The sequence below is a fragment of the Microtus oregoni genome, unplaced genomic scaffold (genome assembly GCF_018167655.1).
Source record: "Microtus oregoni isolate MIOR12 unplaced genomic scaffold, Mior012 000027F_ref0000203, whole genome shotgun sequence".
In the NCBI taxonomy this organism is placed as follows: Eukaryota; Metazoa; Chordata; class Mammalia; order Rodentia; family Cricetidae; genus Microtus; species Microtus oregoni.
The window spans coordinates 26,447,682-26,519,770 of record NW_024543086.1 but is presented as its reverse complement, the minus strand read 5'-3'; the positions used below and the strand labels follow the sequence as shown (position 1 = coordinate 26,519,770).

Below are 72,089 nucleotides of genomic sequence, written 5' to 3'. Positions count from 1 at the left end.
CAGGAGTAGTTACAGAAAAGAATATGTTGTCCTGTGCTCCCTGGTTAAATGCTAAGTCAAAAGAAAACTCCCTTACAGGATATGAAAAGTCCTCCTGTATATGTGCTGCTTTTATTGGTTAATGAATAAAGTTGTTTCAGCCACTGGCTTAGCAGAATAGAGCAATGCAGGAATTTCAACCAGATAGAGGAGGAAAACAGACAGAGTCAGAGAGACATCATGTAGCCACCAGAGGAGAAAGACACCCATGTGCTGGTACGAGTAAACCATAAGTCTCGTGGTAAAATATAAACTAATAGAAATGGGTTAACTTAGGATGTAAGAAATAGCTAGAAATCGTTTAAGTTATTGGCCAAATAATATTGGAATTAATAAGCTTTCTCTGTGATTATTTTCAGTCTGGAAAGCAGGAAGATGTACGAGCAGTATCTGCCAACAGAATGGCATCCAACCTGGGCAGCTACATCTACACAAAATCTGAGAAAACATAAAAAGGAATTATAGACACAGAAAAAAAGAACAGAGTTTAGTGCCATTTCTTGATAGCTGCATTTTTTTTCTGGGTGGGCTCTGTTTGCTGGCAGCAAGCACAAGCACCACGTCTCCTTTAAGAAAGGTCTTCCTGACTCAGCAGTGTCAAGGAAGGCTGTACAGCTCCTTAAGGAGCCGGTTTCTTGGTTCATCAGCACAAACAGCTCTGACTCTTTCAAGAGGTCTGGATACAGAGCATTTAAATGGGGTTTGTGAGCAGAGTGCTACAACTTGCTAATGGCAACATAGACCTGCTGTGTTCCTGGAAATGTGGCTGTGAGCATGGCTTGCAGAGCTGGCACTGAATAGACCTCTGCCAAATTGGACGGGGCAGAGCCAAAAGGCAAGGCAGCCTTAGTCCTAGCCAAGCTGTTTAGCATTTTAAGAAGCATTCCTGGTCAGAAAAGGATTACAGGGGACTGGAGAGATGGCTCAGTGGTTAAGAGCATTGCCTGCTCTTCCAAAGGTCCTGAGTTCAATTCCCAGCAACCACATGGTGGCTCACAACCATCTGTAAAGGGGTTTGGCGCCCTCTTCTGGCCTTCAGGCATACAGACAGAATATTGTATACATAATAAATAAATAAATTTAAAAAAAAAAGAAAAGAAAAGGATTACAGATAAACAAAAGGACAGATTCATATGAAAAAGACCTCTAAATGGGACACGGTGTTGAATAAAATGTACATAGACTTGAGAGAGACAAAAATGAGTATAGACAGTTATAAGAGTATGAACAGTAATAGAATAAAAAGAGGAAAGACAATAAAACAAATATTAAACTTGTTTTAAAAAGTAATAGCATAAGAAAAATAAACCATGCAAAAACAAAATATACACAGAGAGTCTAGATTATATATATTATTGTGTCATCTTTGAATCTTTTGACTGTGAATGAGTTCAGTACAGAGAGACGTTTCATTGTATGGCTGCTAAGCTAAACCAACTTTTATACTTTAAAGGCATCTTGGCTTCCAAATTTGGGTCTAAGGATATGTTGCTTTGGAAAATAGGTTCTGCTTTTATTTCCACGGAAGATGAGAACCTGTGGATTCCTTCCAGGCTAATGTGGTTTGATGGATCAAGACCCACCCAAAAAGTCTCCATGAACCCCCAAATACTTTACCCAACAAAAGCAAGAAGCACTTTGGAGAGAACTATGCCCAAAATTCCCAAATATTGTTTATAAATGTTTGTTTACTTTTAAAGGGGGATATATGTGCTGGAGAGATGGCTCAGAGGTTAAGAGCACCAGCTGTTCTTCCAGAGGTCTTGAGTTCAATTCCCAGCAACCACATGGTAGCTCACAACCATTGATGATGAGATCTGGTGCCCTCTTCTGGTGTGAACATGTTAACAGAATATTGTATGCATAATAAATAAATAAATCTTTAAAAAAATAAAGGGGAGCCAGGCGGTGGTGGCGCACGCCTTTAATCCCAGCACTCGGGAGGCAGAGGCAGGCGGATCTCTGTGAGTTCGAGACCAGCCTGGTCTACAGAGCTAGTTCCAGGACAGGCTCCAAAGCCACAGAGAAACCCTGTCTCGAAAAACAAAAAAATTGGGCTGGAGAGATGGCTCAGTGGTTAAGAGCATTGCCCGCTCTTCCAAAGGTTCTGAGTTCAATTCCCAGCAACCACATGGTGGCTCACAACCATCTGTAATGAGGTCTGGTGCCCTCTTGTGGCCTGAAGACATACACACAGACAGAATATTGTATACATAATAAATAAATAAATATTAAAAAAAAATTAAAAAAAAGAAAGAAAAACAAAAAATTAAATAAAATAAATAAATAAATAAATAAATAAAGGGGGGATATGCTATAGAGTTGAATACTTTGCATTGGTATGGATCTTAGATTAGCAATACAAATGTAAGGTCAATTTTATTATATGTATATTTCTGCTCTTGATTAAGGTATGTTTGTGCAGTTCATTTAAAAATGCAATGTATAATTAAGAAATATAGGTTAATAGATAATCATCTATAATAGTCAAGTTTGTAGTCATGTTAGCTAGGTTTTTTAGATATGTAAAGATATATTTCAGTTAGATAGGTATTCTTCAAACCTTTCAAAGACTAACAATAAGGCATTTAAAATGTTTTAAAAACTTAAGACTTGGGCTGGAGAGATGGCTCAGTGGTTAAGAGCATTGCCTGCTCTTCCAAAGGTCCTGAGTTCAATTCCCAGCAACCACATGGTGGCTCACAACCATCTGTAAAGAGGTCTGGCGCCCTCTTCTGGCCTTCAGGCATACAGACAGAATATTGTACACATAATAAATAAATAAATATTAAAAAAAAAAGTTAAATAAACCTTAAAAAAAAGACCAATTAGAATTTGAAAAAAAAAAAACTTAAGACTTTTCGTGACAATGAGACACATTCATTCCTGATATCAGCAATTACTTCAAGAGGAAGATGGGCATTGAAGAGGTTCCTTATGGAGTTGATTAGCCATTTGGGCAAAAAACTGTTCTTGCATGAACTGCTTAATGCTATGCTATATGCACTGGACATGCAAGACCCACAGAAAAATGACTCCTGACCATGTCTAAAGGTAAGACAGTCCTTCAGGGTTCCTGCTTCATGAAAGAGTCTGTCAGACATTCTGCGGATACAGAAGAAACTGACCGACAAACTGCCAGTATAGGTGGAACTGTCTTTGAAATTTTCTACTTCATGAAAAAGTCTGCCAGATACTATGGATCTGTAGGCTGAAGATGGGTGCCCCAATGTTACAGGAGAACTTTGGGTGACTGTCCAGGTAGCAAGACTTCTCTGTCAATTCTAAAGTTTTGGAAGTTGCTTACAATGCACTTCCTTTTTACTTATATAATATTTTTTTGAAGTCTTTGATGGAATTGAAGAGTATATAGTTAAAGTTTTCCTTAGTTATAATAAAAGATAAAGTAGATACAAATGTTGTAATTATAATTCTTGTTTGATAATTGTTTTATTGTATGTAATCTTGCTATGTTAAAGTTAAAACCTTCCTTTTTATTTGAACAGAAAAAGGGAAATGGTGTGGGAAGTCCTTCTGTATATGTGTTGTTTTTATTGATTAATGAATAAAGCTGTTTTGATCAGTGGCTTAGCAGACTAGAGCAAGGCAGGAATGCCAATCATATAGAGGAGGAAAGAAGACAGAGTCAGAGAGAGACCATGTAGCCACCAGAGGAAAAAGACACCCATGTGCTGGTACCAGTAAACCATAAGCCTCGTGGTAAAATATAAAATAATAGAAATGTAAGAAATAGCTAGAAATAGCTTAATCTACTGGCCAAATAGCATTGCAATTAGAAGCTTTCTGTGTGATTATTTTGGGTCTGGGCAGCCAAGAAACAAATGAGCAGTATCTGCCAACACTTACACAGGGGACAAAATGGCTACCTCTAATAATGCCCATAGACATACTGGAAAATAGGTCCCAAAATAACAATTGAAATAAAATATTGTTTCTATAATCTGGTTGTACTCAAAGATCAAAACTATAGGGCCTTAAGAATGGCAATAGAGGGGCTGGAGAGATGGCTCAGAGGTTAAGAGCACTGGCTGCTCTTCCAAAGGTTCTGAGTTCAATTCCCAGAAACCACATGGTGGCTAACAACCATCTGTAATGGGATCTGGTGCCCTCTTCTGGCCTGCAGCATACACACAGATAGAGTATTGTATACATAATAAATAAATAAATATTTTTTTAAAAAAAGAATGGCAATAGATGCAAATGTCATTGTCATCTGTCAGCTAATGACTTTTAGATCTGAATACCATCCCATTGAGCCTGTAGGCAGGACCAATGATTGGGTCCTGTCACCGGTACAGAAGTCTAGAAAGACCCTCACCCAGTCCCCCCTGCTGTGGTAGCCATGACAGCTGCAGAGACCCAGAAAGATGCACTGAGTGCCCATCCTTGCTTGACCTTGCCCTAATTACTGGGAAGAAACTACCAGATAGTCTCCATGTGGTAGGGAATCAATCAGAAGATAGCTGGGGGAGCTCTGGGAGTGCCTTACTGATAATGGTGGATTACAGTAATCACCCCCCTCATGGTCTCCAGGCATAGAAACCTTTCTGCAGCTGACCAATCAGCTCAGGACAAGTTTCCCCAGCCCAGAGGTACACCAATCTTGAAACTGTTGCTATGCAGCTAACAGACTCCCATACATCCCCCTTTCTCTATCCCCAATATATGGCCTGCCCCACTGCAGCTTGGAGTCCCTGTAATGGTTTAGATAAAACTTTGTGGTTCCCCAAGGGGTGAAATGGGCCATGAGGGGAAGCCAGGTCCCACCACCCAAAGCCTCTGTGTGTCCCAGGTGAGTAGGAGGCAGCAGATGAGAGACCTTGGAAGGTCGACTGGACAGCTGGTCCCACAAGGAGCTGCAGCAGGTGGGAGATAGATAGGCATTTATTTAGTGGGTTATGGAAGAAAAGGGAAGGGGAAGAGAGAGAGAGAAGGAGAGAGAGAGAGAGAGAGAGAGAGAGAGAGAGAGAGAGAGAGAGAAACAGAGGGGGGAAGAAGAGGAGACATGTAGCCACCTCTTCCAGAAGGTGGCAGAGAGAGTGCAGACTGGAAAAGGTAGATCCCCTTGCCTTGGAGGAAGGGAGAGTGGGTGGAGCTTGTCTCTTAAAGGGACAAGTCAGTAACGGGTCATAACAGTCCCTCATACTCTACCTGCTATGTGGGACAGGCAGAGGTCCCAAGTTAACTCGTAATTAAAAAAACTGTTTGCTTTTACATCAGATCTGGACTCTTGGTGGTTTGGGGGTATTCACACTCTGGACACAACACCAATTCCTACAGATATTCAGAGGCAGGGCTTCTGGGAGATTTAGGTACAAAATGCTTACCAAAGGTTCATGTGTTGAAAGCTTGGTCCCTGATGCAAATGGAGTTCAGCAGTAGTGTTTGGGGAACTGATTGGCTCATGAGGGCTCTGTCTTAATCAATGAGCTAACCCACTAATGAAGTCAAAATCTGAATTGATTATTGTGAGGTCATGATACTGTCAAAAGTGAAGCACAGTAAAGAGAACCAAACTGGGAGCATTCCTGAAAACACATACCTTGTCCCCAGTCCCTCTGGTCACTCTTGCTCTCCTGGCACATTCCTATTGCCATGTTGTCATGCCACATCTGCTCCTTGGACATTCCCCCTGCCGTGATGTCATACTGCTGAAAGAAAACCCTGGATAAATCCAGGTCCCCCTCCCCAGCAGGAAGAAAATAACCAAAAAATCTAAGCAGGAAGAGAAGAATCAGAAATCAAGTATTAGCTGGTTCAGTGACTGTGTTTCAGGAAGTAGCTGAAGATAAAGTTAAGATTGTAATCTTGAGAATAATCTTGGGAAACAGGGAGTTTCCCCCTTGTGATTATCATTGGTATTTTTGGGAGACTGTGTTTCAGGAACTAGCTGATTATGACCTTGAGAGTGATCTTGAGAGGCAGGGAGTTGCCCCCTTGTGATCAGCACTGGTATTTTCGGGATTTTCTGTGACACCCTCCCTGCCCCTTTCGGATAACTGGTCTGTGGTTTCTTCCCTTAAAAACTCCTTCTCCCGGTCACTCGAGGTTGAACTCTTCCCCTGCATGGGTTATGAGTCTTGGCCCCAGTGCATTGGTTCCCATCTCATCGATTAAACCTCATGTGATTGCAGCAAGGATGGTCTCTCGTGAGTTACTGGGGGGGGGGGGGGGGGGTCGTGTTATCCCGAGACTTGAGTGATAGTCTCCCCATACTGGGGGTCTTTCACCACATCTCCTCATACATTCCCCTGCCATGATGTCATACCGCATCTTCTCACACATTCCCCTGCCATGATGTCATACCACATCTTCTCCTCACACATTCCCCTGCCATGATGTCATACCGCATCTTCTCCTCACACATTCCCCTGCCATGATGTCATACCGCATCTCCTCACACATTCCCCTACCATGATGTCATACCGCATCTTCTCCTCACACATTCCCCTGCCATGATGTCATACCGCATCTTCTCCTCACACATTCCCCTGCCATGATGTCATACCGCATCTCCTCACACATTCCCCTGCCATGATGTCATACCACATCTCAGCCAGGTTGCAGAGGACACAGAGAGAAGAGAAAGCCAAGAAGACAGCCCTCACTAGAACTTGACCCTGACCCCAGACCGCCAACCCTCACGATTGTTAGAAAATAAAGGATTGCTGCTGAGACCACACAGCCTCTGGCATTTTGTTATAAGGCCTGGACATTTCATTCCCATTCTCTGCTTTATTTTTCATAAAGTGCTTAATCAACATTCTCCCATAGGATTTGATAATTCCTTCATTTATCTCTTTCCTATTGATCTTCAAAGACTCCTGGTACACACAAAGGACAGAAGTAAGTGTGATCCAGCTATACCAATTCCTAGTATGTTCAGAAGGATTCTAAATCAGCATTCCAGGAATATCTGAGCATCCATGTTTACAGCCACGCTATCCACACTGTTATGTCCAAATCCGTGGGTCCCCACAAAAGTCAACAAAGGAGACTTAGTCCCATATGTAAAAGCAAAGAACCTTTATTTTAATCAAGTTTGCAAACTCAGTCTCTTCACATGTCCAACATACTGAAATATCAGGAGAGCCCTGAGCTCAATTAGAATTGGGTTTTTATAGTAGTAAAGGTGGGGGTGAGAGGTCTCTGAGGTTGACCCCCGAGTGACACACGTCTAGAGGTGTCCTAGTGAAGTGCTGGCAGGTGTTTCTATTTACAGTGCTTGGAATGCCAGGAATTTCCTTTGAATGGTCTGCTCTTGGGGGTAGGGGGGTCAGGTAATCTTAGCCTGCCAGGCATTGTCTCGGGGTAAACTATTGAGACTCTAGACTCCAATTAAATTCGTCATTGGCCAGAGTCCCAGGTGATAGTGGTTGGAGGAAGTAAAGAACTTCCTTTTTGCCCAGACTTAGATTATCATGGCTGGCCCTCACATACACACACACACACACACACACACACACACACACACACACGACACTGTATCACCAGGAAAATGGATAAGGAGAATATGGTATGCTATGCCCAGATCGTGGAATCCCCCAAAAAACAACCAGGAGACTGAGCCCTGTATGTAAAAGCAAAGAGCCTTTATACTTACACAAGTTCAAACTCAGACTCTCTGGTACCAACATATTGGCATTATCAGAGAGCCCTGAGCTCAGTTGGGGTGGGGGTTTTTATCATAGCAGAGGTTGGGGTAAGATTTCTAAGGCTCAGAAACTCTGATTGGCTGACATTTTTCTAAGAGTGCCATGTTGAAAAGGGGATGGGTGTGTACTGAGGGACATTAGGTGATCCTATCTACAATAGCTGGAATGTTAGGAATTCCTTTGGATGCTGATTGGCCCATTCCTGGTAAGGGATAAGGTTAGGTTAGGGTTAGGTAGTGCCTGGGTGGTCCCACTTTGTAGTCTTTTCTGGAGTCAGGTGTTGCCTTAGGGTAAACTGAGACTCAGGCCTACTTTCTGGCTGGTCTCCAAAGAGTCTGTCTTGGCAGGTGTGTACCAAGCTGCCCTGGGCCCTTCATAGTACATATATACAAGTACAATGGCGACACTGAGGCAGACAGCCCTTTTGCAAAGAGATTTATTACAAGCAATTAATACCATAGACAGGCAGACAGCAGCATGGTGAGGAGAGATCAGAAAGAACATTCTATACCGTGTGACTAATGGCAGGAAGTCCATTGTCACTGATGGCAGTCAGACTCTTCTGAGTCCCACCTGGTGGGGGAGGTGGAGTTGTTAGCCTCTTCAGTCTGTATGCAAAATAAAACAAGAGGGAAGAGGACAAGAATCCATAAAAGCAAGGCAATAGGAAACTTATTAAGATGCCCCTGATAACAACAAAGATAATGGAATTTCATTCCTCTATAAAGAATGAAATTAGGACCAGAGAGATGGCTCAGCAGTTAAGAGAACTGGCTGCTGCTCCTCCAGAGAACCCAGGTTCAATTCCTAGTGCCCACATGGTACCAACTATCTGTAATTCCAGCTCTACAGAATCCAATGCCCTCTTCTGGCCTCATAAGCACCAGTCACACACATGGTACACAAATATACATGCAGGCAAAACACCTATACATATAAAAATAAATAATTTTTTAGAAGAATCAAATTGTGGCATCTGTAGAAAAATGGATGGAACTGGAGATCATTGTGTTAAGTTAAACAACCCAGACAGATATAAATTTTAAAAAAGAGGGAGGGAGGAGAAAGAGTGGGTTGAGCACATGAACAGGCTTTAGACCCTCTATGGTTAACAGTGCCATTCACGCTATTTCAAGGAGAAAAAACAGAAGCATTTGAGGCTCAGAGTCCTTCCCATTTAATATCACACAACTCAATGGACTTTTCAAATCGTAACTGTAGAAGTTTAAGACAATTCTGAAGCCATTTCTGACAACTCTCAGTATTTCCCCTCCTCCCCTGGGAACCAAGGACCTAACAGCTATGCATGCACCTACTGAGATGTTGGGAACTTTCCATCTCCCTGAATAGGGGCATGATAACCCTTAGGTGTTAACTCAGTTACTGATGTTTTGACTTAGTCTCTGAGAAGGGGCAAAGTAACCTTCAGATGTTTTCCCTTACCTCATCTGATCTCTCCAGCCAATTATTGGTAATAGCCTTTTTGAATAAGCCAATCATAATAGTTAAAGGACAACCCCCAGACACCCCTTCCTTCTGTGGTTTTTCCCTTTAAAAATAGCCTGTACCAGACATTCAGGGTCTTCTAGCCTCCCGACTGCTGGAAGACCCTGTCATGACAGAATTAATAAAATCCTCATGCTTTTACATCAGCTGTGATATGAGAGATGGTCTCTTGGGGCAACTCCTCCTCCTCGGTGACTGGATGCTAGGGTCCAACAGTAACATTTCTTTCATTATATTTTACTTTATTTTTGAAGCAAAGTCTGAAGTAGATCAAGCTGGTCTTGAACTTCCTGACCCTGAACTCCTGATCCTCCTGCCTCTACCTCCCAAGCACTGAAATCACAGGCACTTGCCATCATACCCAGGTCAACGAACCTGTAAAATGCAGCCCAGGCTATGGTGCAGCTCACAGTAGAATATCATGGGCCTGGAATGCATTAGGCTTTGGGTTCTACAACTACAACCACAATAAATGCATGACTATAAGCAGACAAAATGCATCCCATTTTACATTTGGAATTTTCTGTATAACAGTTTGTCTACAAAAAAATAGAATATATTTTTTCTATTTTCTGTAAAAATTAACATGTAAAATACTGCCTTATTTCATTATGAAAATATCACTGCTTGCTACTTTTTAAAAATTCTACCAATGTAAAGACAGGTTGGTGTCTCACACTTGTAATTCCAAAACATAGGAAGTTAAAACATGAGGGTTGTCCAAAATTTAAGGCCAGCTTGAACTGGGATGAGACTCTGTAGACCAAAAATATTCTATCATTGTAGAATAATTACAAAAATTATCTTCTTCTGACATATTGTATATCATTAAAACATTGTGCTTGTTTTTGACTTTTTTTTTTTTTTTTTTTTTTTTTGGTTTTTCGAGACAGGGTTTCTCTGTGGCTTTGGAGCCTGTCCTGGCACTAGCTCTTGTAGACCAGGCTGGTCTCGAACTCACAGAGATCCGCCTGCCTCTGCCTCCCGAGTGCTGGGATTAAAGGCGTGTGCCACCACCGCCCGGCTTGTTTTTGAAATCTTAAAGAGAATCAGGGCAATGGTGGCACTTGGGAGGCAAAGCCAGGTAGATCTTTGTGAGTTCAAGGAGTTCCAGGATAGCCATGGCTACACAGAGAAACCCTGACTGGAAATAAATAAATAATAAATAAACAAATAGCAAAAGATAAATGTTCAGCCACATTTCTGAAAGCAGAAAGCACTGAACTGTTTTGATAGCTGGGTTGTGAGTGTGGGACAATTGAGCTGTGTGTTTGTAAACACAGCTATTTAAAAGAATTCCAATTAAAATGCCACACATATTTGGAATGCTGTGTTTTGTCAGCTAAAACTCTGAGCAGGAAAGCAACTCACATGACACCACTTTTAGTTGAATAAGCTCTTAACAATCCAGCAAGTTTGTGTTTTTATAATTCTTTTGGACAGGGCTGGAGAGATGGCTCAGAGGTTAAAAGCATTGCCTGCTCTTCCAAAGGTCCTGAGTTCAATTCCCAGCAACCACATGGTGGCTCACAACCATCTGTAATGAGGTCTGGTGCCCTCTTCTGGCCTGCAAGCATACACACATTCAGAATATTGTATACATAATAAATAAATATTAAAAAAAAATAAAAATAAAAATAATTCTTTTGGACAGGGGAGAGAAAGCTACAAACAACCTGACCCTGATCCCAGAGGATCTGACTCTAGAGTTCTCATTAGCATAGAGGGACAGTTAACATAATTAGATGTTAGAGGAGATACCAAGAAGCCATATCAAAAGCCATTTACGGAGTGTTTCCAATGTGCTGTTACCACACGAAGCAAGTTACATACGCTATGTCATTTAACCTTCCCAAGAAGCCCATGAGGTAGTGTGTTTCTTAGATTACGGTCATTTATGCAGATCAGGTGGTGGTGCATACCTGGTTATCTAACCTGCCCTTAGTCAAGATGGCACGACTTGGTCACCAGACTTTCTCTAAGTCAAGATAGTGGTGAGGTCATCTGACCTGCCCTTAGTCAAAATTGTGGTAGCCACGTGTTGTACAGAGGAACTATGCTTTCAGAGCCATAGCGGGAATTTTAAACAGATACAAATAACAAGAGAGACATAGAGACCGTGTAGAACATACATTTAAAACAGAATTACAGCCGTGTGTCCACACTGTTATAGTTTTTAAAAGATGCTGCGGGTCCCTGAGTGGCTGCAACGGGCAGTGGGTCCACATGACAGGTCCCCAAGTGGTGGCAGTGGACAGCGGGTCCCAAGACCATAGCAGGCCACTAAGGCAGCCAGCCCCAGGCAGGAGGCCCCTAAGTGGCTCAGGGGCCAGGAGGACCAGCGGATCCCAGCCAGGGAGCTGTGTGGTGCGTGAGAGACCTACCATACAGAGTAAGAGGGTATTTATTTAGTGGGTTATGGAGGTGAAAGGGAAAGGGGGGAAGGGGAGAAGAGAGAAGAGCAGAAAGAGGCAGAGAGAGAAAGAGAAATGGTGAGGGGAGAGGAGAAGTAAGGAGAAGGGAGGCAGAGTTGCCACTGAGAGAGAGAGAGAGAGAGAGAGAGAGAGAGAGATAAAGGAAGGAAAGGACTCAGAATGGAAGCAGAAGGAAGATCTGCCTGCCTGGGCAGTGGACAGGGGAGGGAATGGGTGGAGCTTGTCTCTTAAAGGGACAGGACAGATCATTACATTCCCATCTCTTTTTTTATAATAAAAAGGCAGGAGGTTAGGCACAACAGTTAAAGGAATTGGGATGGCAGATTCTCAATACTGTTTCCTGCTTATTTGTGGATGTCATCTTGGGGAGGAGGAACCTGAGAAAGTTGGGTGCTGGTCACATTCTGGCATAGCTGCTCTCTTTGCTCCTGTTCAGTGTTTGTGGTATGGAAATGTCTGGTGTCTCTTACACCTGTTTAAAGTACTGTCAGAACAGAAGACAAAGTGAAGTTTAGGAAAATAAGTTTTAGGACCAGGGAATTGAGAGGGGTGTATCTGACCTGTTTAAGGTGGATTCTTCAATTCAGCTCTCTGGAATTCACAAGAATTCTTTGGGTTTGTGAAAACATAAGTTTTATACATATACATTGTATAAACAGTAACATATTTATGTCAGGATGACTGTGACAGATGTCTCTGCACAATGAAAAGTATCTTTACAACTAGGGGAAGCAGTATGAGAGAGAAATTTTATAACTTGTATTTGTCCTCACACCTTTATAACTTGCAGGTACACACCTTAATAACTTGTATTTGTGTTTTACTGAAATTTGTTTGGTGAGGTTGTCCTTTAAACTGACAAAATCTCTCAGCTGTTAAACTGCATCAGAAATCTTTGAGAAGGATAAAATTTTACTTGAGTTATTGATTAAAAAATGACAGAGAACTTATTTGGTTGGCACCTAGAGCTACTCAGGGTCCTCGATGGTTGCTGAAGGTGATATTCACCTTTTGCTGTTTAGCGCAGGGCCTGACAGGCTCCAGAAGATCCTGTGGGCTAAGAAATCTGTAGGAAGACAAGCCTACCTTGACCTGACCAGCTAGGTTATTGATTTTAGTGATTCTGTCCACTGTCTGGAGATCTTCTGTTTAGATGAAAGGCAATTTTGCCCAATGGGCAAGATTTGGTGGTAGAAGCAAATTGTGGATGGACATTTTGCACCCATTTGTCTTCTGTCTTCTTTGGAGAAAGTAGAGTGCTGATGCTAGGAGCCAACCTGTCTCTTTTTGTTAAGAAATCTTTTAATAATTAAATATTTAAATGCCATATTCCCCAGATCTCTGAGCAGTTGGGGGCTGTTTATCAGGTATAACTACAGTATAGAATTTGCCTGGAGAGCTGAGTCTGAACTTGACTGTACTGGCTCTCAACTTAACAGGTAAATCAGGGTTGGATTAAGAGACTGAAAAGTATATACCAATTTAAAACACGAGACTTATTGCTTTGTAGTCTGGAATGAGATACAATGAACAGACAATTATAACATTTACCAGTAAACATAGGTGCATTTAAGTTACATGTATGAACATACACATAGAGTGAACAGGAATTGGGCAAAGTGGATGCTCTTGGTGGACCCTACCAAAGGCATGCCACTGCGCAAAACACACATGCAACAGAGTCAACATCAGGGAATCAGGCAGGGAATACCTCAGTAAAGATGGCGGGACTTGGTCAACTGACCTGGCTCTCAGTTAAGTTAGCAGTGAAGTCACCTGACCTCAGTTAAGATGGCAGTAAGATCACCTGACCTCAGTCAAAATGGCAGCTGTCACATTTTGTATGAAAAAGCCACATTTTTTTTTAGCCGCAGGAGTTTTAAACATAATACCAAGAGAGACCTAGAGGCGAGATCCACCCTGTTGCTGAGCCACCATGCCACAAGCCACAGCAGGGAGCAATGGCTGGAATTGAAAACAGCTGCCTCATGTGCTGCGCACTGCGGCCCAGGTCTGCGCTCTATGCACTAGACCCCAGTTGGCGAGCTTCAGGCAAGGGGCTGGAGGTTGAGAATACACACGCAGAGACAGACTGACACACAGACCTTCAATCACTGGTACCAAAAAGCCCTCTTTATTAGCACCATGTAGGCTTAAATACACTGCAGTCAATGGCCAACGGGTGAAAATTCCATCCTCTGCTCCTCTAAGCTAGGCACAGTTTCTAGTAACTTCAATTAGAAGGTTCTAGCAGGGAAGAGCAGCTGAAGGCCAGGACTCATTTGTCCCAACACTCGTGGATCCGACCAATCTTGTGGCAGTGGAAGCAGTGGCAGGGACAGTTTGAGGAGCTGGTGGGACATCAGCAGAGCATAGTTTGGGGGTTTATACCATAGCTGAAAACGTGAAAACCCGCGAAAAATACCACAGGGCCTATAGAAGAGCATTCTCTCTATATAGGCGGGGTGTGAAATGGCGACGAACACCGCAGGGCCTGTAGAAGGGTGTCCTCTCTCTACAGGTGGGGTGTTAAAGCCTGACTGGCTCCAGTCCAGGTGACTTGGAAGCCAAAGAGGCTTAGAGGCCACTAAGAGCAGTCTCTCACAGCAGGGACCATTCACAAGTGGTCAAAAAAAAAAAAAAAAAAAAAAGGAAACAAAAGAAAGGAGAAAGAAAAATTCAGGGGACCCTGAGCACCCAAATTGAATGCACCATGCAGTGTGTGCAGTGCTAACAGAACTGACCCTGGGTTGTCTGGTCACATTTCCAGCTATGGAAAGAAACCAGAGCTGACAGAGGTGAATGTTAGCGAGGGGCGTTCATAGCTGTGATGGCTGTGGTTGGGGGCTGGGAGGGGAAAATTATTTGTTTGTTTGTTTGTTTGTTTGTTTTCAGGAAGTCTCAAGGAACCCAGGCTTGCCTCAAATGACATACATTCCCAAGGATTGTCCTGAATTACTGATCCTTCTGCCTCCATTTCTCAAGGGCAGCTACAAGAGGCTCCAAACTTCATTTCCATTCCATGTCAACTGTACCCGTCTTAGACCCAGGACCCCTCCAAAGGTAATACCACCAGTGTCTGCCTTTATTAACCCATAAACTCCACATAGGTAGCAGCCACACCCTGTCCCCTCCATCCTGTTTTTATTGTGTCCCCAGGCACAGTGCCTAGACCATAATAAAAGGTCAGTTAGCACTTGACCTGGAATTTACTCAGAGCAGACCTGGATAAAACAGATACCAAAGACTCAAGTTAGGTCCTGAGATGTGTCTGTGTATGTTACCGAGGAAACCTGTGCCACGTGGCTCTCATTAGATTCCCAAGGGCCTGTGTCATGATAGTGTTGGCTTACTGGCCTGGATCTGTGACTAACAAACTTGGGTGACTCAAAATCACACAGGGAACCTAATCCTACTGGGACTTTCAGAACCCTTTCCACCCAGCAAGGTCTGATTAGGGGGCTGAGGATGGCCCCAGGGGTCCTCTAAAATAATCTCCACCTATTCTTGAGGTGGTGGTGCACGCCTTTAAATCCAGCACTCAGGAGGCAGAGGCAGGTGGATCTCTGTGAATTCAAGGCCAGCGTGGTCTACAGAGTGAGTTCCAGGACAGCTAGGGCCGTTGCACAGAGAAACCCTGTCTCAAAAAAACAAAAAAGAAGAAGGAGGAGGAGAAGGAGGAAGAGGAGGAGGAGGAAGAAGAAAGGAAGGGAGAGAGAGAGAGACTGTTTTCAAAGGCTTCCCTGACCCTAAAATCATCATGGACACTGCAACCCAAAGGGTCTGTCTAGTGCTGACTTTCTCGGGGACTTCTAAAAACAAGCAACCCTCCAAGACATCACGTGTGTAATGCCAGGGACTCCTTGGAACTGGAGACCAGTGATAGGTGAGGGACAGCAGGGTCAGATGCCCTGCGGCTCAGGAGCCTCTAGATGGCAGTGCCCAGCCAGAAACAGTCCGTGATTAGACCAGAGAACCCGGAAGAGGGAAGGGTGTAAGAGAAGGGCTGCGAGAAGCCCAGGGCAGTTCACAGTGATGCAAAGACACCACCAGGGAATCAGCCAGCATCCACAAATGAGCCCAATGAAGGGAGGAAGGGAGGGAGGAAGAGGGTTTGAATTAACAATTGATACCATACTACAGAGCATTTATTGAAGCTGCTCGCATTCACTCTTGGGCCAAAAGCCCGCACTGTTGAGTTCTAGCCTACTTTGAACACTTCCCCACATTGTAAGATTTTCTTCCATAGCGTAATAACTAGAGCCTTGGTACCAGTGATACACAGCGGGTACCACTGCATGAGCATCAGCTCCCAGCATTATCTCTTTGGAATGGTGGGGGACAAACCACATGCTAGGATCAAAGGCTAAGGCCCTTTTGTTTTCCTTTGGGTTTTTTGAGACAGGGCATCACTACATAAGCAAGAATGGCTTCAAACTGGCAGTGATTCTCTCAGCCTCGTGGTGAACCACAACACCAGGCATGTTTGTTGGCTGGTTCTTTGAAAGCCAAGTCTTGCTACGTAGGAAGCCTGTCTGGCCTCAAACACACAGCAACCTTCTCACCTCTACTTTCCAAGTGCTCTGTTTAAATTTCTACTTACCAACAAGACAGCACAGAAACTGTCTCATCTAATATTGTTTCTTTGTATTTCTAGCTCGAAAACCCCATTTTCATTCTTGTTCTCACTGTGCAGTATCACTTTCTCACTGATACACAAGGACTAGTGTCTGACTGTGTGTCTGTGGACCAGGGAAGGACATTTTTCATGCTCTCATTTTGTGTATGTTTGAGGAAGATGCGCGTGCATGCTTGTTTTGCATGTGTGGGTGCGTGTGCAAAGGCTAATATGCCCACTGGGCTTTCTCATGTGGGTTCTGAGAATCTGCAACTGCTTTACTCATGAGGCCATTTCCTCAGCCCCCAAACTGGTCCTTGCCATCCATAACTCCATTCCGCTGAGTTTATATTATGAACAAAACTACATTAATGCTGTATTTTAGAGAAGTAGTGTCTATTTCCTATATGTTTATAAATATTTACACACTGGGTCTGAAGAGATGGCTTAGCAGTTAGGAGCACTAGATGCTCTTTCAGAGGACCCAGCTTCGATTCCCAGCACCCACATGGCAGTTCACAGCTGTGTAAGTCCAACTCCGGGCAATTTGATACACTTTCCTCCACAAGCAGCGGACACGCACATGGTACACAGACATACACACAAACACTTATGCACATGAAATAATAACTAAAAGATCTTTATACACATTTCCCTCCTTGTTGTTATTTTATTTGAGACAAGGCCTCATGTAGTTCAGGTTGGTCTCAAATTCAGTTTCGAACACTGACCGTGAACTCTTCTTAGGTGGGGATTACAACTGTGTTCCAGATTCTAAGCAATGATCCATACTACTACCAACTGAGCTATATCTCCAGCCGCAGGAGTACTATTATGAATATAATTGTTAAATTCATGTAAGCCTCAAAATACCTTGAAATTAGTAACCATTATTACATTTTACAGACCAGGAAGCTGAGGCAGGAAGTTAACAGGCCAGGCGGGTTTGTTTGTCCAAGGTCACACAACTCATTAAAGTGAGGACTCAAATTCTACAGTTTACCTCCAGAGACTGAACCTTAGCATCTAGTCATACCCATTTTACATAATGTTCCTTAGTAACGTGTGTATGTGGGGGTCAGAGAACAAACAGCCCGGATGTCAGCCCTTCCCTTCCAACTTGTTTGAGATAGGGACTGGTTTTGTTTCTGTCGCAGATATACCAGGCTATCTCAAGCTTCCAGGTCCTGGCATTCCTCCTATAGCTGTTTGGATGAGAATAGCCCTGATAGATAGGCTTGTACATTTGAATGCCTGGCACCTGGTTAGTTGGACTGTTTGGGAAAGTCTAGCAAGTGTGGCCTTGTTGGAAGAGATACATCACTGGGGGTGAGCTTTGAGATTCCCAGAGCACATCCCAGGCCCAGCATGTGTCTCAAGTCTCTTTCTGCCTGTTGGCAGGACGCAAGATTTCAGCTCCAGGCCTGCCTGCCTGCCAGCCACCATGCTTCCTGCCATGATGAACCTCTGAACATGTAGGCAATGCCTCCAATTAAATGCTTTATTTTATGTTTTCTTGTCATGGTGTCTCTTGCCAGCAATAGAACAGTAACTAAGACACCTCCCTTTAACACAAGGGTTATAGAAGCACATGTACATGTCCCTGGCGTCTAGGGATGTGAACTCAGGTATTCCATCTGCCTAGCAAAGCTTTACCCACTAAGCTATCAGATACTCCAATATGTGTGTGTGTGTGTGTGTGTGTGTATGTTGTGTGGGCTATATATCTAGATCTATATATTGATGTGTGTATATATATACACACACACAAATCGCACTAAGCTTAATTAAGAAAATCAATCTTCTACCATCTGCCTTGACCTAGCGTGCATAACACACATTGTCAAAGACAACAAATAACCTCAGACGTTAGTCTCCCACGGGATCTCAAGCTCTCAAGCAGGAATAGAGATATCACACAAAGGGTTCAAGTTTGAGAAAGGCCACCTTCAAGCAACTCCCTCAGCTTTTGTGAGCTAAACAGGTGCACATTCTTGCTTCCGGGGTTACCAGATGGCACATGTGTTCAAAGCACCCAGGATGGTTAGGGTAACCAGTTATCAGGATGATGTGGCAACTGGGAACCCGTGTACCTCAGGGCTGCTGACTTACATTCCTGCAAGACTGGCCTGCTTCCTGTTTGCTTCAGCCCCACCTTCGGAGCCCAAAGAAGCTGGAATCTGCTTTGCTTGCTTAGGACCATGAGTTTGTGTCCAGCCAATGAATGGTTAACAGGTTTGTAACTACAGCTGGAACCTCTGGAGGGACTTTGGAGGCAGAGCCCTGGAGAATGACTGGAGGAGATCATCGGCTCCCTCATCCAGGAAAGAGAAGAGGACAGAATTGGGGCCTGACAATAAGTACCTGAGAGAGCACACTGACTCCTGAAAACCAGCCCAGGACCAGACCGGAAGGTGGGGCGGGGCGAGAGAGGGCAGCTTCCGGAATCTTCCGGCCCCAACCCTCTCCAGGTCTCCCAAGCCTAGAGGTCTGTGTGTGTATACTTTTGTATACAGGTGTGTGCTAGTCTAGTCAAATAGCAGAGGCAGGAACAACTCCAATTCCCCCCAACCTTGTCTCAAAACAGGATTCATGTCCTTAAACAGATAGACATCCACTATCCCCAGGGAGCTACCCATTTGTGCCACTTACCTGCTCGAACCTCGCATATCCATCCACCTTTGCTTAGTACTCTATAAACTTTAAGGCTGCATGGATTTCGGGTCAGAGTATTGTGACCCAATTTAAGACAAACTGCAATGACGGCGAAGGTGAGGAGACCAGAGAAGATCCTTCTAGTGATGACTTCTGGGAACGAATCCCTTGGGCCCTGGGGTTTGGCGAACAGTGTAGCTTCGAAGAATCAAGACTTAGTGAGGGAACAGGAAGAGGCCCCTTGGGTTCAAATCACGCCTCGTTCCAGATTTAACCCCGAGACAGAGTGCCAGGAGGAACTACAGCTTTAAGGCTCCAGTGGGCAGGCCCTACTGTTTCCCTGGAAGCAGTTCAGAGATGTTTTTGACTCTGCTTGCCTCCACCCAAACAGGAAGTGAGTCACCGAGGAACAACGTAGGATTCCTGGCCTTAGGGGTCCCCCGTTGGGAATTGGGCCTTCGCGTGGGGGGGAGGGGGGCTGACTCCTGGGTGAGAAAGACTTCAGCTTCGACTTGCTTCCCTGGACGGTAGGTAGCTTTTTTAAGGTCTAAAGTCATCCAACGCACCACACCCAAGCCGTAGAGGGTTATGTGAATTTTTTGTGCTTCAGGTCCTGGGCAGCAGTTCCTCCTTCTACCCCCACCCCTGTCCTTACAGATTAAACACAGGTTCACCTCCCGACATTACCCTCTGCTGTCCTGATTTGAACCCTAACTTAAACTGTACAAGAACCATCCACAAGTACTTTCTCGACAGACCAGATTGGATAGACCTAGGTTCTGATGATTCAGCCCTTCCCTTAACCCTTCGGAACCTCATTCTTCTCTGCAATATGGGAATCCCATTAATAAATATTTACTCAATGAGTCAAGGCCAATTGGGCTTATGCAGAAACATTAAAACAATGAACTAGTAAGTAAAAACAATAATAAAGCCAGGAATTTTGCACTAAAATTTCCAACTGGAGTAAAAGGCGGCCCCCGTGGATCACGCCCAAAAACATCTCTCTTAACCCACTGAGAACTCCAATCCTGTTTCTTTTTTGTTTTTTCAAGATGGTTTCTCTGTGTTAAGAGTCCTGACAGTCCTGGAACTCACTATGTAGACCAGGCTGGCCTTGAACACACCACCGGGCTAAGCAGTTTCTTTCATGCCTCAGAAGGGCCTGCCGGGTTCTTGGAACCAAGAAATAACGCAAATCTTCATTTTTTTTTTTTTCGAGACAGGGTGTGGCTTTGGAGCCTGTCCTGGAACTAGCTCTTGTACACCAGGCTGGCCTCGAACTCACAGAGATCCGCCTGCCTCCCAAGTGCTGGGATTAAAGGCGTGCGCCACCACCGCCCGGCTGCAAATCTTCCTTTTTAAGGGGCCTCCCCTCCCCAGAGACTACCTGGACCCCTCAGTACCCTGTGCAAGCATGTTGAGTCCCCAGAGACGTGGAGTTTTCCTGACTTCCAAAGGTGCTGGATACCCAATCCAAGGTGGGAGCTGCAAGGACTAGGTTTAAAAAGATTAAATGCACTGGCGGTAGTAAGGGTACCACCCACTGCTAGCACTGGACTGAGAGGAAGTAGAGCTGGTAATAGTCCACGTGAGGGCAGAGGTGTAGGCAACCACCTGTTCATGGTCATGGTCCCATTATGCTTGCCACAAGCACCTCTCAACAAGCCAGTCCTCTCATCTGTGGACAGGCTCCTCGACTCTCAAAAGAAAATATACCAGGGTCATTTTGAGGGGGATACTCCACTAATTCAGCCCTCAGGAGCCTCTACCTGTAGCACATTCCATCCTTACCCACAGCATCTTCCTCCACACAGGAGGAAAACCTCAGGCATTTGTAAATGCCTTTTTTTTTTGGTTTTGTTTATATTAATTTACAATTTTTATTATGTATACAATGTTCTGCCTAAAGACCAAGAGAGGGCACCAGATCTGTTACAGATGGATGTGAGCCACCATGTGGTTGCTGGGAATTGAACTCAGGACCTCTGGAAGAGCAGCCAGTACTCTTAACCTCTGAGCCATCTCTCCAGGCCTTGTAACTGCTTCTATATCAGGATTCCTGGTGTCTTTAATGCAATGGCTCATGCACTCTAGAACCAAGTTTCTTTGTTGTATCCACCAGGCTTGACCTTGGTCCAGCTTTCCACACAGGGCCGTGGCTCCAGGTGCACCTGCAGTAGATGAAATGCTAGGCAAGAACTCAACTGTACCTGTACACAATCAATATAGTATCATTTAAAAACACTGACATAAATGGGTAGGACTCAAAACTTCTTTAATTCACCTTTATTGGGGGGGGGGGGGGGAGAGATGCCCTGTTCTGCCCCAAATCTTTGGTCTGTGTGTGCTTGCAGTCATGGGCTAGTCCAGGAGTCTGCTTTAAAACCCAATGTAACAGAGAATTGCCAGGTCAGGTCAGGTGAGTCTCGACTCAGACTTTCTTATGCCAGTGACAACTTCCTACTGCCCAGACCAGTGATGAGGCCTGCCCCAGGGGAACACAATGGTCACACTGGCTTCCTCAAAGGCCCCTTCCTGGGGCCTGAGGAGCCTGGTGTTACTGGTCACCCGCACAGCCAACCTGGCAAGGCACCAACCCAACATTCCTTCTGCACAACATTTCAGAAGCTCCTGACTGGTGATTCTCTATTGACAGCTTTAAGTATCTTGGTGCTTAAGCCCCACCCTGTCTAGTTTTTCCGGGTATAGCTCGAGAAACGTTGATTCTAATATGCAAAGTTAAAAACATGAAATTGGGAGGGAAGAGGGTTCTGGAAGGGTTAGAGGCTGGGAACTGGCACAGAATCCAAGAGGGCCCCCGGAACCCAAGGAAACTTCAAAAAGCAAGAGGATATCCACATCTATCAGCCGGAGTCCAAGTGTCAGCAGACATCTTCACAACAGACTCCAGACAGGGCTGAAGAAGTAGCTAGGGGCAAAACTGGATTCTCGCCCACACCCCTACCCCAATCCATATTTGTAGCAACCCTTTGTTCTGCTTTCTTGGCAATCTAAAGGCCCAAGAAGGAAAACCGATTTTGTGTATTGGGTGCAGGGAGCCATTTTTCTTTTTCTTTCTTTCTTTTTTTTTGTTTTTTTTTTTTGTTTTTTTTCGAGACAGGGTTTCTCTGTGGTTTTGGAGCCTGTCCTGGAACTAGCTCTTATAGACTAGGCTGGTCTCGAACTCACAGAGATCCACCTGCCTCTGCCTCCCGAGTGCTGGGATTAAAGGCGTGCGCCACCATCGCCCGGCAGGGAGCCATTTTTCAATCTACTTACCCATCCAGGAAATATCCATACCCTCTGCTGGGTGTTGTTGCTCGTCCAGGGCCCAGGTTCTCACAATGGTGATGTTGCTACAGTATCATGCAGCAAACTACAGAATTCATCATCCAGAAAGGTGAATATTGATGTCTGAGGCTTGTTTATCAGTAGACATATGTACACATGTGTATGTATTCTCCACTGTCTTGGCAGAGGAGGCATTTTTCATTGGAGAGCATGGTCCAAAGTATGAGAAACCAAGATGAACAAAAGGCAGGCCTTGATGTACTCAGTGTAACATGTAACCCACAGTTCTATGCAACCTTAAAGAACTTGAGTTACAGAATTATACTGCACCTTGAAATCCAGTGTCCACTGTGACCCTAAGACTCATCACAGCAAGAAGAAACTAGTGAAGAGTAATCCATTTACCTCTGCAATTCAGGACTTTTGACAAGGGATCTCCTCTCCCCAGGATTTCAGCCCTAGCACCTCCACCCCAAGGACAGGGCAATGGTCTGAGAATTTCCTCAAAGCTCAACCACAGTGTCCCATTCCTGGGTGGATTTAGGGATTTTTGCATTCTAAGGCAGCTGGGTCCCCAGGAGTGTCTAAGTACCTTCCTGGGGTGGATACAAACACCACTCTGGGACTGCAGAACTTCCTGATGCCGATGCTGGAACTCTCCAAGGCAGTCCCAGATGATCTGAGCCCATCAGACCTGGAGCATAGGAACACAACCCCCAGCAGCTCCCTCTTTGATGCTCTAAACTGCCTGTAGTTCGAGGCCAGAAGCACACCCTTCTAGCTGAGTTTGAGACTCACCCTTGGCACCTTCCTATAAAGGCATCCAGCCCTGAAAAATATTTCAACATATGGACAAACCCTTGTTCTGAAAACACTCCACAGCACACAGCCTCTGTTTGCTGCCTGCCCCCTCCCCTTTCCAACTGCCCCTGAGACAAGATGAAATCAACAATCCCAATTAGAATATTTTCTCCAAGGCTACATCCAGAAGTGACTTGAATAGTAGCTTAAGCCTGTAATCAACAGGATGAGGCATGAAGATCACTTAGAGTTCAAGGCCAGCCTACAGTATAAGACTGTCTCAAAACTAAAAAGATTTATAAATATATAGAAAATTGTCCAGAAAGTTCTCTTCAACCAAAACTATTCATTTTACCTCTAAGGAAAGTGAAAGAGAAGACAAGTCAAAAGACCTTTACATTGAAATTTAAATTTCTTCACACACAAAAATTGTATGTGTTTATTTTTCAATGATCCACTGTAATCAATAACACACTGGAAAACAACGAAAAACTATCAATCACATTCCAGAATTCAAGAGCTCACCCAAGATAAACATGGCCAAAATTTTTCCAACTTTCAAGGAACTTGTGAGAAAAATCATCCTTTCCACCCAGACTTGTTTTAGAGATGATGAAAGTGTGCCAGGAAAGGCAGTTATAGTTAAGTCAGGTGCTGAAATCCACGCATAAAGTAAGCCAGCTTCCTTCACAGGAGAAGCCTGCTGCAATGAAGCCTAGCCCTAATGCTGGCCGAGAGACTGACAACAGACACTGTGACTGTGTCAATGCAAGGATTAACCTGTGCATTTGCAGAAGGTACTCTGCCCGAGATCTCATCAGTATTTTAAACACGAATTCATTTGCATTGGTAATTCCCTTTGTTGTTTTTATTTTACTGAGCCACAGTCTCATTTTATAAACAGAAAACTCACTACCATAGACTAGGCTGGCCTCAGATTCATGGTGGTCCTTCTGTCTCAAGTCTCTCCAATGCTGGGATTACAGGCGTGAGTCCGTCACTAGCCTGAATTATTAATTTCATCTGTACAGAATTCGTATAAAACTTAAGCAAGAATTGTCGCTACCTGTACTATGACTAATTATGACAAGTTGGGACCTGCATAAAAAATAAGGATTTCCACCTATCTGTAGAACACAGGACAAGTTACACAGTAAATTTCTGTAGCTACTCCTCTCTACTGAGGCAAAAAAAAAAAAAAAAAAGGCGTAGTACCAGGAAAAAAAAAAAACTTGGAAAAGCATCCATGAAACTATAACACCTGTGCTGGAACCTCCAAGCCCACTGAGCACAAGCTGCTGTCTACTTATGTCACAAGGAGCAAGCAGATTCCTTCATACAAGTAAAGCCCCAACCTTGCTACAAGCATGCCAGTCACATAGCATGGCACTCCTGTCAGTCTCAAACCATGTTCCCACATACTCTTCACACACCTCAGCTTATTCTAGACTGCAATCCAGAAGTTCTCTTTTCCAGGAAAGGACAGTTGAACCAACAACATAACAGCTTTAGGAAAGGTAAGAAAGGTCACAGGCACTATATATGTGTTGACATGGATGTCCTTTGTTTCCAGAACCTTAACTAAGCAGATGAACATTTGCTTTTAAACATGATGATTTCAAACAGCATCAGGTCTGAAGATTACCAAACTTTGTAAAATCCAAGTAGTGTGTCTCACAGTGACACCAGCCTGTCACCCTAGAATTCAGAAATTCAGAAAGTGAAGTCGGGAAGACAAGGGGTTCAAGATCAGCACTAGGTACATAAGACCTTGCCTCAAAAAAAAAAAAATCCCACTATCTAATAATATAAATATATCACTAATAAATGTCTCTATGTAGACCGTAATCGTTACCTAAAACTTTACGACTCTGCACAGTACTTCCCTAAGCCTAACCAACCAGGCTGCCCACATCTCCAAGTAGAGAGCTTCTGAAAAACCTCGCTATCCTGCACCTCTGATCACAAGTTAGACATCCTTTCTTATACCTAAACTTTGTGATTACAAAGTTACTGGAACTTGATGACCAAAAATAAAACCAGACAAGCTACTGTCTTTTTAGTATGTTCAATGATTGACTCAATTTTGATTTAAGGTATATGTCACTACCTCAGTCAGGTAAACAACACTGAAAGTCAAATATCCAATTAAATTAAATTAAATTTGCTCTATAAAATACTAACTTGAACCCCTCAGTGATATTCAAAACGTTGAAGAGGAGGTATGTACCCAGCCTCTTCCTGTCGGATTATAGTTAAAAAAACTGCACACACTACCTAGAGACGCAAACTCCGGCTCATGACAAAGATAGAGCTCCCCCACACTCAAGTGCTTCGCTTCAAGAGCACCCCATTCTCTTCTTGATCAAGTGAAAAGGCCAGGCAAGCACCATGCCAGTAAACTGTAGCACTCAGGCAACTGAAGCAGGAGGATGGCATGCCTGAGGTCAGTCTGAACTACACAGAAGACCTGTCCAAAAAATACAGCAAAAGTCAAAAAAGTCAATGTTGTTTTTAAAGAGTACTATACAAGTATGTGGTTTTTTTAGATGTTTGGAATCTAAACTGGCAAATGGAAATTTCCAAAAGATTCTGTACTATGTCAGTCAGACTAACTTTTGCTAAGATTAGAAAATCTTTCACTTTTGTACTGGTGGGTCTCAGGGTTACTCTCTTCTGGTAGAATCTGGAAACAGGGACAGAGAAGAGGGAGAGGGCAGGCTAACAAGGTGAGGAAGGTACTAGATATTGAATGCAAAGGAAAAAAGTAACGGATGCTAAAGTTTTTAAAAAGTTTAATGGAGCCAATAGTTTGGCATATAAATTGTGTTCTGGCAGACATTAGACCTGCTTTCTCTTACCAAAGAAAATGGCACGTTTTATCAAAATTTGACAACTGAGAGTAAAGGGCACTGAGATTCAGCTTCAGAGCACCAACTTAAACCAAACAACCAAGAACATCGTTATTCAACTTGGACAGAGGAAACAGGACCAAGGCAGGAAGAAAGATGAAACGTGTTCCTCGGTCTCAAGTCCCTTAGGAATAGGAGTTCTGTCTTCTTGTCGGCAGCCATAACACCACCAAACCCCAATTCCAGAATATGTATTCACAACCTCAGAAAAGAAAAAGTGAACTCCGTAACTTGGTATATCCCAAGGGAAGCCTGGAAGTACTTGTGATGCACAGGCTTGTCCGTTTAAGGTAAAACGACAAATTGCTGTCATTCTTCTTGCTTTTCAAACAAATAAAAGAAAGCTCCACTTTTGCAAAAATTGAGAAATACCTTATTTTCATTCCTAGTTTGAATATGGATTTCACTCTTAAATAAGGGCTATACCTACAATGAATACAGAACTTCAATTCACACAACATTCCTAACATTCCACTCACATCCCACTCAGTCAGTAATGGTTAACTTAGCAAGGTCTCTTCACAGATAGGTATTATTAAATGGCCGACAAAATTGCAAACTTTTAACAAAGTGCTGTAATTATCAGAAAAAACCCTTACACTGATTTGCAATGGCTATTAAGGATAAAAATAGAAGTAACTGAACTGGACTACAAGTTTGCACAGAAACATTTTCACTGTCCTACTTGATATATAATATCACAGGATAGAATGGATCACAGTGCCTGGCAGGCTGACATCAGTCTTCTAAATAGACTACCGTTCAGTTCAGGTAGTACAAATGCAGATGAAACATGCTCTAAAATGTTGCAGCTACAAGAGGTCTTATATTTACCCAAAGAAGACTCTGAGAGCTTTTATTTGGGTCTACCTAACATCTAGAGAATCTCCATGCGATCTCATCTTTTCCAGAATGAAATTCCAAACTGCACTTCTGAGAGGAATGGAGGAACAGGAAAAGTTGGATTTTACTATTTAAGTTACGTTCACATTAGTAGCAGATAAAACATATTTATCATCTTTCACCCACTATGACAACTACACACAGTAGGGCATCCATAAAAATTATATAAAAAAAAAAACTAAAGAATAAATACCTACTCCCACCATCCGTTTCCTCTCACTACTACCAAACCAAAAAGGAAGCCCACTCTCAAAGATCATGACCCATTTTTCAGGTCACTCTGAATGCAGCTTGTGTTTAACCAGAAGTAAAGTGCCTGGCATAGGAAGTAGTACTTGTTTTAAAACTGAGTATCTGAAGCCTACAGGGTTATTCTGGGGACAGGTTAATAATATTGCTATTTTCAGAGCACTAACACACACAAAGTGAATCCAATAAAGTTCTGTGTATTGATTCAGTATTAAATATTACTTGCATGACCATCATAGCACCTCTTTACATCTCACAATCACCAGAGTTAGAACTGTTTTGAAAACTAAAAACTAGGCATAATCTGATAATCAGAAATTGCACGCTAAGGAAACCAGGTGCATGGTTCAGTGTGGCCACAAAAATGGAAGCCTGCAGATCTGGCTTACTAGCCAGATCAAGGTTTTTAACAATTGTAGGAACCTGGCAATACTGTTTAAGCAAAAATACTCAACACAGCAGGAAATGGACCAAAAAATAAAAATAAGAAAGCATTCTATAACCAAATAAACATCTGATAGTTCCTTTCCCTTTGAGAATAAACACAGTTAAGGTCACTTTTAGCCTGGGAACGGATATGTTTGCCTATGATGATCTTGCTGATGACTACACAATTATCTCACGTCCTCTGCTAGGATTATAGTTTGAGAAAGCCATAGTTACAGGAGGCATCTACTGTAAATACCTAGAACTTCCTTTTATGGCAACCAATAGAGATTCACTTGTCTTAAACAGTGAACAAGGGAAGATGGCCTCATGTTTCCTTTGCAATAATAGTATATGTTGAGGATCGAGTGGCTTTCAAGCAGCATGGTGGTGTGAAAATGTCTGCAGTTTAGAGCATTCTGTTGCGTTTATGGGTTGGTGAGTCTGTAATGACATCGCCACACTGGGCTGAGGTACGCTTTCTAGTTCCACCATTGTCCAAGTGGAGTGCCATTTCTTCTGTTATGAAAGTGTTCAAATCGACATCATGGAGTCCATTTCTCCTTCGACTAGCATTCGGTCCACTGCTTACATGTGTAGGAGAGCCTGGGGTACTCGAACGCACGCTTATACTAGCCATTGCACCACTAAGACCTAGGAAGAAGAAAAGAGGTTTTAGAGTTGCTCAATTAGTCGACCCTTCTGAAAGCAACCCACTCTATTTTCCATGTTGTCACAGTGTCAAAGAGTGCCTGCTGGCATTTCTTTGTAACGGGTCAGCAGTGAATAGTTAAATTTGTTCTGTAAGGATCAATCATCTGGCTTTGACCTCCGTTTTCTTGGCAATACAACCATTATTCATAATAATGGCAATTAACAATGATGGAAAGCTACATGTATTAAGTACTGTGCTAGGAATACAAAGATATGATTCTCCCATCTATACTATTAGGCAAGTGCTATATACAATTTACAGACCAGGACAGGAGATGCATGCTTGAAGCAGGGCATTTTATTTGGTCCAATGTCACCATTCTTACAATGTCTCTGTAGTGTGTCTGTGCATGATGTATGTAGAGAAAGCAAGAAAACATTTCTAGGTCTGAGTAGGCTTAGTCCAACAACCCTTTTAGACAAGGTGACTGTGTAATCTATAATCCCAACACTCCATTATTAAGCCTGAAAAATCACTGTTAAAAACGACACTGGACCGCTGGTGGGGATGCCCTGGACAAACAGGGCACTTATCATTATCCAAGGTCTGGATTGTATCTGGCAGATACCCCTAAGAGAACAAGAGCCCAAGTCAATACCATCCCCAATCCTTCAGGGATGAAAGAGTAAGGAAGGGTAGGGTAAAGAATCCTGTTTCATGTTCAGGTTCTTAAGTCTCAGCACTAACTGTTGAAACTTTGTTGCTTAGAACAGGAGTAGTTAAGAAATAAAATATACATTCTGCTCTGAATATTCAAGGTATGCCTGCAAAAGCCATGTGCCTGACCAGGACATATAAACTATAACTATAGCATGGACAGTCCATCTCCCATTTCATGAATTTCTCCCTCACTCAAATTTTGCCACTGCCTGAATAAAGAGAATGATCTAGAATCACTGATGTTTCCAAGAGTAACAATTCCACCTGATCTTTAAAACAAAATTCGAGGTTTGATCTAGTAAGGCCATACTCCCTATTTTGAATTCTATTTAAAAAAAAAAAGTTTGAAGGTTAAGTGGAAAAACTATGCATCTACCAATTCAAATCTACTAAATCCCAAAGTTGTTCTTACTACAAAGACTTCTCCCACTTCCCTGTCTTTCAGTCAACCAACCAGGCCCCGCCCCTCCCTATTCTATCTGGGGAAAAACAAAAGTGTCCCTCTTTACCCCTCTACCTTTCAAAGGCCAGCTCTTGCTTGAGATTTTGGTTTACTTTCTTTGGGGGGTGGGAAGGCACTGATCCTGGCCTGCTTCCCAGGTCAGGAATGTTAGTCCTCAAAGTAACCCTAAAATATATAGCTCTGTGACTCCATTCAGCAAGCTAAGACTACAATACAAAAGTATCCCCACCCCTCACCCCACGTCATCCAGGTAGTAAGCAACTGGCTGAGTCTTAGCAAGAGGGCAAGGGGAGTCCACACGCTAATGAACTGTTTGTTACACTGCCTCCTCGTAATATAAAAACTGTTAGGAGGATGAAACACAAGAATTGCCATTAAGTTCTAGGTCAAGAATCTATTTTCAGAAATCTGTCTCTCCTCTCTCACACACACAGGTCAAGACCCTATTCTCAGAAATCTGTCTGTCTCTCTCTCACATACATACAACTTAATTTATTAAGTAGTTTTAGGGTTCAAGGCTAGCCTGCCTCTTAGCCTCATCTTGACAGCTCTTCACCTTGCCCTTTTTATCCTACCCTAAGACTTACTGTGTATCACCAGTATCGATGATTAGTGGTTCTTTTTGAAGTCAGGACTGTATTTTTTTTTCCAACTTTGCTCAGCCAGAGTCCATAACGCTCACAACTCTCCTGAGATTACTAAGTCTACTTTTCTCTTTTAGCCTCATGATGGCACCTTCCTTCCCATTTGATACTTTCCACTCCTTCCTGTCCTCCCCATCTACCAGCTGCTTCCTCAGCTGCCCTATGGCTTTCCTTCTGCCCCTTTGACAGACAGATGTGTCACATATTAGGAGTTCTTTCACCCCTTAGCTTGCAACCCCTGTACTGTTCTCAAAGGCCCACTCTTATTTCTAACTGCTTCCTGAAGAGCTCAGACTTAATAGCTCCTTGAGGAACAACACTTCTTTGTCCTCAACACAGAGGCTTAAACAAACGAAGGGAAACCAAAATACAGAGCTTATGCAGCACAATCAACCATTTCCTCCTATGGGCAGGCTTTCCCTACATACCTGAAGGACTTAACACACTGCCTGGTACTGAATACTCACAGAATTCTGATAAAGAACAATGCTTCAGAGTCCTGCCCCACGTTTCAAAATTCATTGAAATCCAGGGCTTCATTTCAGGAAATAAACCCAAGTTGTTGCTGGTTAGTCACTTAAATCAATGCCATCACTTTAGACTCAACTATTCATCCAAGTTGCTGGTTTTTCTATTACCCCTACACAGAGACCATTAACAACTTGCTGAGAAAGCCCTGCTTTTCTTCCTAGCCCTACAGGATAATAACATCTTACTAGATGATATCCAATGGTTCAAAAGCCGTCTGTACTTGCCCTACCTCCTGTTTATAAGTAGATCAGGCAGGGCTTACACTCTACCTGCATTTTCCTCCTGAAAGCTGGAACTAAAGACATGCAAAGACCACTACACCCAGCCTTTTCTCTAGTGTGTGTGTGTGTGTTTTTTGTTTTTTTAAAAACAGGGTCCTGAGCCGGGCGATGGTGGTGCACGCCTTTAATCCCAGCACTCGGGAGGCAGAGGCAGGTGGATCTCCGTGAGTTCGAGACCAGCCTGGTCTACAGACCTAGTTCCAGGACAGGCTCCAAAGCCACAGAGAAACCCTGTCTCGAAAAACCAAAAAAAATAAAATAAAATAAAATAAAAACAGGGTCCTGCTCTCTGTAGCTCACAGCTAGCCTCAACTTCACAGCAGCCCTGCCTAAGCTTCCCAAATGCTGAATTACCGTCAAGTTACAATGAACAGTTACCATCATTTATAATTGCTCCAGAATGTAGAGGTTCTATAGTAATTCTACTGTAAAATCTGAGAGCTGGGCAATAAACTGGTCTACTTCCATAATTCAGGATCCCTTTTGCAAATGAAACTACAAGGGGACTTCAATCAGCCTACGCATACTCTTCATGAATGTTCATGATGGTGATGACAACTACCAAAGACTCAAAACCACTCCAGCAAGGAGCAGACTAATCACTTCCAGCCAATGTTTATTGATTCAATTATCCATGAAAAAGAAAATACATTATGCAGCAATTTGGCCAATCTGAAAATCCCCATTAACACCTGGAAAAGCATATTCTCTATAAGTACTGATTTTAACTTCATGGTGCTTGTCACCTATCCTCAGCTATGACAATCTTTTCAAAGTTTGAGTCACTAATGTTCCCCAAAGAAAACTTTTCACAAGTGTCAAAAGCAAAAATTAAGATTACAACCACAGAGGGGGAAAAGCAATTTTAAACAGCCCAAATTTTATTTTGAAAACCGGTGACAGCTAATAAAGCCACTTCAGAAATCTCACTCTGCCACATGAACACAATCAGCCCACACAAGTACAGAAAATCTAAACATGCTTCACAACTAAAAACTAAGTTGTACGTCCTTAGGACGTACAACTTAATTTCTACTAAAAATGTGTTTTTCAAGCGGACTATGAAAGTATCATTTGACAGAAGCAGAATAGGTAGCATTAGACAGAAAAGTCTCAATTGTTTAACATAAGATAACAAACTCACGCTTTAATGTTTCTGCATCCATTTGAAATGAGCAATATAGTAATTAAAAAAAAAAAAACCTTAGGATGATTTAATCATTCGTTGAAAACTCCCAGTGGTGTGGAAACAAGTTTACAGTCCAGGTTATAGAAATCCAGATTACATGGAAATCATTAAAAATAGCACATCACTATTATTTTCAAACCATTTCATCATTTCATACTGTAATATGAAAATGCTGTTTGCATAATCGATTACATAAAACTCCAGTTTCCCAGCATTAAGTCACAGAGAAAGAACAAATCCCCACTCAGAAAACCTCACAGCCCAACTGAGCTGCCATCTATGCTCTCCTGACTTTCAGCACCAGCCCTAGGGGTGCACAAGATAATGGTGAACAACAGGTTCCGGTCCCTCTGCAGACTGCTCAACCAGCATTATCTGGGGAAAAGGGGTGGGGGCCTAAATCCCTCAGACTTTGAAGTGGTATCAACCTGCCTGAGAGCCCTAAAAGGTTGGCATTCTATTCCTTTGAAATGAATTGTATACTCAAGCGTGAGTGCTCCCTGTGCAATGTGCTGAGTGAGGTGCAAGCACATGCAGTGTCAATGTCATCTAGTGTTTTAGAGTTCAATCATTAAAAAAAATAACAATACTACCAGGAAGGTTCTGGTCATTTAAAAGTAGATACCACTCCCCACCCCAATCTGTAAATTGTAATACTGAATTTTTATTGAAGTAAAGCACACTATATCAAGCCAATTACAAAGGTACATGTGTCACACCAAGAAAACATTTTCAGTTATACTGACAGCCCAAAATGCTTTCCATTTATCAAAGACATCATTTTTGAAAGACAGTTTTTAATGCCACAGGAAATAAGGTTCACGACGTTAAGTGAGAAATGTAAGATACAGTACCATATTTGCAATATGATCTCAACTGTGAAATAATATTTATACATTGAAAAAAAGACTAGAAAAATTAATCATTTGGCTGTATTTGTTTTTATAGAGTGAAATTACAAGATAGCAAATAAACCTTTTTGCTTTGGGGGAATTTTCCAAAATGAAACTCAGATAATTCAACTGTTTAATAGCTACCAACAGATTACTGAATAGGTACTAGGGTAATTAAACTGGCTTTGAGATCTCATAGCCTTTTAATTTTTCCACTACAATATCTAACACAATGTTATTACAAGTCCAAGAAAATTCTGTTTTATTAATATTGAATACCTAGTCTATCTCCAATACCTTTGGTTATTTAATATCCTTAATGTACATAAAATATCAACTTTTCATCTGAAATTAATGTGATTATAAGTGCCCTGCTATAATTTTATTGGTCTTGGATTCTGGTCTGAGGAAAGAGTGATTATAAAAGTTCCTTCTAGGCATTTGTAGTGCACACCTTTAATCCCAGAAATCTGGAGGCAGAAGCAGGTGGATCACTGTGAGTTCAAGGCCAGCCTAGTCTACAGAGTGAGTTCCAGGACAGCCAGGACTGTTACAGAGAAACTCTGTCTCGAAGAAACAAAAAAGAAAATAGAAAGCCAGACGGTGGTGGCGCACACCTTTAATCCCAGCACTCAGGAGGCAGAGATAGGCGGATCTCTGTGAGTTTGAGTCCCAGAACAAGCTCCAAAACTACAGAGAAACCCTGTCTCAGAAAAAAACAAAAAAAAAAGAAAAAAGAAAAAGAAAAAATCAAATGTAAGTGATTAAGAGACTGCTTTGGTGCCGAAATCTCTTACACAAGCTCAAAGGATGTTTTTTAAACCATCTGCTGAAAATCTATCAACAGGATGCACCTGGCTACAATATTCTACAAGCACTACAATATTCCACACACCAGGATTGTTTCTCCTCAGAGTAAAAAAGGGGGGAGAGGTTCGCTTGTGGGCCGAGAAAGATGAGCAGACAGCAAGCAACAAACTCTCAAAAGGTTGGTCCTAGCCAGTCCTCTGCCGTTTAAAAAAAAAAAAAAATGCAGTTTCTTCTATACTATCTCTTCACTTTAATAACTTTTAAGCATCTGTGTTAGCTCTCAGGATAAAAGTTCTCTTGTTATTGTTGAAGCATCAGAAGGGATGGTAGAATGAAAGAAAGGAAGAAAACCAAAGTAAGTTCTTCCAGGTACTATTAAGTGTCCTATTTATCACAGATCTCCTAAATGCAGTTATTTCTCTCTTTAAAAAGCATTCTGCCACATATAAGTCCAAGAATGTTCCAAAATAACCACTGTGGGTCTGTAGTGAGAAGAAAACTGCTGGTTCATAATGCCTAAAACCCCTTTCCTTTTGGGGTTCTTAATGCTTCATGTGTGAGGAATCAGGAATTCTAGGTAAAAATTCTTGTCACACTTTATATTACTAAATTCAAATTCCTATGACTGCCTTTTCTTACATGCCCTACCTAGATTCTCTAGAGCCTAGGAGCTACCAAGTATGGAGCTTAGTACACACAAGAAAGCCCAGAGTTCATTCAGAACAACAAGGAAAATAAAGTAAATTATCACAAGGTTCAGATTTTTAGCCCCTACCAGTCAAATGAACAAACACACACTATACCTCAGACTGATTCCCTAGGCTTATGTTTCAGGATGGTGTTAATTTTACCAGATCAGACATTCCTTGAGATTAATCATTTTTATAGTCACCTGTCCCTATGTCTACAAAATAACACCTGATATTCACTCTAAGTAAATGTTATCTATAGGAAGTGCTAAACTACAGAAAGACAACATACATACTTGTATATCATTATACATACATACATTCTAAACTGCAGAAAACCCACAACAAATCCACAAACAAAACGAAGGGTTTTCAAACCAAAAGGTTTCAACCTTCAACACTAAGGAAACTTGTCCCAACTTACCAAGTAATCCTTTTTAAAGGTACCTTTCCAAAGACTGAGTTTGATCATCAGCATGCATACACACACACATAAAAAAAAAACATTATGCCTGTAATCTCAGCAATTGGGAAGGCTAAGGCAGGAGATTCCCTGAAGTCCAAAGTTCAAGACCATCCTATTCTACACAACAAACTCCAGGCCAGCCAAGTATGTACAGTGAGACCCTGTCTCCCAAAAAGAAAGAATGAAGGCAGTAATAATTACAACAAAAGATTTGTTTCTCTTTTAATTTTATAATGTATCATAATCATAAAGGTTTCATTGTCGGAGTTTGTCCAAGTCCTTCTCACAAATCTCACTGTTTTTCAACACAAAACTAATTTAAAATTGAGAACATGATATCTTAAACCAAAATGCCAAATAAGAGCAATAATTCCCACCAGTGCCAAAAGGGACACCAAACCCTGCATGTATAGGCCTGAATCAGAAACAGTACGTACTTTTAGAAGAACCACCTAAGCCCAATGGGTTGAAGTGTATTACAAAAGTCAAGACTGTCATGAAAATAATTTTTGGAATGAAAATAGATACCTTTGATTTTTAAGAATCAGTGTGGACCAGAGTTAGTAACCTACAAAGCCCACTTGTATTATGAGATGACATAGAATGAAGCTTTACTAGTTATGAGATTGAGTAAAGTTTGTTTTGGTAACAAGCCTTACCTCTAGAATATATGTGCCTTCTTACTTTGCACGCTAGCACTTATCTCCGTAACAACAACTCTAAAGGAGCCTAAGGCTCCCCAAAGAGCACTAGCTTGAACAGGAAAACTCAGAACCAACTTCTCTAGCTTGTCCACAGGAACCGAGCTCAAGAATTTAGCAAGTAATAAACAGGCAAAAAAACAAAACAAAAACAGTAAGACAGGGTTGAAGAGCTAGCTCAGAGGTTAAGAGCAATGGCTGCTCTTCCAAAGGACCCAAATTTGACCTACCAGCACTGGTATGGTAGCTAACAACCATCTGTAAATCTAGTTCCATGGAATCCAATGGCCATGCACACAAACGATACACAGACATACATGCAGGCAAAATACTCGTGTGTGTGTGTGTGTGTGTGTGTGTGATATTTACAAAAATAAAAAATAAAGCTTTAAATTAAGTCTGTAGGGTGATACTTGGAATTCACTACAAGCAAGAAGAAAAGCTGAAGCTGTCAGAACAAGAACATTTAGACAGAATCATGGAGGGACAGGTAGGTAGCTAAGCAACCTAGTTGGTTCTCATATACTATCACATAGAAATCACTTTAATAAAGATGGTATTAGACGTTAAGCACATTGCCCAAGGTTACATAGGATATGTGGCCTGCACATAAAAATTATGCACTCTTCCTACCACAGTAAGTCAAGGATACCAGAAGCTGGCCATCAAACATTCATCTTCAAAAACACTTATCCAGATTCACTGATAGGAGAATCCCAGACACAAAATTTTAATGTTTCTTCTGAATTTTTTCTGAAATGATCAAGATCTTTCCCACCCACCTAAGTAAGTCTAGGGGGGAGGGGAGAGAGATGAGTGATATAAAAAGATACCCTAAAACTATACATAGAGACAAGTAAGCGGGAGAACAAATTTTAGAGCCAGATGGATCCCAAATAACCTATCACTTACTAACCTGCTCTACCACAACAAAATTAGCCTTTCTCCATCAATGAACAGAGCGGGTGAATATTAAAAGAGGAACCTTTGGGCTTGGTGATACACAGTATACTAAGAAGCCCCAGGTCTGCAAACCCAGCATTTGAGAGGCAAAGGCAAGAGGATCACTAGCTAAAAATCCAAAGCTAATCTGGTATACACAGCAAGCTCCGAACTTACAGGCTCCTCAGTAAGAACAAGCATCAAAAGACAAACATATTTTAGTAAATATACACAAAATAAACTTTTCACATAAAATTAAAAAAACACTTTTTTAGTATATACCAAAGACTAGTTCTCAACAAGACCTGAACAAATATACCACCAGTTGACATTCGAAGATCAGGAAAATATCACAAGGACAAAACCCTAAATGAAGAGCTACTTGCTGCTGAATGAAGGAGAATCAAATCTTCAATTCCAAGTGATGAGTCTCAAACACATATAATATACATCGAGGTAAATGAACAAGTTATAGTTATTTATACATGTATATAAAACAGTAATTAAAAAAGTAAATTTGAGAGGAACATGGGAGGAATTGGAGGGGGAAAATGGGGTGGAAATGATATATATATATATAGTACTCATGTATGAAGCTGTCAAAAAATTAATGTTAAAAAAAAAAAAAGACTACCTCTCATGGTTTCATTCTCAGGACCAGCAAATTCTCAGTTGTTCTAACGCAAGATTCCTTTCCAAGAATGGTACACAGATCACTCCTCTTTCCAAAGGTTTTCAGTCCCCAAGTGCTGTTTACAGTCACTTCTAGACCTCTGTATTTATTCCTATGGTAAATTCAGAAGCACAATTAACCATTTTCTTTGCTAGGTTCTATAAAAGCCAAAAGGAATGGCACAACATGCCCTCGATCATCAGAAAAGTACAGCATCTGAACACAGTGAGTGAGACTCTGTTCAAGAAAAGCTGTAAGGGAAAGTCAGGTGTAATGACACACACTTACAATTCCAGTACTACAGATGCAGGAAAACCACCCAAATGCTCAAGGCCACCTTTCTGCATATCTATATACTGAGTTGCAGACCAATCAATATGCCGTAGTATGTTACTACTAACTACATTTAAAAACAAAAAGGCACATGCCTGTAAATCCTAGAATTTGAGAGGTAGTGGCATAAGGATCAGGAGTTAAGAGAGTTCTAAGACAATCTGAACAACAGGAGACCCTGTCTTACAGTTTAAAAGAAATGGGGACAACAAACCAGATGTCGTCGTATACATCTGTAATCCCAGCAGAGCAGTCAAGAGAATGAGTCACAAAGATCAAGAATTCAAATCCAGCCAGGCAGTGATGACACATGCCTTTAATCCCAGCATTCGGGAGGCAAAGGCAGGTGGATCTCTGAGTTCGAGGTCAGCCTGAACTACAAGAGCAAGTTCCAGAACAGGCTCCAAGAAACCTGTTTCAAAAATCAAAACAAGAATTCAAATCTAGCCTGTATTAAAAATAATGATGAAAACAGAAATGGAGAAAAGAGGCTGTGTCACAAGTTACATGATCAGTGTAAACAGGTGGATAAAGAGATTTGTGAGACATTAAGAGGAGAGCTGGGTATTGATCCCAAATCAAAACCAGACTACAATGGGTTTTTATTTGCCCTTGTAGGACCACAGAAAAATCTTAGGCAAAGCATTGGGAGAGTAGGAAGATCACTCCAGTGGTTTTATAAAAGATAGTCTGGCACCTAAATCATGTCAGAAATAACAGCAATAGCAGATCACCCTAAGCCCAAACACAACTCCTCCAGAGACCCTTCCACAAGCCTGTCCATAGCCAAGCTAAACTGTGAGACAGCCCTTTCTGCTGTTCCTCCTCCCAATTTTACGCCATACCTATGTTCCTCCTCCCAATTTTACGCCATACCTAACACATTAACATAAATCATCCTATTGTTTGTCAACAGAAAATGGGAGTACTCTTCACCTATCTCTTTCTAGAGAGTACACAAACTGCTTGCTGCATAGCTATAGAGGAGGAGATGGTATATATTTGCCAAGGTTAGTGTGAAATGTCAACTAATATACAGTTCAGTGGTACAGCACTTGCCCAGCATGCACAAGACCCTAGGTTGAAGCCCTAATACTCGGGAAGGTAAAAAGGGAAATGTCATGTGTAGCAAATACTCACAGGACCAGAAGACAAAAACATATGTGGGACAGCCAACAGAGTTCTAAATGACAAGTAGAGAGATCTGGAAGCTAAAAGTAAGAGGCCCCTAAAGAGTCCACAGGAAGTGGCAGCTAGGGTTAGAGATCCTGTAAAATCTAACGTAGGTCAGTCAAGGAACCTGGGAAAAAGTTCAGAAACCCAAGTAGCAAAAGAGAACAAAACACCCTAAAAGAGAAAGGGTGTCATCAGAAAGGTTAGCAGAAAATAACCAAAGTACTCTAGGTATTTCTGGTCTACATGAATTATTGTTTACATAAAAAAGGAGAATGTGGTGGGCTGGAGAGATGGCCCAGTGGTTAAGAACTCTGGCTGTTCTTCCAGAAGTGCTGTGTTCGTTCAATTCCCAGCAACCACAACCATCTATAATGGGATCTGATGCCCTCTTCTGGCCTGCAGAGCACTCATACATAAAATATAAATTAAAAAAATTAAAAAAAAAAGATTCTGAGAGAATCTCAGTAGATTTTCAGTGTTATTTTAAGATAAGAATTAACCAAGACAAAAAAAATCAATTAGCATGAACCTATATATTTCATTTTCTGTGAATGTAACATCTAATAACTAAGTCCTATAGTACACAGAAAATAAGCAACATGCTACAGAAAAGTGATCAAATAAAGCATAGTTAGTCTTGTAAGTCCCACACGTTGCTAGCCACTATCACTTAGTTTTAACTGAAGTTGTTATCACTTAGTTTAACTGAAGAGCATTAAATGGAGAATTTTTCTGGGCTATAGAATGAGACCTTCCCTTAAAAAAAAATTGTGGTGGTGCATGCCTTTAATCCCAACACTCTGGAGACAGAACTCAATGAATTTGAGGTCACCCTGGTCTACACAGTTGAGTAGGGGCCTGCAGGGCTATCCCAAAACAAAAAATAATCCTATATAGCAGTAGTTCTCAACCTTCCCAAATGCTGTGACCCATTAATAGAGTTTCTCATGCTGTGCTATCCCCAACCATTAAATTATTTTGTTGCTACTTCATAACTGTAATTTTGCTACTGTTATGAATCATAATGTAAATATGGTTATTTTTCAATGGTCTTAGGTGACCCGCTGTGAAACAGTGGTTGGGCCCCTAAAGGGTTGAGAACCACTGCTATAGTCATCACAGCTTCTGTTATTAACAGCTACCTCCTTTCCTTTCCAGCCCAGGTAACACAAGCCCCTCCCTGAGGCTAAGCTGTCAGCTCATGATGACCACATTCTACCACATACACTGGAAAGGCAGTGATCAAAACTGCAACATGTCCACTGCTCAGGGGTTGAAGAAACCTAATATAGAAAAGGATTGTGCCTCTTATCAAAAAGGAATCTGACAAAGAAAGTACAACTCCATATGGCACTGAAGCATGCTCCTTGGCTTCTTCTGTCACATAACCACCTAAGGAACAAAACCCTTCACCTACTTGTACCTGGATGAAGTAGCCATTCTTCTGTTCAAATCTCATTAAAAGCATGGACTCTGCCAAACACTCAGTGATCCATCAACAAGGACCGTATCCTAAAGCTCCCAATACATGAGACTGGAATTGTTAGTCTTGTGTTTCATACAAGGCATCATCATCTGTACTAGTTTATTTTATAAAACAATCAGAAAAACAGCTTATATCTATTTATCTTATATTTCATACTTCTGCACACCAGAATATTTTTCTATTGGAAATGTTGGAATAGAACCCACTTCTGATTGAAACTAACCAAATCTCACATTAAGCTGGTTCCCAGCTGATGAGGTTATCCCTGAGGGCAGGGGGATCGTCTTCTTTGACACTCCCCATCTACATGAAACACTCTGCAATCACCTTAATAGTCCCTGCTATTTTTTTCTCCAATAATCAAATACGTTATGTGTAGACAAATGTTTTTGGTGGAGGTATTTATTGGGGGTGGAAGGGGTCCAGGAACTAATGAATACACTTAAGAGGGAAGTTGTCCCTTTCATAAAATGATGAAGAACATGATGTTTGCTTCCACTGCAAACACAAATTTCTGCCTCGCCATACTCTTTTTCCATTCCGCCTTGCTCTAAAATTTCATGAATTTAGACTCACCCTTCAATAAATCCAATGAAGTACTCTAAAAACTCGTAATTTGACTTTATATTTCAAAATTGACTATACAAATAATTCACAAAAAACTCTGGTATCTCTATCCAATTAAGATGTTTCCAAATAATCACCTTAAGAGTTCAATACAGGGGGCTGGAGAGATGGCTCAGAGGTTAAGAGCATTGCCTGCTCTTCCAAAGGTCCTGAGTTCAATTCCCAGCAACCACATGGTGGCTCACAACCATCTGTGATGAGGTCTGGTGCCCTCTTCTGGCCTTCACGCATACACACAGACAGAATATTGTATATATAATAAATCAATAAATATTTAAAAAAAAAAAAAAAAAAAAAAAAAAAAAAAAAAAGAGTTCAATACAAATCAGATAATATCATAGTCATTTGTCTACCTTACCATTTAATTAACAATGCCCTCTGACTAATCCAAATAGCCTCATTTAAATCTTCAATACGACTAGCCCTCTCCTCAGTAAACTGACACCCATTAGAACACGACATTCAAGTATAATTGTTTCTAAAAATTCTTTGAAGAGGCCCTAAAACTTTAACCCAAAACTGTTTAACTACATGACTTTAGAGGTACGAACCTGTCAAGGGTACACTGTTTCAAACAAAACAAAAAAAATAAAGAATACGCTCTGCTCAAATATGTACTGAATTAGTTATTTTACTGTGAATTCACCATAGGTAAAATCTATTTTTACTGGTTTTATACTTACATTTATTAATGCCCTCATAACTTAATCATAAGTAATAGTCCTTTCTACAACTATCATACAAGACTCTCAAAGTTCAAAAAATAATAAATCATAGGTTGAACAAATTGGATCTGAAAAAAAAACCACACTGGCACTTAGGATAAGAGTTTCCTCATGGAATCTGGGATGCCTTTTACTGTATGTATCTTGACACTATTAGCTAGAAAGCAAGGCTTGATTTGTAAAACTGGCTCTGTAGGATACTAGTATGTAGGAAAAATATTTGAAGTATGAATTCAATCATAAGAAATGACAATATTTGAGAGGAAACTATATCGCATGCTGCCATTCACTAAATCAATCTGACATATTATACACCTCTAATTGTTTTTCCAAATTTAAAAGGAAATATGACACACTAATACAGTAGGGGGGAAAAAAACTACCTAACTAGTAATAATATCAGAAAAAGTATGCAATCATAGGTATTGCATTCATATAAATTTCTTCTTGGAATAAGTGCTTTAACTAGCAAGTAAATCTGAAATGGTGTGGAGGGAGGCAACACTTTTCCAGCTCTCATCTTTTCACTAGGGATACAAGAAAGAAAGTAAATTAGAAATGGTTGCCAAAGGACGTATGGTCTCTGGAGATATTAAAATTTCTAAGCTATAGAAGCCATTTAGACATATCACACTGTTTATTAGCAGGTTAGCCTTATTTTAAAGACCTATGACCATTTCTATGGCCTAAAAATGTTAGCTGTCAACAGGACGCATGACCTGACTCACTTCTACTTGGCTAGTCACCTGTTTGATCATGTGTCCATCTTGGTTTCAAACAAGTCGTACTTGGTTGCTGTTATTTTCACAGCAGTTTAACATGTCAGAGTAAGTAGCCCTCTCTATTGCTTATGGAAGTCTGTAGTAGACAGTAACAGCAAATTTATATTTATCACTGAAAACATTTCCCCATCTCTCTAATATCTAGATCCTCTGAGCCAAAAACACATCTGCATGACAGATCTGGCCTGGAAAATAGTGATTACTTGGCCATTGGCTATACCTCTCACAATTTTATCCACCTAAACAATAAAGGTTTGAGGAACAGCAGCAGAGGGAGTATGACTTCTCCACCCTCTTTCCCCTGGGCTACCAACTCACTCTCTATACTAGATAACCAAAGGTGTTAAAGGTAGTCCCTGTTTTCCATGTAAACAAATTCAACAATTCCTGTCTTACTTGACTATCATGGACCAAGCACTCCAAGCAACTGTAACTAACAGAATTCTTAAGACACAAGGACTTCCCCCCTTGGCTCAAAAGGACTAAGAAAACATGTACAATATGTGGGTGCAAAACAATAAATTCTAATCAGTGGTGCAGAAATAATTACTATAATACTAATAAGCTCAAACTAACCCATCAGATGGGCTGCCAATGTATGCTTGTAGCTTGCATTCTATTTCAACATTTCTAGAACCAGGATTTACTATATAGACAAAATAAGACAATATTATCTGGACCTAACCCTAAACATGAAAATGGGTCCACAGGCACACCCTTAACCCTTTTCCAAAGAAATATGTTTAAACGGCTTTACCATGCAGAGCTATGGCTTCCCGGAAGGGTTGCAAATCAGTCTCTACAGATGAGCTAGTTTCCGTTGAAGTAGCTCGGTTAGGGGACACTACAGTCAGTCTTGGGGGAGCTCTAGAGTTCCGTGGTGGAGGAACCTTTCCACACAGGAAGCTGATCAAATCTTCTCTACGAATAGTTCTTCTGCGCTTTTTAACCCAGGCCAGCACATCCTTATTGCGTCGCTGATAGCCAATCTGAATTCCAATATCAAAACTTCGCTGATGGGTATCCACGCTTTCTATTAGAAATAAAAAGAAAAGGAAAATATACAGTTACCATCACAGTTGTACTATATTTGCTCCTAAAGAAACCCACTTTGCACTTAACCAAAATGAATAAGCTATGAGCAGTCTTTTTTTAATCCAAAATATACCATAGTAATGTTTAAAACATTAAACATGTAATCTTCTAAGTCTAAATTCTAAGTCTAAAGTTCAAGACATAATTCTAAACCTTACTTCCAACCCCTGCCAAAAAGATAAATACCGCATACAAAAATGGAGGAACTGTTTTTCTTTAGCCAAAGTAACTTGTCAAACTTTAGCATATTTTTAGAGTAGTAGGTGTTAACTTGAGAAATGAAGAAACCTATCCACTCTTGAATGAGTACTACTGTGTCCCTATTACAAGGAAACCAAAAAACTTCACTCACCACCCTCAATATATTTGCAGTCTTCTTCCAACCAGCGTATTTTTGTAAGTCATAACCATTCCCTTGCCTTAAATTTCCCCAGATGAGCCTCCCAGTGTATACTGAAACTCAATTCAGCAAAATAAACCCAGGCATTCAGTTTCTCTATGTAGTTAGAAACAATATCTCAAAGTTTAAACGTCCCTCCAATTTCTTTTGAAGTCTGAGCTAGTAGAACACATGGAGCATATTTTATTTTAGGAGACAAGATCTCACTATGTACCCTGGCTGGCCTCAAACTACATAGTAGCCTTTAACAGGAAAAAAGAAAAAAAATACAACAAAGAGGTTTGTCCCACTAAGACAAATCATCCAGACATCAGAGATCCCAAGAATAAATCTGATTTAAAACAACAACAAAGCAGTAATAGTAGTTAAATAGGGCAAAGACTAGCTTAGCATGCAAGTCTTGGCCTCAATCCCCAGTTTTCATGGTCAAACGCAGGGTGACAAGAGTACAGCTGTGTTGTTGTAGGAGGTAGCTTGCTCGTTCCTGGCCGCTCAGACCCAAAATAATCACACAGAAACTATATCATTTAAAACACTGCTTGGCCAATGACTCTAGCATATTCCTAGCAAGCTCTTATATATTAAACTAGCCCATTTCTATTATTTTATATTTTACCACAAGGCTCATGGCCTACCAAGCAAGATTCCAGCTAATAGCATGCGTCTTTTCCCTCTGGCTGCTACATGGTGTCTCTCAACTCCGCCTTCTTTCTCCCAGCATTCAGTTTAGTCGTCCGTCCGTCCCCCCCCCCCCCCTTACCTCTCTTCTGCTCTACTATAGGTCCAAAGCAGTTTATTTATTAATCAATGGTAATCATAGCATACAGAGGGAAATCCCACATGACAGCTATATAAGCAGGACTCTGCAACAAGACTCTCTGTAGTAGATGGCAAATCGTGTACACTCTTTAATCACAGAACTCTGGAGGCAGAAGCAAGTGGATATCTGTGATATCGAAGTCAGTGTGGTCTACAAAATGAGTTCCAGAGCCAAAGACCACAGAATTCCTATCTTTAAGGGGAAAAAAAAAAGTGGAACAGCTGGGATGGGTCCAGTCTCAAGAGTCTCCTCTCTTCTCCCCCCCCCCCCCCCATTTTGGTTTTTCAAGACAGGGTTTCTCTGTAGCTTTGGAGCATGTCCTGGAACTCACTCTGTAGGCCATGCTGGCCTCAAACTCAGAGATCCACCTGCCTCTGCCTCCTGAGTGTTAGGATTAAAGACATGTGTCACCACCGCCCAGCTAGGTCTAGTCTCTTAAAATGTAAGTTCAAACAGGCTAAATAGATGCCTCAGCAGATAACTTACTGCTCTTGCACAGGACCTTTGCTCAGCACCCACAAGGTAGTCCAAAACCCATCCCAGCACTCAGAGGCAAGAGGATCTCTGGGAGTTCGAGGCCATCCTGGTCTACAGAGCAAGCTTCAGTACAGTCAGTACACAGCGCTTGTTTTTAAAAACCAAAAACTTCAGGCTGGAGAGATGGCTCAGAGGTTAAAAGCATTGCTTACAATTTCGGCGGTCCTAAATTCAATTCCCAGCAACCACATGGTAGCTCACAACCATCTGTAATGAGATATGGCACCCTCTTCTGGCCTGTAGACATACATGTGGACAGAACACTATATACATAATAAATAAATCTCTAAAAAAAAATCAAATAAATACCAAAAATTCCAAACCGTTATAACTGAGAAAGCAGGAGTCTAATTTCAGATATAAAAACTCAAGAGTGAGATCATTTCTCCATTATCACTTCTAGAATCCAATCACCATCAACCAACTCAGTATCTGCTGCTTTCTCATTTCCTCAAAAATAAGAATAGACATGAAGACATTATTCATGAAGGTTACACACACAGCACTTTCCAACTCTTGGAGGAAAGATGGGAAAGGCATCCTTAAAAAGTAGATAAACCTCAGATGAACTTGAAAAGCTCTATTGAGAGTTTCAGTAATTCTGAAAGAGCTAAGCAGTCTGTTAAGAAAATCAAGCATCATCCCTTGGGGCCAAAGAAAAATAAAAAATCCAAGCAATCAGGTTTTTAGAAAATCCACCCTCTGTCTCAAAAAGAAACAAAAACAAGACAAAACAAAACAAAACAAATTACTAGAGTTGGAGAGATGGCCCAGTGATTACACTGGCTGCTCTTCCAAAAGTCCTGAGTTTATAATGCCCAGCAACCACAAGGTGGCTCACAACTATCTATAATGAGATCTGATGCTCTCTTCTGACATGCAGGTATCCATGCAGAACACTCATACATAAAATATAAATAAGTAAAATTTAAAAAAGAAATCTGCTCTACTTAAAGGAAGGTTTTTCTTTATTTCTCCTAACTGGAGAGGTTTGTGCTTAAGAAAATGGGGAAGATTTATCTTTCAAAAATAAGTTAAATTTAATAACAGAACTTAAACACTGTTTTGATAAACACATCTGCACCTGTAGGCTTTAGATCTCTTATTCGAAAACCTAGGGCACAAAAATTGTGGGATAATTTTGTGTCCAGAACTAGTTTACTAAAATCAAAGTCATTATTGGAAAAGGACCATAAACCTCAAGGTAAAGCTTCAGAGCATCAAACTGCCAACCCACCCTTTAACCACAATACACGCCCTTATTACTTGAGTCACAGTGAACAATCCATGCTTTATTTAAAAAATGCTTTCCAAATAGATGTTTAAAGTCTGGATTTCCTAGAACAGCAGTGGCATGCACTAGAAACAATCTATGCAGCACCTTCATACATAATTCACAGAGCCAAAATTCATCAGGGTTTTGGTGCTCAAGCTCAAATCTTGCACATGCGATATATCCATATTCTGCCACTGAGTACATCAGACCTTTAATGTTTCTTTTTAAATACAAAACTTTGTGAGTCAGCAAAGCAGGTATCCCAATTGAGGAACTGGAACTGAGACTCAAAGGGCCTATTCCAAAGCTAGGTTAAGAGGCAGAGTTCCGTCACCAAAAATCCACTTCTTTCATTTTAAATAAATAAATAAATAAATGAGTCTTCTTTACAAGCCTAGGACATAATACTAGATCAAAACAACACTTCTAAAGAAAATTGCTAGCCACAAAATACTGAAATTTAAATTTACACTGACCATCTACAATTCAACAAATAGGAAAAATAGGTATTTAGGTTTTGTTTTTTAGACAGGATCTCATTAACCTAGGCTGACCTGCAGTGCCATTCACTTATAACAAGAATGGCCTTAAACTTCTTATCCTTTTGCCTCCATCTCCTGAAAGCTGGGTTTACTGGCATATGCCACCATGCCTCGTTTATGAAGTGCTATATATTTGATCCAGGACCACTGAGCATGCTAGACAAGCATTCAACTAACTGAGCTATATCTCCAGCACCAAAGTAATGTTTTTACTAGGAACATAAGGATCTGGGTTAAAAGTCAAAATGAAATTTTTTCCAATTATTTTAGGAACACAACTCTCCTGCAGTCCCTAAGAAATTAGTACCAAAAACTAAGAACTTCTTTTTCACCTCCTACGTGGTTTTCTAATCTTCACCCAGAACAAAAGATGGGAACCAGGAGAGAATTACAGCAGCCACTTATGGCTATAAGCATCCCTGTCCTTCCCCCCCCCTCCCTAAATTACTCCAAGTTTTTGTCTGGATAACTATGTGTTGAACAAAGTTTTCTCCACATTTGATATAGGAACAGAACATGTAGCTTAGTCCTAAGCAACTAACTTGTATAATCCCACACCTAGCTAGGTGTACTAATTCTCAATAAGCCATTCAATTCTAGACAAGAATTCTGTAGCAAGTTAGTATGAGCTCTTCTACATTTCAAAGTAGCACTAACATAAAACCAAGCTCAACACAAAACTATAGATATGGACATAAGTCACACACATAAACAACAAGGAAAAAACACAAAGCAGGTCACCAAATCAAGTTATTCCTATATACAGCCTACAACTTAGGAGATCAACTGGTCCACACCAATAAAGCCAACTTATTTATTTTACTTAGATGTATATGGACACAAGCTCAGAGGTCAAGACAACCATAGGAGTCAACACTTCCGCCTTATGGATTGTGGAAAGCAAACTCAGGTCCTCAGACTTGGGAACAAGCACTTTTAACAACAGAACCATCTCACTGACCTGAAAATGCTTGTATCCTATAAAATTTAAAGACAGAATGGTGGCAAACACCTGTAATCCTAACACTTGGGAAGTCAAGGCAAAAGAACTACAGCAAGTTCAGGGCCAGCCTGAGCTGCATGGTGAGTTCCAAGAAAGCCTAAAATGTTTGTTATACAGCAACATCTTGTCTCAAAAAGAAAAGATGGCAAAATAATAAAAAGCTTCAAAGTCTGGTACTCTTTACAATAGAGTCACAGACCTTTACCATCTACTCCAGGCAGAACACTTTGTCTGACTATTATTATAGGCACTCCCAACGTGTACCAGATTTTCATTATGCCCATTCACCTTTGGAGTACAGATAACAGGTTAAGTCCAAACTGGCCACACTGAATTGAAATGATTGTTAGAAACAAGATGTGAGGGGTGGTGGTGGTGGTGTACACCTTTAATTCCAGCACTCAGGAGGCAGAGGCAAGCAGATCTCTGTGAGTTCAAGACAGTCTGGTCTACAAATTGAGTTCCAGGACAGCCAGAACTACACATAGAGAAACAGAAACCATGTCTTGAAAAACCAAAGAGAGAGAGAATATGACATGATTTATTTAATTTGTTTGTTAAAAAAAAAAGGATGCACACTGCAAAGTTTATTGACATATGCAATTTTAGAAGACAAAAAAATATTAGAATTAGTCCTTTTCATATTAAGCACTTTGCACTATGCAAAATAACTGAAACAGTTAAAACCTGATCACCAGCACTGTCTACATTTGAATACCCCCTAAATGCCAAACACAAAACGAAGAGCTTGTGCTGTAGCAGATTCTGAAGGATGAAGCTCACCTATCCTTCAATACTACTAAGCAGATACACAACAACTCAAAGTATGCAGTATAAAGAGAAAGCTCTCAATGTGACAGACTTCTACCTAACCCATGCTAAGACAACTTAAAGATACCCAGCATGGAATAAACTGACTTTGAAAACACAAGTCTGTTGTCCCAGGAAGGTGGATGATCTCAAACTCAAGGTCATCAACAACTAAAAAGGAAGCAGGAGGCCAGGCTAGACTAGAAATAATGGGGGGCAGGGATTTGAGAAGTGATTCTCTGTGTGGTTCCGAAAGGTTAATAAACAGGGCACCAGCTCCAGCCCAGACTAAGTGTTCTATAAGGCACCCAGGCTAACCTTGTCCTGAATGACAACCACCAGTCCAATCTTAAGGAGTTATGTTCCCCAAGCCAAAGGAGAAATTCAGAGACATGATAGCATGTCTATGATCCTAGTGGTTGGGTATACTGACTGGAGACCAGCCTAAGCCACACAGCAAGAACACTGCCTTAAAAAAAAAAAAAATTATATGCTATACCTTACTAATGAGGAACCAAGAGACCAAAATGGAAAACAAATCACCCAAGGAAATGAGGTCGATGAGAAGCAGACACGTGGCTGGTGGTGCAGCTCTATGGCAGATCATTGCAAACTGGGTTCCAGATCCAACACCACTACCCTCAACAAAGTAAAGCAGGTTGAGCACTGCTATTTCCTAGGTACCCACCACACCTACGCAGAATGGAACAACCACTTCACTCCCTTTAGTTGAAGACATAAAATTCATACTATGCCAAGGAACCAACATTTAAGGCATGCTGTTCTCTTTGGAATGATCACTGGTTCTTGGGAACCAGTCACCAGAATTTTCTTGCCTAACCCCCCCCAAAGCAGCAGACAATTTGACAGATCTGGCATAAAAGGTCCAGCGTCTCTCATCAATAAGCCATATTTGCAGTCCTCAACAGGTAGACAAAACTAACTTGCTTTTCTTTTCCAATTCCTTCTGGCCATACCCCAACTAAACCACCACAGCATGCTCAATTTTTCAAAAGCTTACTGACAATTAAAAAGATCCCTGAGGGGGGAAAAAAAAAATCCCTGAGGGTCAGTGAATGGTTCAGCAGGCAAATGTCCTTGCCACCAAGCCTGATGACCTGGGTTTGATGCATGTTTAAGAGAACCAACTCCCAAAAGTTATGTCCTTGATTTCTGCAGACACACGTAACACATACTAAGTAAATAAATGTAACTTGAAAATATTTTGTGCTCTCCTTTCCTCTGCCATGGTGCACCATACCCAACTCTGCTTTTCACCCTGTCTTCTCACAAGACTTTCAGAATCAAAGGAGCCCTGACCAAGAAAGAAACAAAAGCATAATTGTCCAGTTCCTCAAAGGATCCAGATGAAAACAGCTAACAGAATCAGGTATGACTCCAATAAGACACTAGAAGAGAACGAAGCTGGGTCTGTAAGGATTCACACAATGGTAAAACTGAGGCTTTAGTCTGTATCATGGTCACCCATCATCAATCCTACCAGACTGCAGTTCAACATTTCTAACCTGGAGACTTGGTCATGTCTAAATCAGGGGCATAGTTTGTCCAATAACAAGACAGAGCCTTTCAGAAAAAGGACCTCTTTAAACAAAACGGGGGGGGGGGGGGGAGGGGGGGGCAGTAAATTATTCCAATACTCAAGTTCAAGGCCATCTCAGGCTACAGAAGAAGACACTCATCAATAAATGAATAAGCAAGCAAATAAGCATGTCCCCAAAGACCCTTTTAAAAGAGTTCTACCTCAACTCTGATCTTCCTGTGTGCTCAAATCAAAGAATTACAAAGGAGCACCACTCTTCCCTGGCTGGAAAATAAGCCATTTTTAGTTTATCATATGCTTGAATACATTAAATACATGAGAGCACCGCCCAATTAAAAGGAACCCTCCAAAGTCTGTCTTCCTGTCAATCAGTTAACACCTAAGTAGATAGATCATCAGAACTATGAACAATCGGACTTGAATTTTTAGTGTTGAATTTACTTGTGACAGTAATTATGACAGTCAAATATTTTTTTAATAATTTATTTTTACTTTATGTGCATTAATGCTTTTTTAATGTGTGTCTGTGTGAGATCCCCTGAAACTGGAGTTACAGGCAGTTGCAGTGATGGGAATTGCACCCGAGTCCTCTGGAAAAGCAGCCAGTGTCCTTAACCACTGAGCCATTTCTCCAGCTCCCAGATAACAAAATATTCTTTTTTTTTTTTTTGGTTTTCTTCGAGACAGGGTTTCTCTGTAGCTTTGGAGCCTCCTGGAACTCCCTTTGTAGACCAGGCCGGCCTCGAACTCACGGAGATCCGCCAGCCTCTGCCTCACGAGTGCTGGGATTAAAGGCGTGCGCCACCACCGCCTGGCTGCAAAATATTCTTAAAGTTGTATTCCTGGCCAGGCAATGGTGGCAGACTGATCTAAAAGAGCTAGTTCCGGGACAGGAACCAAAAGCTACGGAGACACCCTGTCTCGAAAATAAAAAAATAAAAAAAGTTGTATTCCTGTTCTATAGTGGTCACACTCTGAAAAGGTGGGAGTGTGTGAAAGTACAATATTATTCACCCTCCTTATAACAAAACTAAGGAGTTGAAAATACCTAATTCCATACAAAATTTATCCATTCCTGTGAGGTAAAAAGCATGTTTTAATTAACAGGACACTTATTAGTATCAATTCACACTGACAATCCAGGAACTACATGTCTTACAGAAACAAAAGCAATGCTCCTCAAGAAGTTTTCTAAACCAAGAAAACTTAACTGTTTGGAAACAAGAGTCTCACCTATAGAGAGAGCCCAGGCTGGCCTTGAACTCAGTGATTCTCCTACCTCCTACGGGGATTGCAGGCATTTGCCACAATGTCCAGCAATAAGCATTTCAAATGAAGTAATCAACTAAAAATTATTTTAGCCTGGAGGGGGTTGGTGGTGCACACCTTTAATCCCCATACTCTGGAGGCAGAGGCAGACAGCTGGATCTCTTGAGTTCAAGGCCAGCCTGGTCTACAGAGTGAGTTCCAGGACATCCAGGGCTGGCATAGGAAAACCATGTCTTGAAAAACTCAAAAAAAAAAAAAAAAAAAATTATTTCGGAATACAACCAATTTTGGTTTTTTGTTTGTTTGTTTTGGTTTTGAAAGACAGGGTTTCTCTGTGTAGTCCTGGTTATCCTGGGGCTCACTCTGTAGACCAGACTGACCTTAAAATCAGATTCGTCTGCCTCTGCCCCTCCATTACTGGGGTTAAAGGTTTGTGCCACACCCAACTCATTCCATCTTTTAAAGAAAAGTTCTAGCTTTAATCCTAGAGGGACATGCACTAGCACCAAGTCATGGGATGTCACATCAAAAAGTAGTATGGCTTAGGCTAGGGACCCAGCAACCAGAAAAATATCTTCCCTTTCAGACAAAAACTACAAAAGGAAAAAGTGATAAGCCTTAGTTATCAGGATAACAAAATTATTACTCTACAACATTAAAGTACTGAGTTTTGGGAGAATATAGTGGCAGGTGCAAGCCTTTGATTCCACTCAGGAGGCAGAGAGGCAGACCTCTGAGTTCCAGGCCAGTCTGACCCACACAGAAAGACTGTCTCAAAAAAATAAAGCAAAGCATTGAGCTAATAATACCCTACAATGTGAAATTGATGTAGCTATTTTATAAGTATATAGCCATCTGGTTGCCAGGGACTGGAGGGGAAGGTATATTCTATTTGCTAATAATGTATGTGTCAAAATGAAACGGCACATTTTTTGAAGGCGATTTTATTGTATGCAAATTATACACTAAGGAATTAAAATTTAGTAAAATTTTAATTCAAGTATTAGTTCTAAATTCTGTTTCTATTTAAACCATGAGCTATCCAAAGAGAATGCTCAAGAACCCAAGCACCAACAGATGCTAAAAATCAATTTTTTCAGTAGTCAAACTTATAAAACTTAGGCTAGGGTTGTGACTCAGCAGCTATCTAACTGCCTAGCATTTTTGAGGACCCTAGACTCCATCCCTAACACTCTGCCCTAAAACTTTAAACCCAGCTATATAAAAATCAAAGCTGACCAGTAATCACGTAACCTATGTTTCTAGCAGGGCATGGAAGTGTACACCTATAATCCAAGCACTGTAGAGACAAGCTGGAGAACCACAAGTTTGATGCCAGCCTAGGCTACAAAGTGAAAAAGACCCTATCTTACAAAAGCAAAGTCAATAAATAAGCAGTTTCTGTTTCTTCAGTAAGACTGGACTATAAGCTTCTCGTTCCCTAAATTAACATTACAGTTAACAGTTCTCAAAATTACTGTCCCTTCAAGCTGCCAAGTATACTCTACAACTCTTACAAAATGCTGCCAACAAGAATCTGACACTCACCAGGCAGTGGTGCCGCACCTTTAATCCAGCACTCAGGAGGCAGAGGCGGACGGATCTCTGAGCTCAAGACCAGCCTGGTCTCAGAGCAAGTTCCAAGAGAGGCTACAAAGCTACAGAGAAATCCTGTCTCCAAGACAAACAAACAAACAACAACAAAAAAAAACCCACAACAAAAAGATCCTGACACTAAAGATGCTCCATAATTTTCCAACCTAAATTATTATTTGCTGAACTGCACAAATTTCTATTATCATTACTGGATTTTTAAACGTTTGAAGCCTTTGACTTTAGCAACATGTGTACTAACAATCAAATCCAAATTAATTTTATCACAAGGATATTCCCAAAGCTGTAACAATGCAGTCAAATCTACTGTTACCAAGAGTATAATGGCAAGACCTGTACACCTTCAATCAGATCTGAAAATTAACTCCAAAAGCACCAAACACAAAGCCATTTAAAACTCTCATTCAGACACCAGCAATATACACTCAGTTACAAAGTAGTTTTGAAAAAGATCTGATGAACTTGCTACAGACAGGGCAGCATGCACAACTCTAATCCAAACAGCAAGAGTTCACTGAATGCTCTCAAACTACCATGCTCTAAGAGGCCAGATTCATGAATCTTACAAGGGCCGGTGATCCCCTCTGTGGTTTAAAAAAAAAAACAAAAACAAACAAAAAAAAAAACCACACACATCTTCCCCTCGAAGACTTTCCAAAAGAACAAGACTCACCAGTGTTCCACTGCAGAGCGTCTCAATCAATCTCAGCACTTTGAAGACTTGGTAAATTAAGTCCTTGCTAAAAAGGGTAGGTGCTGGAGATGTCTCAAGACACTACAGAATAATCAGCAGCCTCTACCCACCACATGCCAACAGCAGACCCCTCTCACGGATGACAACAAAGTGTCCCTCAGACACTGTCACACATCCCCCAAGGGAGAAGGCGGAGGACTGTCAAAAATTGCCTCGAGACATCTAGCCAGAACACCAAAGATAACCTCAAAGTGCAAAGCATTCAAGGTTAACAGAAGCTAGACTTGAGAACAGAACACACACTCAGAACGTCAGCCGTCAATCTGAAGCGGCCCGTCCTTCCTCCCTTCCCCCTTAGCCTGGCAATGCAGCAAGGTTATCTTTACCTTTGTAGAGGTTGGTGACGGCGGTGGCTGCGTTTTGGAAGGGGACCCAGAGAGAAAGTCCTGGCTGCTGACACACTCGGTCTGGAAATAAAAAGGGGGGAAAACAATAGGGGAGATAAAAAGACAAACAGGACACAGAGAAAGAAGAGAATGTTATTTGGGCGTCAGTCACTCCGCAACGGCCATATTAGGTTTCGCCGTTTTCTTCGGGGTTTGGGGATCCCAAAAGAGCGTGAGACCGGAGTTACTGGGTCGAGGAGGGGGAACCTGACATCAGCGAAGCCGGAGCTGCAAACGCGGCTTGGCAGGCGCAGGGAGGCGCCCCTCGCAGTCTCCGCCCCGAGGCCGACTCGGGGCACAATAGGGCCGCCCCACCGCCTCCTTCGCCATTTTGTGACAGGGACTCCTCCCCTATCCCCTCGATCCGGCCGGGGACACCCTGACCGGTATGTGGGGACCACCCTCCAGGGGTACTCCAAGTCGGGGGTCTCCCCAAGTTTCCTCGTCGTTCCCCCTCCCAGGGCCGCTCTTCCGTCGGCGTCGTGCGAGTCGGAGGGCAAGGGGTCCGAGGCGCGGCCGTCCCCTCCCCGCCGCCGAGCTGTGCCCTCAGGGTGCGGGGAGCGACCGGGCCCCGGGAAGCGAGCCGGGAGCCGGGCGGAAGGGCAGCTCCGCAGGCCGGGGCGGCGCCAAGATGGCGGCGCGGCCTCACCTTTGTAGAGCTGAGCCACGGCAGTGGCCGAGTTCTGGAAGAGATGCCACAGCTTCTGCTGCTTGTGCTCGGGCTGCGCGGCGGCGGCCGCCTCCTCCTGCAGCTCGGGGGATAGCTGCTCGTCCTGCTCGGCCTCGGCCAGGCACTGTCGCTCCCACTTGGAGAACCAGTGCTCGGGCCCGTGCTCCTGAATCTCCGCCTCGCCCTCCTCCTTCCGCTCCTCCATCCTCCGCGGCCTCCCGCGGCCTGGCCGCCGCCGCCGCGTCCTCCTCAGGCGAGGCCCCCGCGGGAACGTCGTCGTCAGCAAGCCCGGGGAGAAACGGCCCGGCGGCCAGCCCAGGCCCCTGGTGCAAGCCCGGCAGAGCCGGCGCCCGCCCCGCACAGCCCGGGGCCTCTGCCCCCCTGACCCCGCTCGAAAGCTCCGCACCCTGCCCTGGCCTCGCCTGCACCCCTCTACCGCCCGCCCACGGCGCCCCGACCTCGCTTCGACCCCCGCCGCTCTCCGCCCGGCGTCCCCCGGCCGGCCTGCGCCGCCGAGCCCACCCCGAAGACTGAGGAACGTCGTCGACGGCGGCGGCGTCGACGCCTCTGCGGCGACCGGGCCCCGCCCTCCCCCGCCCACATGCTGACTGGAAAGCGCCGCCCACTGGGCCAGCGGCAGCCCCGGGAGGAGGCGGTTGAGGCGCGCCCGCCGTCAGCCTTCCCCATTGGCCCGCTGCAACGGGCTCCGCGTGCCGGCCCCTGAACACAGCGTTCTGATTGGATTGCCCGCCTGTCGCCCTGATGTCATCAGTGGGCGGGTGAGGGGGGGGGGGATGAAGGAGTAAATGTCAGGGAAGACGAAGACGGCGGAGCGGGGAGGAGTTGACAGTGTTTGCGTGCACCCAACCAAAGCAAAAAAAAAAAAAAAAAGTATGTGTCAGCCGGCGCAGAGGGGCTGCGCGTGCGCAGTGCCTGCTAGCCGTATTGTCCAGCTCGAGCCACGTGACGCGGCCGGGTGACCGCACCCGGCGGGGGCCTCTCTGGGGCCTGAGAGCCCGTGCGCATGGGGTGTTTATGTGCTGACTCCGGGTTCCTGGGCCCTGCAGCCTAGGTCTGTTTCCATAGCGCATTCCATGTTTCTATGCCTGAGTTCCTAACCTTAATGTGGCAAATAAATCGTGCGAGTCCAAAGGAAAGTTCTCCCACCGCGGCTCCCGGGAGAACGGGACAGGCCGAGCTGGGCATCGGTCTGGGGCTAGCAGCGGCCCGCACCTGTCCTGTGCACGCTCCCGGGACACGTGCGACGGCCGCGTCCCTCCCCCGACCCTGCTGTGCGATTGCTGGTATTCCCGCGCCTGCGCAGCGCCCAAGGGTGGGCTGTCCCGGGTATCGGGTCTGGAAGGCGGAGGGCAGCGGCGATGGCGAGACCTTCCTTTCAGCTTCCGAGCTGACAGCCTAGGCCGAGGTCCCTTCACCGTCAGCACAACCTGAAAGTCCCAGCAGGATCTGCCCCTGCTCTAGCTTCTGAAATCACTCTCCGTTCTGTCCACTACCCCGACCTGTCGCATTCCCCCAAATCCAGTATCTGGTCTGTCTGAAAGCTCGCATTCCTTTTTCACTTAAGACAGGACTCAAAGGCGGGCGTGGTGTCGCTTTCCTTGCTTTGGTTTTTGGTTTTGGGGTTTTTTTTGGGGGGGGGGGGGGGCGGGGTTCGAGACAGGGTTTCTCTGTAGCTTTGGAGCCTGTCCTGGAACTAACTCTTGTAGACCAAGCTGGCCTCGAACTCACAAAGATCCTTCTGCCTCTTCCCCCAGGGATCTAGGGATAAAGACATGTGCCACCACACCTGGTAAATTTTTGTTTCGTTTTGTTCTTTTTAAATCCTAAATTGGCCTCAATGAAGCCTAAGCAATGTTATCACAAATCAACACATGGATCCTTCAGGTGCCCACAACTAGCCTGTAAAAAGCAATTTATCTGTCAGAGAGACCTAGTGGAACACACCCGAAATCAATCCTTGCACTCAGGAGGATCGTCACAAATTGAGTTCCTTCCGTATAAGCCAGGACATCATAGGCAGACCAACTCTCCAAAAATGAAGTTAAATTTTTAAAAACAGCTTTGCAAAAGCCACAGAGCATAAGGTCAAATATGGGAGGTAGACAAGTCCCAGCGTGGGATTAGAAGATACTCAAAGGGGGCAATTTCTCTGATTTGGGAGTGAAGCACAGATAAATTCCTAGCGGACTGGAGAAGCTAGAATGAAAAATGTAAGTCATTCATTCTGCCTATCTCATCAGATCCTCGCCAGCAGTCCTGTTCCCCAGAAATAACCTTTGAGAACTGAGTCATTTGAATATATATATATATATATATATATATATAGAGAGAGAGAGAGAGAGAGAAAGAGAGAGAGAGAGAGAGAGAGAGAGAGAGAGGGAGGGAGAGAGAGAGTTCCTGTTCTAGAGGTAGATGTCCTCCCTCCAGGGAAAAGGAGGGTGAGATAGCTGGAATGGCAGAGGCAGAGAGCAATTCCAAGTCAGCCTAGGGCGTGAGTCCCTGACTTAGCTGAACCTAGCTTAAAGGTGTTTGCCTCAACAGCCTGAACCCATAGAGAGGGGGAATGAGAGAACCAGCCTCACAAAGTTTCCCTCTGACCTCCACACGCACAGGCACACATGCACAATACACACATGCACACCATAATAATAAATTAAATACATTGAAGGGGGGGTGTTTTGGTTTGGTTTGATTAGGGCTTTGAGACAGGATCTCACGTCAGATTAACTGAGAACTCACTATTTATTTGCCCAGATTGGGCTTGAACTACTGGCAATTTCCGTTTTTCTCAAGTACTGGGATAACAGGCAAGTGTCTCGATGCTTGGTGAAGTGATTATTTTACATGTTATTATTCTTCAATCTCCAAATCTTTTCCTCATAACAATTTGGATAGCAATCATGTCAGGAAGCAAAGGACTGTGGGTTGTTTTTGGTTTTGGTTTTGTTTTTGGAGACGGGATTTCTCTGTGTAGCCCTATCTGTCCTGGAACTCACTCTGTAGACTAGTCTTGTCTCAGACTCACAGAGATCCACCTGCCTCTGCTCCCCGCCACCCCAGTCCTGGAATTAAAGGTGTGTGCTACCATCACCTTGTTGAAGAAGGCCGCAAGTTAGTTCCTGGCTGCTTAGCCCCGAAATAACCACACAGATATTATATTAATTAAATCACTGCTTGGCCAATTAGCTCTAGCTTCTTATTGGCTAACTCTTACATCTGAATTTAACCCATTTCTAGTAATCTGTGTATCACCAAGTGACTGTGGCTTACCGGCTAAAGTTCCAGCATCGATCTACATGGTGGGGCTCCATGGCTTCTCTCTGACTCTGCCTCCTTTCTCCCAGCATTCGGTTTAGTTTTTCCTGCCTATCTAAGTTCTGCCCTGCTATAGGTCCAAAGCAGTCCTTTATTAACCAATGATATTCATAGGCTACAGAGGGGAACCCCACCTTACCTCCCCTTTTCTGTTTAAATAAAAAGGAAGGTTTTAACTTTAACTTAGTAAAATTACATATAACAAAACAGGCATCAAGCAAGAATTACAGTTACAATATTTATATCTACTTTATCTTTTATCATAACTAAGAAAAATTATAAATATCACTATAAATTCTTCAATTCCATCAAAGACTCCAGAAAAATATATTACCTAAGTAAACAGGAAGTGCATTGTAAGCAACTTCCAAAACTCTAGAATTGACAGAGACATCTCGCTACCTGGACAGTTACCCAAAGTCCTTCTGCAATGTTCAGGCACCCAACTTCAGCCTACAGGCCCATAGTATCTAGCAGACTTTTCCACGAAGCAGGAAATTCCAAAGACAGTCTACCTATATTGGCAGTTTGTCAGTCACATTTTTCTGTGTCCTGCAGAATGTCTGGCAGTCTCTTTCATGAAACAGGAACCCTGAAGGACTGTTTCACCTTTCAGCAAGTTCAGCAGTCATTTCTCTGTGGGTCCTGTATGTTCATTTCATATAGCATGCCATCAAGCAGTCCAGGCAAGAGCAGTTTCTTACCCAAATGGCTAACAAACTCCATAAGGAGCCTCTTCGATGCCCATCTTCCTCTTGAAGTTACTGGTGTTGCCAGGAGCACATATGTCTCACTGTCACGAAAAGCCCTAACTTCTTAAAACAGTTTAAATGCCATATTCTGTAATCTTTGAAAGGTTTTAAGAATACCTATCTAAACCGGGCGGTGGTGGCACACGCCTTTAATCCCAGCACTCGGGAGGCAGAGGCAGGTGTATCTCTGTGAGTTCAAGGCCAGCCTGGTCTACAAGAGCTAGTTCTGGGACAGGCACCAAAGCTACAGAGAAACCCTGTCTCGAAAAAAAAAAAAGAATACCTATCCATCTGAAATACATCTCTGTACATCTAGAAAATCTAACTAACATGACTACAAGCTTGACTTTATAGATGATATCTATTAACCTATATTTCTTAATTATACATTTTTTTTTGGTTTTTTCGAGACAGGGTTTCTCTGTGGTTTTGGAGCCTGTCCTGGAACTAGCTCTTGTAGACCAGGCTGGTCTCAAACTCACAGAGATCCGCCTGCCTCTGCCTCCCGAGTGCTGGGATTAAAGGCGTGCGCCACCACCGCCCGGCTATACATTATATTTTAAATGCACTGCACAACCACAATATCTTAATCAAGGGCAGAAATAGACATATAACAAAATTGATTTTAAATTTGTATCAATAGACCAAGATCCATACCAATGCAATCTCTATAGCATATCCCCCTTTAAATGTAAACAAATATTTACAGACAATATTTGAGAACATGGGTGTAGTTATTCTCCAAACTGCTTCCTGTTGTTTATTGGGAGAAGTAATTTTTGAGGGGTGTTGGGGGTCTTGGTCCTTTAAACCACATTTATTTGGAAGAAATCCACAGGTTCTTATCTTCTGTGGAAACAAAAGAAGAATCTCTTTTCCCAAACAACATATCCTTAGACCCAAATTTTGAAGACAAGACACCTTTAAAACATATATGTAGGTTTAGTTTAGCAGCCATACAATAAAATGTCTGTATTTAGCTCCTTCACAGTCAAAAATTCAAAGAAAACACAATAATATACATAATCCAGACTCCCTGTGTATTCTCCATCTTTACATGACTTATTTGTCTTAAATCTATTACTTTTTAATATTTATTTTATTATCTTTACTCCGTTAATCTATGACTGTCTGTACTCTCTCTTTACAGACTTTTTCATTTTTTATAAACCATTTACTTATTTTTACAACTCTTTGTACTCTTTCTTCTCTCTCCTAAGCCTACGTACATTTTTTAAACACACTGTGACCCATTTAGAGGTCTTTTATGTCTGAATCTATCCTATTGTGTATCTGTAATTCTTTACTGTCCAGGAGTGCTTCTTAAAATGCTAAGTGCCGCTTTAAAACTTCAGCTATATCATTGCTACGGGTAATATGGCATTGCCTCCTTGACCCGCCCAGTTCAGCATGGCAGAGCAGCTTGCCACATACACTGCCCCACTTCCAGGAACAGAGCTGGTCCAAGTTGCCATCAGGCAAGCCGTAATAGTACGCTGCTCACAATCCCCATCCAACTATTCGGTCTTCCGAAAGAACCAGAGGTCCTGCTGGCAGCATGGCCCAGAAAGCTGGTATTTCAAAACAGCACGGCTTTTTTTCTGCTACGCTGAATCAGGAAAACCTCTTAAAGGAGTTGCAGCACACCACCAGCAAACAGCAAGAAAGAAGCTTTGTTAAACTCTGTATTTTGTGTCTAGAATTCCTTTTCAAGCCCTCTCAGGTTTTAAGTGGATTTTAGTCAACCATGTTGGGCACCAATTTGTTGAAGGAGGCCACTAGTTAGTTCCTGGCCGCTTAGCTCTGAAATAACCACACAGATAACGAATTAATTAAGTCACTGCTTGGCCCATTAGCTCTAGCTTCTTATTAGCTAACTCTTACATCTGAATTTAACCCACATCACCTGGTATTGGATCTGCAGAGTAGCTGGGTGGAGGTGTACGCCTTTGATCCCAGCACTCAGGAGGCAGAGGAGGCAGATCTCTATGAGTTCAAGGCCAGCCTGATCTACAAGAGCTAGTTCCAGGACAGGCTCCAAAGCTAGAACATGAGAGGCAAGCACTCTATCAACTGAGATTCATCCCTAGCCCTCCCCGTTTTAGTTTTTTTTTTTTGTTATTGTTATCTACATTTGTGCATGATGTAAGAATAGGCACACATGCCAAGTCACACATGTAGAGATCAGAAACCTTTTGTCATGTCAACTTCACAGGCATCCTGGGGCTCAAATAACTCAGCAAATTTGCACAGCAAATGCCTTTTCCCACTAAACCAGCTCACTGGACCCACCCATAACTGGAGTCACCACAATGAGCCAAGGGAAGGCAGAGGTGGGGAGTGTCTTTCTACTAACCTGAAATCAGCAAGCATGCTTTTGGGGGGTTGATTAGGTTGGGTTTTGGTTTTCTGAGGCACTCACTGTGTCATTCAGGCTGGCCTGGAATGCATAGCAATTGTCTTGCCTCAATCTCCTGGGTACTGGGGTTACAGGTATGTGACCCCACATCCAGTTTGCAAACATTTAGATAGAGGTGCTGTCTTAGTTAGGGTTACTATTGTTATAATAAAACACCAGGACCAAAAGCAGCTTCGGGAAGAACAGGTTTATTTGGATTATGCATTCACATCACTATTCATCATTGAAGTGCAGGAACCTGGGGGCAGTAGCTGGTGCAGATACCATGGAGGAGTGCTGCTTCCTGGCATGCTTCTTATGGCTTGTGCAGCCTACTTTCTTATAGAAGCCAGATCCACCAGCCTAGGAGTGGCACTACCAACAGTGGGCTGAGCCCTTCTACATCAGTCACAATTAGGAAAATGTCCCACAGGCTTCCCTAAAGCCTAATCTTATGGATGCATTTTCTCAACTGAAGCTCCTTTCTGTCTGATGATGTCAAGTTAACAACATAAAAGAGGCCTGTAGAGCTGCTTTGCTTCATTGAATGCAGTAACTGCTCAGATTTAATGCCAATGTTGCCAAACAAAATCCCAAGAGTTCTACACTTCACTCCTGTTGTAGTGGCCTGTGAGACATGGCCTTTCCACAGGGAAAAGAACACGACCTGCCCAATTTGCTGAATCAAATGTCCTAACAGGAGTCTCATTCTGAGATTCCTGGAGGCAGGATTGCCATTTCAAACTGAGGTTGAGACAGAGTCTCCCATAGCCCAGGCTGGCTTTTAAATGCATTACATAGGGATAGCTAGCAAGTACATGGAATAAAAGAAGGCTTCAAAAATTACTATACTGAAATTAAGCATAAGTTCATCATAAAAACAGTTGCAAGTAGGGCTCCAGCTTCTTCATCTAATGGGACACTGATGCCTTCTGACCATGTCGTCTATAGCAGAGAGCTGATGGCAAGACTTTTAGGGACACCTCTGCTTTCGTCACCATGTTCCCTCATGGGTATGCTGATTCTTAATACTTTAAGCCAGATCACAACAATACAAAATAAACACCAATTAATAATGTAAAAAAAAAAAAAGTCCTAACAGGCGTAGTGGCACACTTTTAATCCTAGCATTCAGAGAAGAAGGTAGACCCCTAGATCCAGGCCAACCAAGGCTAGTAAGACCCTGTCTCAAAAAAAAAAAAAAAAAAAAAAAAAAAAAACCTACAAAATGTTTCTAAGCTAAAGCCAATGTCATCTTTAAAGAATCAAGTTTGGAGTTCAGGTGTTTTTGTTTTCATTGTTATTTTCTTTTGTGATGCGGCTGTGTAGTCCCAGATGGTCTCCTACTCACTGTGTAGTCCAGGCTGCCCTCAAACCATTGCCTCAACCTCCTCAGTGCTGGACTGACAGGCACTCACCACCATGCCGGGACCATGTTGGAAGTTGTTTTTGTTTGCTGAGTCAGGATTTAACTATGCAGCCTTGGCTGGCCTGGAACTCAACATCAAACTTGCTGGTCTTGGACTCACAGAGATCTGTCCAAATGCTGGAATTAAAGGCCTATACCACCACACCTGGCTCTTGTTAAGGCTTTAAGAAATGAGACCGTATTTGTTCTCAGACTCAATGAGCAGCTTTGACCCTGACTTTTCCTTGTGAAGACACCTATTTTTGGTCATAGATCCAAGAAGGAATGCGATTATATTACACAAATACTAGGTCTCTAATAAACATGGGAAGATGTCTGCTTTCTTACCAGAACTTCCAGCCAGCAGGAGCAAGCCTTTATTTTCACCTCTCAAAAAGGTTTCTTGGTTTGTTTGTTCCAGAGATGCACCCTGACACTCTATTTCAGTTTCTTTCTCTCCTACCCCAGGGTTTCTCTGTGTAGCCCTGGCTGTTCTGGAACTCTAGGCCAGACCAGGCCAGGCTGGCCTCAAACTCAGGGATCAACCTGCCTCTGTCTCTCAAGTGCTGGAATGTACCACCATACCTGACTCTCCCTTTTTAAATTGCAATTGTTTGTGTTCCTGTGCGTGCCACACGTGTCTCAGGCATCAAACTCAGATTATCAGCAAGCAACTTCAGCAGGTCAGAGTTGGTGGATTCTGATGCTAATTGTCACAGAGTTGAGGTAATATTCTTTGTGGGTTTTGCTTGTTTTGTTTTTGTTTTTTAAGATTTATGTATTTTATGTATATGGGTACACTGTCTCCATGAACAACTTTATCCCAGAAGAGGGTGTAAGATCCCACTATAGATAGTTGTGAGCCACCATATGGTTGCTGGGAATTGAACTCGGGACTTCTGGAAGAGCAGCCAGTGCTCTGAACCACTGAGCCATCTCTCCAGCCCTGTTTGTTTGTTTGTTTGTTTGTTTTTGAGACAGGGTTTCTCTGTGTAGCTCTGGCTGTCCCAGAACTTGCTCTATAGACTAGGCCAGCCTTGAACTCAGAGATCCACCAGCCTCTGCATCCTGACTGCTGAGATTAAAGGCGAGTCCCACTATGCCCAACTTTTTTTTTATTGTTTATTATGTTTTGCCTGCAGGTATGTATGTGTGTGGGTGTCAGATCCCCTGAACTGGAGTTAAAGACAGTTAACTGGGGCTGGAGAGATGGCTCAGAGGTTAAGAGCATTGCCTGTTCTTCCAAAGGTCCTGAGTTCAATTCCCAGCAACCACATGGTGGCTCACAACCATCTGTAATGGGGTCTGGTGCCCTCTTCTGGCCTGCAGGCATATGCACAGACAGAATATTGTATACATAATTAATAAATAAATATTTAAAAAAAAAGACAGTTAACTGAGCTGCCATGCTGGTGCTGGGAATTAGAACCGGGTCTTCTAGAAGAGCAGTCAGTGCTCTTAACCACCGAGCCATCTATCTCTCCCGCCCCCTGGCCCCCAGTCAAGCTAATATTCTCTACCTTATTACCTGGGTCTCCACACCTGTCTTATTATTAGTGTCTCATGGAACACAGGAATATGAAAGTAACAATGTGACCTCTGTGAGTGACCAGAGGGATAGTTCAATGGTTAGGAACATTTGTTTTTGCAGGCAGAGGCCTCAGTCAATTCCCAGTACCTACATGGCTGCTCATAACAGTCCATAACTTCAGTTCTAGGGGATCCAAAGCCCTCTTTTGACTTTGATAGGCACCAAGCATGTTCGTGGTATGCATACATATGTGTAAGCAAAATAGTCATACGTATAAAAATGAACACAAAACTAATTTTGAAATATTAAAAAAAAAAAGATTCTTGAGTTCGAGACCGGCCTGGTTTACAAGAGCTAGTTCCAGGACAGGCTCCAAAGCCACAGAGAAACCCTGTCTCGAAAAACCAACAATAAATAAATAAATAAAATAAAAAAATAAAAATAAATAAAAAAAGATTCTTGGAAAATGTGAGCTGTAGTGCACATCTGTGATCCCAGCATATGGTGTGTGTGTGTGTGTGTGTGTGTGTGTGTGTGTGTGTGTGTGTGTGTGAAGCCAGAAACATCTATCCTCATGGACCAGGTATAATAACACACATTTATAAAGACTAAAGCAGGAGAATTGCTGGTTTGAAATTACATAGATAAGAAACTAACAAAAGCCAGATACTCAAGACTGCTAACAATAAAAAGAAAAAATGCTAACAATATTTCTTTTCTTCTTTAAGATTTTACTTATTTATAGCCGGGCAGTGGTGGCGCACGCCTTTAATCCCAGCACTCGGGAGGCAGAGGCAGGCGGATCTCTGTGAGTTCAAGACCAGCCTGGTCTACAAGAGCTAGTTCCAGGACAGGCTCCAAAACCACAGAGAAACCCTGTCTCGAAAAACCAAAAAAAAAAAAAAAAAAAAAGATTTTACTTATTTATTATGTATATAGTGTTCTACCTGCATGTATGCCTTCATGCCAGAAGAAGGCAGCAGATCTCATCATAGATGGTTGTGAGCCATTATGTGGTTGCTGGGAATTGAACTCATGACCTCTGAAAGAGCAGCCAGTGCTCTTAACCTCTGAGCCATCTCTCCAGTCTCTAATAATATTTCTGACAACTACGCTGAAACCCCACCTCCAGGAGATGAATCTCTGACTTCTAAATTTCAGGGTCTCTCTATGTAGTCCTTCTTATCATATTTATGTCAGAATGAAAAGTATCTCTAATACTATAAAAGGCAGCGTGAGAGAGAAAATTGATAACTTGAATTTGTCCTCACATCTTTATAATTTGCAGGTACATACCTTAATAACTTGCATTTGTATATCTTAAAACACCTTTTATTTAGAACAAATTAAGAAGTCATACTGAAACTTGTTTGGTGAGCTTGTCCTTTCAAACTGACAAAACCTCTTAGCTGTCAAACTGCATCAGAGATCTTTGAGAAGGATAAAATTTTACTTGAGTTATTGATTAAAAAATGACAGAGTACTTACTCTATTGGCTACCTGGAGCCACTCCTCAGGGTCCTCCATGGTTGTCAAGGGCATGGGCATCAGGACTGTGTTTGTCTTCCGTTGTTAGAAGCAGGGGTTGCTAAGCTCAGAAGACCCTGTGGGTTAGGAAATCTTGACCTGAGCAATTAGGCTGTCCATTCCAGTGATTCTGTCCACTGTCTGGAGATCTTCAGTTTAGATGAAAAGCAGTTCTTCCCAGTGGTTAGCGCTTTTGTTTGATGAAGTAAATTGCAGATGAATGTTGTGCCCATCTGTCTTCTTTGGAGGAAATAGAGTGCTGCTGCTAGGAGCCAGCCTGACTCTCTGGTATGAAAAGTCTTTTAATAATAAATACCATGTTCCTCAGATCTCTCAACATTTGAGGGCTGTATATCGGGTATAGATAAGTTATGACTACAGTGTAGGATCTGCAAGGACAGCTGGGTCCAAGCTTGACAGTACTAGCTCTCAACTTAACAGGTAAGATATATACTTGTGGGCCACCGGGCAGTGGTGGTGCATGCCTTTAATCCCAGTCCTTGGGAGGCAGAGGCAGTTGGACCTCTGCGAGTTCAAGGCCAATCTGGTCTACAAAGAGCTAGTTCCAGGACAGACCCCAAAGCTACAAAGAAACTCTGTCTCAGAAAAAAAAAATACAAAAAAAAAAGATTTATACTTGTGAAAGACAAACAAGAAAAAACTGTTTGCAATAGAAGCTTAGCGGTAGAACTGACTATAGTAGAGAACAGCTCGGTATATTTTATAGCAGAGTTGGATCACATACACAGTATTTTTGTAAGAGAGGTAAGAGTACATATCAATTTAAAACATGAGACTTATTGTTTTTTTAGTCTGGAATGTGAGACAATGAACAGACAATTATAACAATTAACAGTAAGAATACATACATTTACACCCAGTTGAATTTAAGTTTTATACATATATACACACAGAGTTAAAGTATAAAGCTAACTTATGTTTATACATAAAGTTAACTCAAAAGTCATATGCATACACACATAGACACATATATTAAACAGGAATTAGATGAAGTGGTGGGTCCTACAAAAAGCATGCCATTGCACAAACACACATGTAACATGTAATGGTAAAAGTAAAAATGCTGCGGAATCCCAGTGACTGCAGTGGACAACAGGACATGAGACCACACTGCAGGTCCCCAAAGTGCAGGCAGGCAGAAGGTCCCGAGAGCAGCCAGTGCCAGGCAGGGACAGTGCAGGAGACCATGCTGCATGTCTCCGAAGAAGGCTGGTTCCCAGCAGCGGGTGAGAGACAGACAGATAGGCATGTCATGCAGGTTGGAGGTTGGGTATTTATTTAGTGGGTATGGAAGGGAAGGGGAGAAGAGGAGAGAGAGAGAAAAAGAGAGAGGAGAGAGGGGGCGGGGGAAGGTGAGAAGTAGGGAGAGGCAGAAGGAAAAACAAGGGACTCAGGCTGGAAGCTGAAGATCAGCTTGTCTCAGCAGATGGGGGCGTGGCTTGTTTCTTAAAGGGACAGAACAGATCATTACATAACAGAGTCAGTAAGAGGAATTTAGAGACAAAAATGTAAGTAAACCACAAGATTAGGCAAGGAAAACCTCAGTAAAGATAGTGACTTGGTTATCCAACCTGCCCTTAATCAAGATGGTGGTGAGGTCATTTGACCTGTCCTTAGTCAAAATGGCAGCGATCACGTGTTTTATGGAGAATAATGGTTTTAGAACCACAATGAGAATTTTAAACAAATGCAGAAAACAAGAGAGACATAGAAGCCATGCAGAACATACATTTAAAACACAATAAAATTTGTGTGGCCACAGCATTTACATGTTCTTTCATACATGAAGTAGACAGGATCATTACTTTGCACTGCCACCTGCTGCCAGCTACAGTGGGGAGCGAGGGCTGGGAATGGAACAGCTGCCTCAGATCAGGCCAGTTTTGCCCTTTACTGCAGGACCAGCAGCTGTAACAGTGGCAGAGAGAGAATAGAAGGAATTGGAGCAAGAAAAGGAGCATTTACAGGCAGGTGGGGATGGGGTTGCCAAGGGAAAGGGCAAGCGGATGGGTGTGTGATGCTGGCAGAAATTAGAAAGCTCCCACTTTAGATTGTTGTTTAAGGGGTACGTAGACCATTTGTTAGTGCAAACATGGGTACGGTTAGGAATCTGTAAGTAAGGCAAAGGTTTGCGGGTCTGTTGGGGTGGGGGGAGCTTGGACAGATAGTTTTGGGAGTATTTCCCAAGGCAAGAGCATGAGAAAGATGAGGACCCAATGGCTCTTAACCAGAACGTCTTCCAGATAATGTGAAGGTCGAAGACTATGTCAAGCCAATTCTAGACCCCTCGGTACAGAAATTGGGGACCAGAAAGGACCACTCCAAGCAGCCTAAGAGAGGACAAAAGTCCAAGCAGCAAGGAGCCAAATCTCCGTCCTTAGCCATAGGGAATAACCAGAGATGAATGTCAGCAAAAGCTGACTTGGAAAAGGAGACCTTACCATTTGAAGGGATGGAGCAGGCCCAGGATATAGAAAAGTGATCTGAGTCCAGGATCCCCACGTGTCCTCAGACACCCTGCCCACAGGCAGGAGGAAATGTGGAGAGAACCTGGCCGAGTCATGCACCAGTGTTATCATTTATAAAAGGGTGGTGGGAGACTGGTCCCATGAGAGACAGTGGCAGGTCCCCTGCAGGGTAGCCTGAGGCCTTGGAAGGAGACAGACAGATAGATATGCTGTGCAGAGAGAGTTTGGATATAGAGTTTATTTAGTGGGTTGTAGAGGGGAAAGAGAAGGGGAGAAGGGGAGAAAGGGGAGGAGAGAGAGCCTCTCCAGAAGAAGGACAGACAGAGAAAGAGACAGGACTGGAGAGAAGGTCGAAGATCTGCTTGCCTTGCCTCTGTTGAAGGGGCAGGGAGGTTGGGAGTGAGTAGAGCTTGTCTCTTAAAGAGACAGGGAGTTCACAAAGCAGACCAGGCTGGCCAGCAGATTACCACAGTCCTGACTCTCAAGGAACTCAGGATATCTACCAGACTGGCCTTGAACTCAGAGATCTGCCTGTCTCTGCCTCCCAAGTGCTGGGATTAAAAGCATGCACACCCCCTAACACCAACCCATTCCCTACCACCACCACCCTCACACACAGAGAGAGACAGAATTTCTGATCTTAGGTGTGGAATGACAGGTTTTTCCTTCTTAAAACTTCATATGTGATGCCCAGCTGGCACAAATGCCCATTCCACCATGATTCTTTGATACAAATACCTAAGTGTTATTTAAGTGGGCAATGTGAGACTGGTGTGGTGGAGCTGCCTTTAAACCCAGCACTGTAGTTTAAAAGACTACATTTCCCAGCCTTCCTTTCAGCCAGTGGAGGATGATGAAATAGTATGAGGAAGTGCTTGGGTGGGGCTTCCAGGAAAACTATTTAAAAGGAACTGTTTAGCCTGCCCTTTTTACCCCTGCCATTTCCTCCTTCCTGCTTCCTAGAACACAAACAAGATATACTGGGTTGCAACAGCCATCTTTGATCATGAGGTAGCCCAAAATAATGGAGTAGGAAGAAGACAGTCTCTGAGAGTGGACCTGTGGATGTCATAGATACCTGCCTCAAGACTTTTTAAATAGAGGAAAATAAGCCACTGCCTGGCCCAATGTAAAAGATTTAAGAAATTGTTTGGGATCAGAGCATGCCCCCCACCCCAAAAAAGGCATGTGCCATCACACCTGATTAGTTACAGTACATTTTAAAAAGCATTCGTCTTGGGTTGGCAAGATGTCTTAGCAGGTAAAAGATCTTACAGTGAAAGATGGTGAACCTGAGTGAGATCCTGGAGTCCAAAGAGAAGGAGAGAACTACACACACCTAGTGGCATGGGCAGGCTTGAACGCACACATACATCATAGTCACAATAATAATTTTTAAATACTCACTTTACAAATTGCCCCGCAGTCTAAATAAACAACAGCTTGGGAAACATTTAGAAAGTAAGCAGTGTAAAATAGGACAAATGAAGACAAAAACCCTACCTAGGCTGCACAACACTCAGTGGATTTTTGTTTTGTTTTTGTTTTTTAAACAGGGTTCCTATGTAGCTTTGGAGTCTGTTCTGGAATTTGCTCTTGTTCTGGAATTTGCTCTGTAGACCAGGCTGGGCTTGAACTCACAGAAATCCTCCTGCCTCTCTTTCAGAGGGATGGGATTGAAGGCGTGGGCCTTGACAGCCCAGTCACACTCAGATTTAATGGTTGTCTTAGTAATAGTTACATTGTTACATTGCATAGTTAATTTCCAATTGTTATGAAAGAAGTAAGAAAATAAATTAACTAAAGAAGGGTTTATTCTGGCTCACAGTTTGAGGTTGCAGCCATTCAGGCAGGAAAGTCATGGCAGCAGGAGATGAGGCCTTTGGTCACATTGTGTCCACAGACAGGATAGAGAGGATGGATGCTGCCCAGCAGATTCCCCCTGTTTATGCATCCAGTCCCCCTAGAGCATGGAATGACACCACTTTTATTTGGATGAGTCTTTTCTTCTCATTTAAAAACTTACACACACATACATACACACACACACACACACACACACACACACACACACACACACACACGGGGGGTGGGGGGGGGGCTGTTCTTTCAGTAGGCTTCATTGCATTGCTTGGGATTTAAAGAAACACACCTACTTCCTGGTTTCATTTCACCTTTAATATCAGAGCTTTTACATTTTCCCAGGCAGAATTTTTTTTTCTTTCTTTTTTTGGACACAGGGTTTCTCAGTAGTTATGGAGCCAGTCCTGGAACTCGCTCTATCGACCAGGTTGATTGACACACAGAGATCTACCTACCTTTCTCCTGAGTGCTGGGGTTAAAGTGTATAACGCCACCACCACCTGGTTAGAAACATTTTATATCAGCTCTGCTCTGTTTGGAAGACATCAAAGCTCTCAGTCTCATCAGTTACTTTTAAATCTGGGGTCCACCGGGCAGTGGTGGCGCACGCCTTTAATCCCAGCACTCGGGAGGCAGAGGCAGGCGGATCTCTGTGAGTTCGAGGCCAGCCTGGTCTACAAAAGGTAGTGCCAGGACAGGCTCCAAAGCTACAGAGAAACCCTGTCTCGAAAAACTAAAAAAAAAAATAAATAAATAAATAATTAAATCTGGGGTCACATGCAACTTGTTAGATGGGGGAGGTGATCCAAACCCTGGTCTCCACGATTGTGAAACAATCGCTCTTAACCACTGACTGCTGAGTCACGTCTCCAGCCTTTCCTCCACCTCACCCCCAACTGTTTTCAAAAATTGAGTCAGAGTCTCATATGCCAGGCTGGTCCCATACTGTATAGACAAGGATAGCCTCAATTTTCTAATCCTCCTGCCTCCACCTCAGGAGTGTTGGCATTGCCAACATGGAGTACTACCCCTGGTTTATGTTGTGCTAGGAATTGACCCCTGACTCCATGCATGCTGGGCAGGCACTCTACTGACTGAGCCTAGTCCTTTGCTTCCTTACAGGCAGGGTTTGCTGGTGTGACTTGCCTTTTGCTCTTTTAACCTTTTTAAAAATATTTTATTTCACTTATATGTGCATTTGTGTGAAGGTGTCAGGTCCCCTGGAACCAGAGTCACAGACAGCTGCAAACTGCCATGTGGGTACTGGGAACTGAACCCAGCTTCTCTGGATGAGCAGCCAGTGCTCTTAACTGCTGAGCCATCTCTCCCATTCCCCCCCCCCCCCCTTTTTAGCATCCTGGTCAGAATCTCTGCCTGCCCAGAGAGCTGGAAGAAACTGATTTCTCCACTTTCACTCGCCTGCCATTCACTCGGTCTGTTCTTCAGAGAACGGGAACAGGCTGAGCATTTATCTGCTCCAAGTCATTTCTTTTTTTTTTTTTTTTTTTTTTTTTTTTTTTAAATATTTATTTATTTATTTATTATGTATACAATATTCTGTCTGTATGTCTGAAGGCCAGAAGAGGGCGCCAGACCTCTTTACAGATGGTTGTGAGCCACCATGTGGTTGCTGGGAATTGAACTCAGAACCTTTGGAAGAGCAGGCAATGCTCTTAACCACTGAGCCATCTCTCCAGCCCTCCAAGTCATTTCTTACTAAACTGGAACTCAGGGTTTCTTTTTATTAT

The 72,089-nt window shown here is 42.6% G+C and overlaps 1 protein-coding gene and 1 pseudogene across 1 annotated transcript; one reads left to right on the top strand and one right to left on the bottom strand.

Moving 5' to 3' along the window:
* Positions 1-25,802: 25,802 nt before the first annotated feature.
* On the bottom strand, positions 25,803-55,376 carry CUNH16orf72 (chromosome unknown C16orf72 homolog). The gene is made up of 4 exons (XM_041676123.1): positions 55,017-55,376; positions 54,308-54,388; positions 43,058-43,333; positions 25,803-28,168 (listed from the first exon to the last, which is right to left on the bottom strand). The coding sequence occupies exons 1-4, from the start codon at positions 55,240-55,242 to the stop codon at positions 27,924-27,926; spliced, it is 828 nt and encodes a 275-aa protein (XP_041532057.1). The 5' UTR covers positions 55,243-55,376; the 3' UTR covers positions 25,803-27,923.
* LOC121463690 lies at positions 50,057-50,220 on the top strand (annotated as a pseudogene).
* Positions 55,377-72,089: the final 16,713 nt, after the last annotated feature.

Coding starts and splice junctions, on each gene's coding strand:
- CUNH16orf72 (XM_041676123.1), bottom strand. CDS start 55,242: ATGGAGGAGCGGAAGGAGGAGGGCGAGGCGGAGATTCAGGAGCACGGG. Junction 43,334..54,307: donor CGTCACCAACCTCTACAAAG/GTAAAGATAACC, acceptor TATTTCTAATAG/AAAGCGTGGATACCCATCAG. Junction 28,169..43,057: donor GGAAGCCATAGCTCTGCATG/GTAAAGCCGTTT, acceptor TCTTCTTCCTAG/GTCTTAGTGGTGCAATGGCT.